We start from the raw sequence: 72089 nt of genomic DNA on the forward strand, positions 1-72089 counted from the left end.
TGAGTGTATGTGTGTAACGATTTGAAATATGTTGCCAGCTACGTTGTATGCAATTTGGTTTATCCGCCATCAGAATTTCAAGATGGCCGCCATAATGTAGTATATAGTATAGATAATATTTAAAAGAATACAAATACGATTTCACACAAGTCGCATATATATATATATATATATATTGATGAGTGCTATTATTGTTTATATTATAATGAAAGTGACCAGCCTACAGAGACAATGCCGAGGTGATTTAATATCAATAATAATATCAAAAGTTTTGTTCTCTAATTTCTTGCGAGATAAAATTGCATACCATCTTAACATTTTGTGATGAGTTATGACATCTAACTACATGTATTTTGATAGTACATTCATTTATTCACTCATGATCTGCTTTTTGTTATTGTAGAATTTCTTGATTCATGTACGTGTCTTGTCATCATGAAAGCTGTAACCCTCACTGTTGATTTTGATTCAATCTGCAACCCATTAAAACATTCTTGTTCGTGTCTCCTGAAAACAGGATTATTTCATTCATTTGAAACATATTTCAGTAGGTATGATTTCATTCATGACGTCTGATACACTCGGTGTTTCCATATTGACATCCAAGTGGCATAAAATTTTGGCTTGCCGTCATGTACTTTCATTAATATCAATTTTTCAGCAAACTACAAACGAGTCTGTAACCAAATCGGGTAATAACACAGGTCCGCGTTTTCCCATTTCAGTGTACTCTCAGCCAATGTTTTATCAATCTAAGAATGGACCTGTAACTTACAACATACCAATCATTATTCATAACCGACCCACGAACCCGTGCATTTGAATTGAGCCATTTGATTGGGCGCGCCATCAATCAGCATTGCTGTATCATAAATGTGAAGGTCCGGGGGTCATCACATGCAAAAACAATGGTGGCGTGTAGGTTTTGCCCCGATTCACCTTGAGTCAAGAACAGAAGAGCTATATTCGTCGACACATTACCAAAATCTTGTATTTCAATGTTTAAAATTGTTTGTGGACAAGTGTATGAAGACGATGGAATGCCTAAATATTTGTGCACACTGTGTTTAATAAACCAACAAAACTTCCGAAACAGATAACATATAACTAGAAAAACTAAAAAACAACAAGATAAAAAGGGAAAAATCACAAACATAAATTGCCCACTTACAGTTAACTGAAAACAGACTTTGGCTTAACATGTATTATGCTTATAAGTTTGTTACTTAACCATGGCTGTAATCTTTAAATTCAAAATGTTGGACTAAAAATATTGACGTCATATCTAGAATTATTTGTATCTGAAACATAATAGTTTCCATCATTTTTAATCTTTGATTATGTTTATGATTTATTTTATCTAAATTGTAATGGTATCACAAATATATTAGCGAACGTTCTTATGTCAGTTAAAGAACAGTTTTAAAGGTATCCTTAACATTATGCTGTAAGTACGAGTCAATATTGCTATCACTAATATTACAGGATATTGGAGTTTTTGGTTGGAATGGTCCAAAGTATGCAGCATCCTACTTGTCTAGCTTGTGTTCTGATCGCGATGCCAACATCTTAGATTGTGCTGCAGGAACAGGACTCGCTGGAGTGGAGGTAAACCATATTGATATTTGATATCATATATATTACATTCATTAAACACTCGTATATGAATAAGTAATATGAGGTTATTACGAGGATACTGCAAAGTATGCACGAAGACATTACAGCGAGAGTATCGACCGATGCATTCCCATGGAAATGCTGAGATCTACGTTTAGAAAAGATTTTTTGTGTAGGCTCTAGTCGAACCCGGTTATGCGTGTAATCGTTCGATATTTGGAATTCGCGTTTCCTAATATGGTAGGATGAAAATACCAAGTGCATTACCGCAACATTACGGTACACTGTAACTTATGGCACGCTGTAACGTAAGGCGTTACAGTGACTGATGTATAATAACCTTTATTTTTTTTTTGGTCAAGCTTAAAAATCTTGGGTACAAAAATGTTGATGCGGTCGATCTTTCTGAGTATTGCTTACAACAAGCTAAACTCAAAAACTGCTACAAGAAACTGATCTGTGCCAAACTGGATGAAACACCGATTGAGATTATTAAGCCAGGTGTGTATCTGTTACCCAGCATATACCATTTGTTCATGTAGAATGATTAACATAAGCCAACATTACCCAATATTTGGATTCAAACATTCCTAAATTGTTTGAAGGGTGTGAAAATAATGATATTAAAGAATTATCAAACATCAAGTGCGACTGCTGTGTGTGTATTGAAATATGTTTTATGTATTTCACTTAAGTCAAATGTTTTGTCGCCATTGATGATTTGTCAAACCCACAAAGCGTATTCATATTTTTTTTCAAGGTTTTGATCAAGATTTGTATCCAATAAACATGTATGATTATTTACTGTATGAACATATACATAACACAGACAAAACTGAGATCAATTTAGCTGATAAAAATTACGGCATTCAAAATGTTATTACTTCTTTCATTCACAGATACTTACGATGGCATAATTTGTAGCGGTGGTTTTCTTGATGGACATCTCAGTGATAATTGTTTGATAGAATGGTGTAGAATACTAAAACCAAGTAAGTTTAATTAAGCATACATTACAGGCGATTGATTTGGTCGGGCCTATTGATCCCATAACAGATAAGGGTAATAGATATATTTTGACGTTTATGGATTACGCCACAAGATATCCCGAGGCGGTGCCTTTGAAACGAATCACAGCAGAGGTTGTCTCTGAAGCTTTAGTTGGAATTTACAGTCGGTTGGGTGTACCTGAACAGATATTGACTGATCTTGGAACCCAATTTGTGGGTGACCTGATGAAGGAGGTAAGTCGTCTTTTGTCAATTAGGCGGATTACTACCACTCCTTACCATCCAGCGTGCAATGGACTTGTGGAAAGGTTCAATGGAACTTTGAAAACAATGCTCCGTAAAATGTGTGATGAAAGACCAAAGGACTGGGATCGGTATGTAGATCCATTATTATTTGCCTATAGGGAAGCACGAAATGAGAGCCTTGGCTTTTCACCATTCGAACTCTTGTATGGAAGAACGGTCAGAGTCCCATGTCAATTCTGAGAGAATTGTGGACAGGTGAGTCTACTTCTGGAGAGGTGAAGTCAACCTACCAGTATGTGTTGGATCTGCGTGACAGATTAGAAGAAACGTGTAAACTCGCTAGAATGGAGTTATCTAAAGCCCAGTCACGATACAAATTTCATTATGACAAAAAGGCCAAACTGCGTCAATTTGAGGTAGGTGATCATGTTCTACTACTGCTCCCTACAGCACATGACAAGTTAAGAATGCAGTGGCAAGGGCCTTACATTGTGAAAGAGAGAGTGGGTCAGATGGACTATCGGATTGAAAGGAAAGGTAAGATTAAGCTTTATCATGCTAACCTGTTAAAAAAATACGAGTTGAGATCGGAAGAGCCTGTGAATAAACATATGGGCGTATTGGAGTGTGTTGGTGTTGGATTAATCGATGGTCACGAGTTGGACGATTCGTGGGCAGACGATCCAAGTCGAGAGACTGCCGACTTAGTAGAAACCATTACTATTGCAGGTAAGGAAAGCATTAAAGATGTGCACATCTGGGAAGGGTTTGACGACGAACAAGCGAAGGTAGTTAGCATGCTACTTGTGAAATTTGCTGACACTTTGTCGGATATTCCTGGTAAATGTAGAGTAGGGCAACATAATATTCATTTGACCTCCGATGTGCCAATCAGATCACGTCCATATCCCCTGCCATATGCCTTGGAGAAGACAGTAAGGGATGAAATCCAAACGATGTTGAAAATTGGGGTCATTGAACAATCAAACTCCCCATATTGCTCCCCAATCGTACTCATTAAAAAAAAGGATGACGCAATTAGGTTCTGTATCGATTTTCGGAAGTTGAACAAGATTACCATTTTCGATGCAGAACCTATTGCCAAATCCCGAGGAAATGTTTGCCCAATTGGCTAAAGGCAAGTATTTTACCAAATTAGACCTATCAAAGGGGTTCTGGCAAATACCACTGGCACCAAAGGCCAAGGAAAAGACCGCATTCCAGACTCCTTTGGGCCTTTTCCAATTTATTTACATGCCCTTTGGACTTGTAAATAGTCCGTCCTCGTTTAGTCGCATTATGCGTGTGGTTCTCAAGGGCTTAGATGGAAAGGTGGTGAACATGGTTGATGATATCTTGATTTATACAGAAACTTGGGTAGAGCACATGACTATTTTTGCAGAGGTTCTAACTCGTTTAAAAAACGCAGGGTTGACGGCAAAGCCAAGTAAATGTTTCATAGAATATAATAGCTTAGAGTTTGTAGGTCATCAGGTGGGTCATGGGCTGTTACGAATGATACCTGAAAAGGTTGAAGCACTCTTGCAGGCAAAACGCCCATGTACAATAAAACAAGTCCGATCATTTCTGGGTATGGCTGGGTATTACCAAAAATTTGTACCTAATTTTTCCACTATAGCAGCCCCCCTGAGTGATCTAACAAGAAAGGGACAGCCTAAAAAGGTGAATTGGGGTGAGCCGCAGCAAAAATCTTTTGATGATTTGAAGGAAATGTTGAGTAGACAACCTGTGCTGAGTTTACCAAATTTTGCGGAACCATTCATAATACGCACAGACGCGTCTAACTGCGGACTAGAAGCAGTTTTATTGCAAAATAAAGGTGACCATGCATTTCCTATTGCCTATGCAAGTAGAAAATTATTGGATAGGGTAACCTCTTATTCAGTCATTGAAAAGGAATGCCTTGCACTTGTGTGGGGAATACATAAATTTCAGAGATACTTGCATGGACGGGAATTTGTGATTGAAACAGATCACCAACCGTTAATATATTTGAACCGTGCCAAAGTTTTGAATGGCAGATTAATGCGCTGGGCTCTTTCCCTACAACCTTATAATTATAGAATAGTAGCTATAAAAGGGTCTCATAATATTGGTGCTGATTATTTAAGTCGCAGCACTGGTGTAAAAAAATACGAGTTGAGATCGGAAGAGCCTGTGAATAAACATATGGGCGTATTGGAGTGTGTTGGTGTTGGATTAATCGATGGTCACGAGTTGGACGATTCGTGGGCAGACGATCCAAGTCGAGAGACTGCCGACTTAGTAGAAACCATTACTATTGCAGGTAAGGAAAGCATTAAAGATGTGCACATCTGGGAAGGGTTTGACGACGAACAAGCGAAGGTAGTTAGCATGCTACTTGTGAAATTTGCTGACACTTTGTCGGATATTCCTGGTAAATGTAGAGTAGGGCAACATAATATTCATTTGACCTCCGATGTGCCAATCAGATCACGTCCATATCCCCTGCCATATGCCTTGGAGAAGACAGTAAGGGATGAAATCCAAACGATGTTGAAAATTGGGGTCATTGAACAATCAAACTCCCCATATTGCTCCCCAATCGTACTCATTAAGAAAAAGGATGACGCAATTAGGTTCTGTATCGATTTTCGGAAGTTGAACAAGATTACCATTTTCGATGCAGAACCTATTGCCAAATCCCGAGGAAATGTTTGCCCAATTGGCTAAAGGCAAGTATTTTACCAAATTAGACCTATCAAAGGGGTTCTGGCAAATACCACTGGCACCAAAGGCCAAGGAAAAGACCGCATTCCAGACTCCTTTGGGCCTTTTCCAATTTATTTACATGCCCTTTGGACTTGTAAATAGTCCGTCCTCGTTTAGTCGCATTATGCGTGTGGTTCTCAAGGGCTTAGATGGAAAGGTGGTGAACATGGTTGATGATATCTTGATTTATACAGAAACTTGGGTAGAGCACATGACTATTTTTGCAGAGGTTCTAACTCGTTTAAAAAACGCAGGGTTGACGGCAAAGCCAAGTAAATGTTTCATAGAATATAATAGCTTAGAGTTTGTAGGTCATCAGGTGGGTCATGGGCTGTTACGAATGATACCTGAAAAGGTTGAAGCACTCTTGCAGGCAAAACGCCCATGTACAATAAAACAAGTCCGATCATTTCTGGGTATGGCTGGGTATTACCAAAAATTTGTACCTAATTTTTCCACTATAGCAGCCCCCCTGAGTGATCTAACAAGAAAGGGACAGCCTAAAAAGGTGAATTGGGGTGAGCCGCAGCAAAAATCTTTTGATGATTTGAAGGAAATGTTGAGTAGACAACCTGTGCTGAGTTTACCAAATTTTGCGGAACCATTCATAATACGCACAGACGCGTCTAACTGCGGACTAGAAGCAGTTTTATTGCAAAATAAAGGTGACCATGCATTTCCTATTGCCTATGCAAGTAGAAAATTATTGGATAGGGTAACCTCTTATTCAGTCATTGAAAAGGAATGCCTTGCACTTGTGTGGGGAATACATCAATTTCAGAGATACTTGCATGGACGGGAATTTGTGATTGAAACAGATCACCAACCGTTAATATATTTGAACCGTGCCAAAGTTTTGAATGGCAGATTAATGCGCTGGGCTCTTTCCCTACAACCTTATAATTATAGAATAGTAGCTATAAAAGGGTCTCATAATATTGGTGCTGATTATTTAAGTCGCAGCACTGGTGCAGAGACCGATAACTAATGATATAATGATTGACAATCCTGACTTCTTAGATGAAGACTACGTTTCATCTTAAAGGGGGAGTTGTGTCACGAATGTCAAACATTAAATCATGTTTATGTTGTATGTCGTGATGGTGGCGTTTTGTGTTTGTCTTACGGCGATAGATAGGCAATGTTGTTTTTGGCGATAGATAATTGTTAAATATAGAGTGGCAAGATGTTTCTTTTAGTCAGCACTAGGGAAGCGGACTTTGATAGAACCCGATCTGAACGTTCATGTGATCAAATGTGGATGTCCGATCTTGTAGGTACCACAGTAAGCCATTGAATAATATTGCATCATGGGAGTTGTGATCTATTCTGGAGGACGTCGGTTCGCCGTTGCTGGCAGTATACCATTTTTTACGTGTCTACCAATCACGCGTTTGCAAGTAACGTTAGAACAATACACTGTGTATTGTCATACAAATTAATGTATTGTGATCTACGGAATGTGCATCATAAAGATAATTCCATTGGCCAATTCCGGCCTACTGCAGTTAACGAGTGGGGAAACTCGCCAGTGAATGACATTCCCGATTTTGGTTCTGAACTGGATGTGCCTTCTAATTTATGTTACTGGCTACGGAGGTGTACTGCGGTGCAAGGGAATCCACCCGGACCACTCTCCTTCTACAAGTTACGAATATTGGACAGATAAACTCTGTAATTGATTGGTATCGTGCTCGACTGAGTGTGCAGCGTGTATTCTACGACTACAGTGCTTCTGACTGCGTTTTGTAATTACCGTCGTTTCCAACGGTAGCAGAGACTCGCTGGAAAATACACCGTTATCACGCAAAGACCCGTTTTCATCTAGTTTGAAGAAACTGTATGTAGGTAGGGCTGTGTCCGATCGCCAGTATATTATTTGCGTCCGTTGTTTGTTATGCACGTTTGTCTCTTAGTTTTATGCATCCATGCAAGATTCTACGTTAGACAATTATTTACATTATCGATTTAGGCATTTCCCCGTAATAGTATAACGTAATCCACTACCCCTTTATAGAGGGTTTGGCATTTCTTGCCTACCCTTTTCCCGTGTGGAAATATTACAATATTATTACTGAATTATATTTCTAGTGTTATATTTTTGTGTAACAAAACAACGTGTACCCCACTACCCCTTGTAACGGGTCAGGCATTTCCTGCCCATCTTTTAGGTGTGTGGAATAAAGTACGTTGTTTAAACCTTACTCATGTAGCGTGTACTTGTTGTTTATGTCGCATATAAATTATACAACTGTCTTAAGTTTCGAATTATTAAAGGACCCAGTTCACAGGGGTGTTATGGGTGTCATTTGTTTGGGACAATTTGAAACTTTAGCTCAACCCAACTAGCACCCTGTGACAAACCTAGAGCAATGCGAATGATCTAATTAACAATATTCCAAAATAGGAAAACCCAATGCTATACTGGCTTAAATGAGTTTGCCCTCCACAACTCGTACTCGCCACCTGTTCGCTGTCATGCTCCCAGTAAGTTGTTGGCCAAATGACGCTCTAATGCCTGTGATACAATATTGTACATGAGCCGAGTCTTGATAAGATAGGCCATCCATTCATGAAACTTGTTCACTGTCACGTAGATGCAATGTATGGTATTTTTGTATTGTTTGATGGACTCCTCAGCATCGACTTGGCTTTATAGGACGTATCTTTGTGGTTCATAATTACATTCATTTAATTTATTCAGCCAGAACAAACAATTGTCATTGGCGGCTATGATTGCATAACGCGAATATGAACACTTTTTCAATAATGTAGTTTGCATCAGAAAAAAACAGAACAGGGAATAAAAGGAAAGAATAAATCTTGTACATGCACGGACATTTTGAATATATGAAATCATGTTGCCTAGCTATCATAATTACTGAAAATAGTATACTTGTTAATGATCATTCTTTAGTATTTTTTCGTAACCACTGTTGACAATAAACAATATGGCGCTTTCTCGCCACTGGTTATCGCACTTACCAACTACGCGGAAATATTAATTTTCACATTGTACATGTGCATAACAATTTATTACTTTATAACCCCAAATTTCTCTGTTCTACAAAACGTACATTGCTTTTGGCATAATTTTACAATGATGCTAGAAAAGTAAATGGTAGTACTGTTAAAATGTGTCCTAACTTTGACACATGAGATTTAAAGAGACGTATAAAATAAAGAAAAAAAAATTCCGATAATATACAAAGTCACAAATATAAACAGAAAAATCACTTGTGCAAAGTCAATATTGCATTTGTGGAAGTACAGGTCAAATTGTGCGACACCAGGGACAGTATAATTGTCTTGCTATAGCTTGTAGTTTTGACATTGAATAGATCGGATTGTTCTGCGTCAAAAATATACCTTTCTTGTGTTCCTTATGTAGATGTTTTTATAGGTCATACCTTTTCTACTAGATCAAAAAAATTCTTTACAACTATGATGAATAGACAAAAAGCTTCTGTAAAATTTCTGTTAAATTGTGAGAACGTCTAATGAACAATTCATTAGATTATGTGGTTTAACGGCTAATTTGCCTAAAACTAAAATAGCTCCACTATTTAAAACCATTATATGACCTCTATGCAGATGCATGTGCCATTAATAGACGGTAAGTATTAGCGCACACCACTTCGTGAAAAGGGGTTACACCACTTGTAAAAAGTCATTTCGACCCAATAATACATACGATATATTCGGAATATATTTTAAATCACAACAGTACTACTATCTTTATTAGCATAATTTTGAAGATGCATCATTATAATTGCATATATAAATTAAAAAACACCCGCAGTCGTAGCAAATGGACTCTCCCATAAATTAAATATGAATATATTATTTTGTATTTAAGTATTAGCACAGTCCAGAGTAGACATGAAGAAGGTAAAATTTTGTGTGTTAGCCGTAATTATACTTGCAATCTTTATCATAGTTACTGTGACAATACAGATATATCTTATATCAACACAATTCAACACGAGTGATGACCCGCCCAACGCTAAACTGGTGAGTATTGTACGTCATAGTCACAATATTGATAATAAAGCAGTGGGATTTTCTATATTGATATACATGTATACCAATTATTTAGAACAAGTTCAATAAAACATCGAATTGTTTAACTATTTGTAATAAAATCATGTTTTATCATGTAAGATATGATAAACATCGACATGCAATCATACTACAACTACCAGCATTTGGTAAATGTTATAAATTTAGTATTTTCAACGTTTTATCTTTACCTGTGCATCCCAACTAAACCTATTTACATGTAGGTGTGTGTGTCGCCGTGTGCGCGCGTTTGTATTATCAACGTTGTGACGACTTTTACTTTTACACCTACCAAGTGACGACACACCTACCAAGTGGCGACCCTCACTATTTTCATTTTTCACTATCTTTTTTAAATATTTAATCGAATTTAAGTCAAGCTTAGGCTAGTAAAAAGGGGGGGGACATGGTACAATTTATATTAATATTATTTTAATTGTACCATACTTACCACCTTTACGAACCATAAGCTTCACAAACATTTCTATGTTGAGTCTACTTTTATTTAATTAATCTTGAATTAAAACGCAATTCTGTGTGGAATTGCAATGTAATTGACTTTAATACAAATCCAATTAAAACGCAACCCTATATAGAGTTTTATTTCAACCATAACGCAACTTCATTAAAAGTTAATTAAATGCGTGTCGATACAGCGATGGTAAAACGTGTATGTGCGTTTGTGTGTGTATTTCGAGTGTAAGTAGTGCCAAATCAATACCCCTACAGATCAATTACCTAATGTACCTAACTATACTTCACATTTTCAGTTTCTTCACGGCTTTGTCAAGTACTGATTATTAAATTTGATGAAATAGAACAGTTCACAGAATTTGCTTTGGGTTAAATCCATTCATAGCTATCATAATAATCAGTTAATTTGAAACCTTTCCACTGTCATCTCATAAACTAATCGTAACATTTCAATGGGACTTGGTAGACACAAGCTTTTGTACAACGTTTATTAAATTTGCTTTTAAATCTGTGCATAGTGATCATAATTTACTTAGTAATTCGTGAATTTCCAGCTTTTCACCGATAACTTAAATATAATCATTACATTTTATTGAAGCTTGACAGGGAAATGAATGTTCGGACCTGGTATAACTGTTATCTGTTTACATAAATTGATCTATTTCACTGTCACAGATATTTTAATAAACATCCGACATATTTCAATAAGAATTGGAACAATCACTAAAGTGGTTAGCTTGGACATGTGATATTATTATTATGCATAGCTGTAATACTCAAACACATGCAGACGGGCTATGATGAAATCATCGTACAAGCAATGTTGTTAAAATTAAAGATGATCATTTAAAGTCATGTTATCTCAATAGTATGCATGACTATATGCCATACATTGCTGCGGACTAAGATATGCAGCCAACGCTATACCGGCGGCAAACACATATGAGGTTATGTAGCCTTATGCCAGCATATCATATTCACAGAAAGCAGCTCTAGATGTGAATTTGAAACACAAATTTAAAACATTCAACATTTCTGTGGGACTCCTATACTCTCAAAGCGGGAGTTCTTTCAGTGTTTCTAATATTGGCGCCTGTTGTATGACGAAGAGTTGTCTGCCCACAGAAGCGGGGGTGGAGGTGTGGGTATATGCTAACCAAAATCCCGAGTTCGAAATTAGATTTGGTCTAATATTGTAAACATTATTTTAATTGCTTGCAGAATGTAGTGCGATTGTTTTTGGACATTGCAGCAGCACACATGACTACAGTATTTTTGATTGAACCAAGTATCTTACAAGCTGTAATAGATGACATGAAAACCGGAATATCAACAGCAGAAAAGTGTCGCTACCTATGCAATGAAAGATACGTGACTACATTTGCTTTAGTGAACACAGAATGGAGGACTCAGGTAAAGATTAATCTCGCACTTTACTGGGAATCTTTTAGAGTTAGATTTATGTTATATGTATTAATTTAATTTCCCTGAAATGAAGTAAGGTGGTCTACACTGACCTCTACCACAGAAGAGGGTCCACGCCAATTAAAGTGTAACTGAATTGGGCCAATTGACTTTTTTGTGTGCAAAATTTATTTATAAACAACATTATGAAAAAAAATCAAGTGAAAAGGGTATATAAATTGGGTAAACAGTCAATGATATTCCAAAACCGGGCCACGCCCCCCTCTCCCGTCACCTTCGAGTTTTTTCGGCATTACGAGTGTTGCCGAAATAGCGCCACCAACGGGACCATAAAGCAGGAGATTGCTAGCAGACAAGATTGTTAACCATTTTCCATACGCAAGCGTTTAGTAAACCAGCATACAGTACAGTTCTCGCGAAAGCTTTGGCCTTTGTGGCATCATTGTCGCCTACGCATGGCTTCATTGTCGCCCCTGCATCGCATCATTGTGGCATCAGCTTCGCGTCATTGAAAATTGAAGCTGTGCTCGCCTCGCTTATTTTGTGGCATCATCGTGGCCTCAGGTTCGCAGTCTCATGGCATCAACATGGCATCAGCTTCAAAGTATTGTGACATGAGTATGACCTCATTATTTTTACACAGTAATAGAAAACACATGTAAAGAAGTTCGATATATAATCGATTTGAAATTCAAGGCGGTAAGGGGAATAAAATAATAAAATAAAATAATCAAGAGCAAAATGACATTTTACTAAAAAGATATCTTGTTGAATTATTTTAGTGTTGCGAGTATTGGGCACCAACAACTTTGTGAAGTAAATTACAATCGGCAAGGTGACGAGTGTCGTATTGGCTGCAAGGAAAATTGTGATAAATTTAAATCACACGATGCAATCGTCGTTCGGATACAACAAAATTTGCTATATACGAAATGAAACTGTTCTTGTTATAAAATTACCTTTTTTTCACTCATTTTATTTGCTGGTAAGAGAACCGATCCCATGCCCGGACTATTAATACATGCAAAACCCACGTACGCTGCCTGGTGCGTCGGCGTTGTCGCCAGTCATCTTGATACAAAGTTCCAAAACAAGTGCGTACATTCCCACCTATGATTGGATGGTTGTGAAGGCGTCGGTCTTTGGTAAAATTTGACATCCAATTTTCTAAATTAAGTCACGATCAGCATGGACGTATTTGGTGACCAGCCGATGAACAATTTGAAAATTATGATTCACACGGAAGTCCTTCGATACTGAAAATCGTCGACCCCAGCCTAGTCTGGTTTATCTTATTTCCCAACTCACAAAACTGATTTGTATCTCAGCCCTGTTTTTTTTTTTTTTTGAACTGAGATCAAATCCCATCCGTTTGTCAAAACATGGAGCTCCATGGTCAAAATATGCCGATGTTTTTTCAGTGAATAATTGTGAAGCCTGTCACAGCGCAAAAAAACTTAGTGAATCGACGCCGGAGATTGGATGGTACGACGACCCTTCAATTTGCATCAAATATGCTTTGTTACAACATCATTGATTGGATGAGAGTCACCTGATCGGGGCACGACCTGGGTCACAGAACCATATTTGTCCGTATTATCGACAGAACTTTGCGAGAGAACCACACCCACATTTTCATCCATTTTTAGCGCGGAAGTTGCCAACAAATGTCGAAAAACTCATGAATTTTATGGATTCGAATAAAATAAAGCTAGCGATTGGCAAGACTGGTTAATAATATATCCCCCGATGCTCTTCGATTTTTTTTATTTCAAGGTGAGAAATGGATAGTTGAAGTTCCATCGATTTCAAGGCGACTATTCCACTGCAATAACTCTACGCACTGTTGTAGTTTCGAGAGGTAAAACAATATATAATAAATAGTACTTGTTTCATTATTTGGTTTTACAGTAAATTACGGAACATGATCCCGGTGAATTGCCATAAATAAATGCTGATTGTGTTGAATGGCGGACGTCGGGGCCGTTTGGAGAAACCAACGGGGATCGATATTCCAAACAAATTATTGGGACACGGTCGGTGGACCTTTCAAACAAATGAAATTATTAACGAAAGACGAGATTTTTCTAGATATATATACGAACATATATATACCAAATATATGCAAAATTGACAAATACACAAAGACGTGTAATATTATGCTTTTATGATCCTTCGGCTTGTCTTCTCCTTGGGGGGGGGGGACAACAATAATTCGAATTTACGGCATCAGTGGACCAAAGCCGTCAAGAACACCAGGAAATATTGGAATGGACCTTCTCCTCATAACATTATCTGCAGTGCCCGAATCATTTATCAGTACGTATCATTTACGCCCGAATCATTTATCAGTACAATTTCATTTGTTTCGATCTTGCAGTTGTAGGTATTCGCGTCCTACCTAAAATTTACATTTTAGAGTGTAGATTTTCTAACATTATTGATACATTGTTCAGGTGGAGTTTAATAAAAATAACAACGTTAAGATTTTCGGTCACGATGTTCAAACTCTGTGCCTGTGCCTTAACCGGGTGCCTGAATCGTCATGGTCATTTTGGGGAGGTACACGATCACCCACATCGCGTATTTTCTCGCAGGTTCAAACCTGTATGGGCCACTTTGTCCCTGGCACTGTAAAACAAAATCGTGACATCTCTCGTTGTCATCATATTCCTCGATCTCATAACTCTCGTCAGACGATGATAAGATAGATTCCGCGTCGCTTTCCGAGCACTGCATGCGTATAGCGGCCATTGTGAAACGATGACACGTTCCCCCCGTGACGTCACAAATCACCCTTACATGCTAATTAGGTTCTCTAGCTGAAGCCTCGTTCTGAGTCGGCCAAGAAATTGGACGTGGGCGTTTCCTTATCCAGAACATTATTATTGATCGTTTATTTAATTTATGTACATTTTTCACTTGTTTTTTTTTTCATAATGTTGTTTATAAATAAATTTTGCACACAAAGAAAGTCAATTGTCCCAATTCAGTTACACTTTAAACATAGCAGATACATTATAAAGGGTCATTGTTCGTCAACATTTTTTTGCTAAATCTAGATATATCATGCATTTAGTAGTATTTTATGAAAGGGGCGATGATTACTTGTGACATGGACCGATTAACATGCCTTGGACATTGATGCTGGATTTTACCATCATTCCCACATGGAAACACATAACAGACATAGATGACATGAAAACCGGAATATCAACAGCAGAAAAGTGTCGCTACCTATGCAATGAAAGATACGTGACTACATTTGCTTTAGTGAACATAGAATGGAGGACTCAGGTAAAAGGATTATTGGAAATGTTTATGAAAGACCAGAACCCGAGTTGAGGTGTATGTAGTAATTTAATTTTTCTTTTATTAGAATGACTTTCTGAATGAAATGAAGCGAAGTGGTTTTACACTGACCTCTATCACAGCAGAAGATCCACGGCAATTAAACATAGCAGATTCATCACCAAAGAACATTGTGCTTCACCATTTTTTTGTCAAATCTAGATATATCCTGCATTTAGTAGTATTTTACGAAAGGGGTGACGATTACTGGTGGCATGGACCGATTAACATGCACACTACATCGATGCTGGATTCAGACTACATAACAGACGTTGTGATTGGACATCATGCAGGTGCTTACGATAGGTATGTATTAATAAGTTATCAAAGTGAAAGGATCAAGCAAATGCAAATTTAAAATGGAAATTAGATACTATAACCTTATTACAGTTTATAGTTAAGAATTTCAATGGAACATAGAGTAAATCAAAGTGCTCTAAGGAACCAGTTTTTAACTATGACATGTCGTTTAAATTTTGTATAATCAATGCAAGAAACTGTTAACAATACTTATTTTTGTAATTGTAATACTAATTTTAGAATGGATACTTCCCCTATTACGTTGGATAGTATCATAATCAACATACCATCGAATCCACAGTCGTTTCTGGAGAAATTATCGAGCTCAAAATTCATTGAATGTAACTACAGAAGAGCAAAACGATTCAGGGAAGAAAATGGGGACTACTCTGCTACTGAGGCATCTATGTTTAGAAAGGCAGTGAAACATACACTCAAGAAAGGCAAGAAGGTATTGGATGAACTCGGAATTCGATTTTGGCTGGGCTCTGGTACATGTTTAGGTATGAATATCGATAGAAATATATTATTCTATTTACAATAATACAATGCGTTTTCAATGATACCACATGCAACCATACGATGACTGTTCGGTGATTGAGGTTATTGCACGAATATCAAACATGAATGGATATGGATTGTGAACCAGCCATATCCAACTGAAATACAAGAGTTTACGATGGACATATTTTCGAATTCATCATCCCCAAAATACAAATAAACGTATCTTTCGATATTTGGGCTTACTATAATTAGAATTTGTCGTCTAAAGAGCACGCTTTACTGCATCTTGCCATTATCGAGCCTGTCCCTGCCCAGTTATCACGAAACAATAGTCTGCACCTTGTAGTTCTAAATTAGTTTTAATATAATATAGTACATCAACATTTTCTAATTTAGGATGGTTTCGAGAATGTGACACAATTGGATATGACGATGATCTAGACATTGAAATGTTAATTAATGATTACAAGCCACAAATGACACATGCTTTTGAAAACTCTGGCTTTTGTCTCTTTAATCGCATTGGTAAAGTAAGTATACTCTGGGAATATTTCAATACTAGTCATCTGTATATATATATATATATGGTGCGTTTAGTTATATCCAGGAGATTGTCTTTACCAACCGTTGTGAATACATGCTAAAGTAATAATTTTTGTCCATGACGCTGGGAAACATGTTATGTTTGTTATGTTTGTATTGAAACTGGTGGAAAAAAGATATGCAATGTTATTTTGATAGTGACTTCTTTTCATTTTATTGTTTTTGCAGATTGAGAATGGCTTAATGTTGTCATTTCTTAGTGATGCACAACTCGACGTAATTTTTTACTACGAGGAAGACAATAAAATGTGGTACTCGGTGCCCTTTTTTCTATCTCCTCACGTAAAATACAAGTATGTTATGCAGTCAAAATTATGTTTCGGTCGTTTATGTTTCGCTGAATATTTCAATCATATTTTCCAGAACAGGAAATTAATTGCATGACGTTGATTAACGTGTGGAATACGTTTGTCACCCACAGGAAATTTATACCACGTGTGACACTCTGCTGGACTGAATTCCTAGGAATGAAGGTCAGTGTACCATGCAACACTCAAGAATATATTGAAACAATGTATGGAAAAACCTGGAAGCAGAAAGTGGAAAAGCGGCAGCTTCGATATAATGCATCAGGTTTTAAGAACGATGGACAATGGAGTGAACAAGAATGGGAGACATTTGAAATACATAACACGTGTGAGGGATATCATGCGTATCCTTGACAATTGTTGTTGCTATGTATTTTTCGAAGGATTCACCACAACTGCACTAAATGAATTACTCAACAATAACATATGTGAATATTGATTGCGACATGAAGACAATGAAGGGGCGGGTGTCATCCGTTTGTTTTGGTCAAAAAGTGTGCTCTCAGCAGGATGCACGAGTTGTGATCTATGACTTGCACAAAATACTGATGTGTTATCTTTCGATGAAATCCAATTACCCTATAATTTATCTAGTTAAACCTTTGGTAGCGGTTTTGTTTGGTGTTTATTTGTGAAACGATCTAAATGTCTGTCTTCGTTATAAGACGCACTTGTTGCTATGTAACCATCACTATTTTAATAAGATTGGCTATTCTATTACAATTAATGTGGAATTTTGATATATTTTTCCAAGAACTTTACCAGCGGTAATACCTACCATAAACTATTTCAGCGCATAAACGAAGCCGGAAAAAACAAAACAAAACAATGTTTTTACATTTGATTCTTAGTATTTCCGTTGCTTTACGGATGACAAGGCTGGCGAGTGACAGAATCGAACCCATCAATGACGTCACGTGTTCGAATCGGGCACTATGCTAAAATGAACGCGTGCGTTTTCGGCAGTGTTTTCTCACAAAATGCGTAATATATTACCTTTTCGACAATCTTTCGTTTTATTACTTCTTCCAGCTGTATTATGTTTTAGAATGACTCAGAACTGACCATGTTTTAATTATTTTTTATTGGAATAAGACACAAACAATTGCAGTTTATACAATCAGATCGATGTGTTATATCATTTAAATATCATGAGCGAAATGTATTATTTAAAAATAAATAATATTGTATCCAAGTAAACTACTAATACATATTTTTTAATTTATTGCTATACAATTTTCTAAAAAATCATTGTAAATGTAATTTAACTATCGAGGCGATATTTATAATATCTACTGATATGTGAGATTTTGCTGAAGTAGTCTTGTGTTTTGAGTTGAAACATCGTTGATGATTTTGCTTTCTGAAGTGTTTCAGTGTTCAAAAAAACATTTTTCGAGAAAAATCACATGTGAGAATGCTCAGATTTGATTGGAACTACAACTACCGTTTACAAATGGGATCAGTAACACCAGTTAGGCCACGATGTACTTAATTCACCACGTGTCTCGATTTCTAGTTGAACTTAGGTCGGTAAGACCATATAGGATGGTGCCTGACATGAAATTATTTTCTGGAGGTAATGCCATCTCATTACGCGTTGAATTAAACTCTCTAGTCGGCATATATACCATAATGCCTACCCGCGAGTTCCAAGACTTTTCACTCAATTTTGTTAATACTGATTGCATAAAGCAGATGCATTAGTCCATAAATGTTATATAAATTAACGCTTTAATGATACATTTATGTCACGGTCAATTAAAACGGTGTGTTTTAATGAAAAACATGAAAGTGATCCCAATATTTACAGTGTAATATCTACTGATATGTGTGGTTTTGCTGCAATAATCCATGCAAGATGACTACCAGTTTTGGTGGTTGACGAAATACACATGATCTTGTGTGAAATGATGTCTCTTACATTAAGCGGGAATTTTGAACTTAATCTGGCCAGATATCTCAAAGATGCTTTTAAAGAAATGGCTGCCAGTAGACCATTTTTTGAACTCAATCTAAAACGTAATGGTTGTGTTATGTTCAATATACGTATATTTATCAAGTTACCAATCCGTCCATGCATGAGTGAGATCCTGTTTAGGAATAATGAGCAAGTATGATTTTGTAACACCTTTTTTGACATTAAAATGACTTCCATTCTGCCATATTTAATTGAATTATGCAACAACTTCATGCATATGTCCAATTTGATGTGCGACGTGTTGGTGAAATTTAAAATTGATGGGCTAGACGCCAACTTTCAAATTAATCCGGAAATTCAAATGACGTGCAGCAAGGTCACATTGTGTTTAATGTATGTACTTACAGGTTTAAAACAATTACGTACAACATGGGTGAGATCCAGTTCTAGTTCTAACACAATTGACATTTACTTCGTCATTTCACTTTTAGAACTTATGAATATGCATATTACATATATACTTATCGAGAGCTTTTGCCTGATGTCCAATCATAGTGTCCGCTGCTATGTATTTGAATGTCAATCGATGTAGTGTCCATGCCTCCAGTAATCGTCATAAAATACTACGAAAGGCATGACATCTCTAGATTTGGAAAAAAATGGTGAAACACAGTGGCCCTCGGTGATGAATTTGTGATGTTTAATTGGCGTGGATCATCTTTTATGGTAGTGGTGTGAAACCACCTTGTTTCATTTTATTAATCAATTAAATTAATACATATACCACAGCTCAGACTCTAGTCTTTCATAAATATTCCCATTTTTCTTTTTGATTAGGTCCTAATAGGCTTTGATGAGGAAGTAACAATAAAGCGTTTCTGTGCCATTTAATTGTCTTCATATCCACTGACAACTTGAGATTATCCTAGTCCTGACTATCCAAGAAAAGAATCAATAACTGGATAACATACGCCTCGCTACTTTTAAATTACATTCAGTTTGAAACACTGTTGTGTAAATGATAATCCGTTGTTGGAAAAGCTTGTACCATGCAATATATTATCTACTATGCAAATATAGGTATATGTTTACATAATTTTCATTCTCTAAATATGACAGCAATGCCTCAGTCACAAATATGTACAGACAGTATTTATAGCAGTCAATATTGCTTTTTCTGGTAGGCATATAGTAAGAGAAAAACATTATGCAAATACAGTGTTTTGTAGTACATTCACTGTGCACAGGTGAGACACTGGGGACAGTGTCACTGCCTTGTTATTGCTTGTAGTTTTAACATTAAATGACTCACTTAATTTACTTAATTATTAATAAATTTTCATTGATATCTGAGCAAGTAATCATTGTATTGCAATGCAACTTGATATATGTGCCAAGATATAACGCAAAGACATGGATAGTTTGGGTTAGATATATGTGCATATTGTTGTATTGTAGCATAATATACATAACTTTAACACTGAACAACAGTGCAATAATGGCATCAATTGATCAGACTAGAGTAAAAATAAGTCACGTTACCTCATCAAAATGCATGCAAAACAATGTTTAACATACAACGTTTAAATATTCCATGTTTTTACTTCATGTACCTCAAATGCTCTACGCACACAGAAGCTCTTTCATAATGGCACATTCAGTGTGTCAAAGTCGTCGGGCATTTGCTGTTATCACAAGTTTGAATCACATATTTAGTATTGTAATGTATGTATTTTCGGAAACACATTATTTTACATGTTTGGTGATTATAACACACACACACACATACGTAGCAATGAGTGGAATTGTTTAAAGATACGTGTTGGTGGTCAGTATTAGAACTCGAGTACAAATGGCAAATAACGTATATGAAACACAAAATCATTATTATGACAAAAACCGTGCAATATTCCAACAATGTCAGATATACTCAACATCTTCACATTTGCTCGGAGAGTGTAGTCCGATTGTTCTTGGTCAGCACACAACACTAAAGTAGTTTTGGTTGAACCAAGGTGTAATAGATGACATAAGAAACGGTCTAACAACAGATTTTTTTAATGAAATGCATCGAAGGGGATTTACACTAACACTTACCACAGGAGAATGGACATTGTTCATTTCCTCCAAATCCAAATTAGTATTATTTTATGAAATGATGTTTACTGGTGGTTTGGACCAATTTACATGCTCATTACAGCGATTCCCAACATGGAAATACAGATATAATAAGAGTATGACATAATTATTGGATGTGTTTGCACGCAATCTCCGCTTTTAAGTTGAAGTATAGTATAATATTTGTAGGGAAAATAGATACTATGAAATTATTAAAGTTTGTGGTTAAGAGGTGCAATAAAGTAAATGATTTCACATGCTTAATACAGCTGATATGTCCAGCTTGTTTTTGTTATTACTTATTATTAATACTGTATTTTAGAATGGATACTACACCTATTACGTTGAGCAGTATAGAAATAAATACACTATCGACTCCACAATCGTTTCTGAGGAGATTATCGAGCAAGATTCATTGAATGTAATTTACAAGAGAAAGACAATGGGAACTCCCCTGCTACTGAGGCATATATGTTGAGAGTGGTAGTGAAACATACACTAATAAAAGAATAAGGAGGTATGTGATAGACTTGGAATTCGATTTTGGTTGGGCGCGGCCTATTCATGACACGCCGCGTTCTCAATGGATGATAGGAAATATAAGTAGCCTTGTTATCAGGCGGTAACCGATCAGTGATTAAGTTCTTTGCACGACTGTAAAAATAAGAATGTATGTGAACAAGAAATGTCCATCTGAAATACAAGAGTTTACATATAAATTTCTTCAGACTCTAAATAACCGACCGGATATGACAGAATGGGCTCAACTGCCGGACGTCATTTATTGGAGTTGTCAACGCCTTTGCCCTGTTATCTCACACTGATCTGCAGCTAGTCTTTGAAGGCGTATAAACATAATGTCATTCACAATTCTAGTACATTGTATTCTACGGTATGATCAATGTACAATGAACACTGGCGTAAATAACCTAATAATGTAACATATTGTGTTTTGTACAAGACCAAAATATCTGCGTATATACGCGTCGGATGCAATTTTTTACAATAATCATGATACCATTACGAATTTGAATAAAGCCGTCTCGAGAGTGGTCCTAGTGATCCCGAGCTGTGTATGAATGTAAAAGTTTGAATTTCAAAGAAAATGTTTTACAACGTCTTTAAATTATTCCGTTGCTATTGTAACTGGTAGCCTGGCTTTTCAAACCTTTACTTATACTGTTCCAAACGATACACACCCTCCGTGTGTACATTGGATGTCACGGTGTCGACAGTCATCTAATCATGTTGACAAACGATTTGACAATGGAATTACAATTTTGCTTGACAAATTGCATGAATTTAAACAAACACACTCAAAGGTATATAATATTTTTTTATTTTACCAAATTTTATCATAGGGAGGGCGTTATGTGTGATATTAATTCTAATGCTTTTTATGGCAGAATGCTACGGATATTTCTGGTGAAATAAATTATAATCAATGTATTGATACCGAACATTGAATATGTTAAAAGAGATAGCCTTGTGATTGTTGTTATGTATATGTTGTTCTTAACACAATAAATATCAATACAACAAAAAACAAAAACTTTTACAAACTTTGTATTTTTAATTGCCGTTTATTTTGTAGATATAAAATTATTGCCAGAATATATGAACAGTACAAACCCAGTGATTCAGTAGGTTTTAAAACTCTAACTACATGGAGGTAATTCCTCATGTAAAATAACACACATACTTTACAACAGAATGGCCGGAATGAGTGCTGAACTGCTGCAGATAGACATACTACCCACCACGCCATTAAAACAAACTTGTTGGTGATTCAATCATTCAATCGAATGATGCATGACAAAATTTGAAGATAGTCATATAACTTTCCCAAGATGCAATACGCGGATGTGAGTTATCGTGCATGTAAACTTTATTATATGGCTAGCGACATAGTTTTTTTCTCTCTGTCAATGAAAAGCATGTTGAGAGGAAATAACATCCTTAATTATAGTTATGTGTATACAATTTGTTTTGGAATTTACACGTTCAAGTACACAAAACAAACAAACAACTGACAACTATCGGCAAACAAATACCAGAAATACAAAACAAAACAGCTGTACAGTACACTATACTACAATAATGTGAAGACAAAAATGTGGAACGATGTAATAAACAAAACAGGATCTATTTAGTTATGTAGTATGTCAGGTATTTTTATGCTTCACTGAGGCGCAACGGCTGATTAAGTCTTCTTGTTTAGACTGTTTACTTTTAAAACCTTTTTTGTTTGAAACGTTTACGAAGTTAGCGTTTTTGGCACTTGACAGAGTACTAAATTGGTATATGTAATGCCGTGTATTGGCAGATTTACCCTGTTTTAACACTGCGACAAAGACTTCCCGTTTTTGCCATTGTAAAATTCATTCGTTTTTATGCAGAAAAATACAGTATTTTTACCAAAATAATCATATTGATTAAAGTTATTGTGCATACAGGAATTATTGAAAACACGCTACATAGATTGTAATTTCATTTAGTTTCTTTCAGTGATAATTCAAGACAAATATATGACAAAAAGATAAAGAGTTTCTTTTTTTTTCTGTAATATTCCTGTGTAATCGGAAATTATGAGACTGAATTAAGGGTGCATAGGACATAATTTTGTTATGAATTGTTCTTAATATAAGTTTCTGAATTATCTTGTCAGAATAATTATTTCGTTTTTTTCTTTCTTCAAAAAACCGAGGAATGTATCGTAGTATTTTTCTTGTTTACCATCAGAATAGGTATCAAAGATGTGTTTGGGTTTTCCGTATAGTTTGTTGAACAATAACACTTTTTAGTTTTACATAATTATGATTGAAGTTGAAAAATTGACATTAACAACAATTTATAAATTGCATGCATGATATCATATAGAAGCTATAAAATTTGATGATTATAGTTATAGTTATCGACCTTTTATCACTAAGGAAGATGCACTGTTGCTATTCATGTCATTGTGATTGCACGTCGTTACGACACGAAAGGTAGAAATGCTTGTATGTTCATGCTATCATAAATGATGTTGCATTTATGTCATTGTGATTGCACGTCATTATGAAACAAAAGTTAGGGATGCTTGTATGTTCATGCTATCATAAATGAGCCTATTTAATATTGATTCTTTGAAATATATTGAACAGTTTGATTAAAGACATTTGAAGAAGAACGATAGCGAGACATTCATGGTGGGGTGGTGAAACTCAATATTGACTGACAATTAAAAACAAGAATGGTATGAATGAACTGGCTAGTACAATTCTAAGCAAATGTATTCAAATATTAGCTTTAATAATAATAAATCATCCACGGTGACTACATTTATCATTATTTCATTATGTGATAACAATTGTGGCAATCGGATTGGTTAATGCAAACAGATTGGCCTCTTGACATCATGGTTCGTTATGGCTAAATAAGCTAACTCAGTGATTTTACAAAATATTTTGGAAATTTATTTAGACGTCGGGTGGCGATATTAAGACTTCAACTTCAGCGTCTTCAAGCACATGATTTTGCCACTAATTTCCCAAATCGTAAACATGGTGCTGGCCTCCAAAATAACTGTATTTCATAATTTATATGCAAATGAGCCAACATACTGCTGGAATAATTGAATACGCGTTACAAACTCCGCGTTAGTTGTCTGCCTTTACACTCATGTTGTGATTTAAGTTTTTAAAATTGTTATAGTGTTAAATAAATAATTGAATAAAGCACGTAAACAGAAAAAATAGGATTTAACAATTTTGGAATAATGTAAAATTCGTCAAATTCCCAGATAAATTATTATTCCCTTTATTTAAATTACTTTTCCACTCCCATATATACCTTCATCCCACCTATTTATGTTTTCAATATTATAATTGATTGTAATATTTATGACAAAAAATTATAAATTGTTTTGTCATTTCAGTTGACTAACGCCGTATACCACGCAATAACACGGTCACGAACCAGCGTAATGACCAGCCTGCAACACACATGATTGTAACTATCACTGCAATAACATCAAGCAAGTAATACTCTATAACAGAAAGGTGCTTCCTATGAACAGTCAAATGACTGGCACCATATTTCGTCACGTGTTCAATCCAGAAAACGGCGGTTTCTGTTGCATTCATCGGAACATCTTTTACAGCAGCTGACAACTGATTAGCTCTGTTACTGTACCTGAAACAAATTAAATTAAGTCATGAACACATCACATAATGATTTGCTCATTCCATACCACTGTATAAATTGACATCCTATTCGAGTGCATTTGTACATGACATACGATGGAATATTTACGGTCAAGTACTTACTTCTCATTCGATAACACCTCCACTATGGCTTCGTACAAGTTCTCATTATTCAGTGACTTCATTTTGACGTATGTGCCAACCCCGTTAGATACAATTTTTCCAGCAGTGTCAAATTGATCTATCATTAGTGGTATGCATACCATTGGAACTCCATGATACATAGCTTCACGATAACTGCTCAATCCGCCATGAGTTATGAATAATCGCGTTTTCCGATGAGCTGGTTAAAATACAGATCATAATTACATATATATGACATTTGTAACACAACTTATATTGTGCAATCTTGTTCACATGATATGGTGCACCGTCGCCGCCTTGTGCCTGTGTAGGCGTCAGCTGCTCGTTCTAATTCTTTCATTGTTTCAAATCAAGTGATTGTACTTACTTTGGATATGATCTACTGATTATTTCCTTATCTCACTAAATGAATTGTTGGAATTCAACGTTATATTCAAATAACCAAATCTTTCGTTAAAGATACTATATAGTCTCGATTCAAAAACACAACACATATAAATATTACATATACAAATAGCTCACCTAAAACATCATTCTGGTTGAACCATTTAACAATGTTTATGTTATCACCAATATGTCGAGGAGTTGATCCACTGTAACTGAATATTATTTCGTGGGGAAATCGGGCAAGTGTCGAGAGTATTATGTCAAGTGTTTTGTGTGGAAGAAAGGTTATAAATGTCCCAAGTGCTACCACTATGACACCCTCATCTCCAGAGTTCTGCATTAATTCTTTCAAATCCTGAAATATAATTAAACTCGTGTTATTCTTTTCATTCCATTCAACGCTTACATATAGTTGCACTGAAATGTAGCAAAGTAGTATGTTTGGTTGAGATAAATAGGGAAACGTACGTTTTCAATGTTGAACTGCAAAGTAATATGATGGAACAACAACAAAGATAATTTTAGGCAACATTCTTGGATATTATTTGTTATATTGCTATATTAGTTGGTCTTTCTTAGCGGTATTTTGTTTGTTTATGCATTAGTGTATAAATCGATTAGCACAACACTCATTTCCTTTATATTCATTGTATACAATGGACGCACAATTTAGACTGCAATAAACTTCAGTTACAAACACAAAATAATATACTCAATGAATTAGAAGGTTTTATATTTGACTATATACTGCTAGTGTCAATAATGGAAACGTTGACTTCCATTATACTGGTTATTCTTGGTTATTATGCCACTCGAAAATCAAAGGCTTGGAATGGTAGTCAATAAAAAAACGTGGAAATAAAATCAAGCCAATATGACTGTGCATGACTTTATAGTTTGAAATCTATAGTTTCACTAATAAGGTGTCTTCATACATGCATAATGTAAGTATGCTATATATGCTTGAAGTGTGAATGAATCTATACAGACAACAATAACTATATACACAGTATCTCTCATTGGAAAAATATATTCATATTTAATATTACTAATACAAATAAGTATCGGGAATAAATATTTAGCAAACTAGCCAGTGTGTCACTAATTCTTGCGAAGTTATTTATAATGATCGAAAACAATCTTATCCTGTCTATGAATCGACATGTAATATAATGACATGCTATATGCTGAGTATTTTTTTATATTGCTGAGTGTGTCATTTAAAGTGAGTTGTCAAATGACTTCGACAACCATTTGAAGCATATGAGTAGTGAGTAATACATGACAAATTGCTATAGTATATTAAAAACAACGTTGTAAATATTTGCTAGTTGCATCTAAAGCTGATTGATATATACATACTCACCGTCGGCAAGTTGTAAGGAGGTTTGACAGTGAGCGGTCCAACTGGAATGGCATTAGGAACTAAGGGATGAACATAACCGATAACAAAGTCTGTCACCAGAAGATGTAGGATTGCTTGTTCAAAAGGATGTCTTTCTGGAGTAATGTTGTGTTGGTGCTGCAGCGTGACATATGACATATCCATGTTATTTGGTAACGTTGATGCTAAAAGGTTTTGAAATCTCGATAAAAACGTCATTTCATCTGAAAGCATCATGGTTGTCCGTTGAATGGGATAGTAAGATACAGGTGCACCCACATCGGTTATGTATTCAACATCTAACGCAGTATGTATAACAACATACGGAATGCCAACGTATTTTAATACCATTGAGCAACAGTAACATAAAGAGTCTGTTACTGCTATGTTGTAGGTTTTCAATGAATTTCGAATGTATACTTTTTGATGGAGCACTGCATTACAATATACTCTATGCGATTCACTGATTTCCCTGAAAACCACGTCATGGGCCATGTCATTGTTGTAGTAGTCGGAGAGAAAGTCTTCGTTGACAAAATTTATTATCACTGGTTTCAAAGTGTGTATACCCAATTCTGCGTACACGTTGTTGAATAAGTCTGTTGAGAATGTTAGTACATCGACCGAGTGGCCATGTTTCATTAGAGCTGCTCCTATGTAGGCTATATTTTGGACGTGACCTTTAGATCCATGGAATCCATAAATGAGTATATCAGCACAAAGGGATTCCTGGAATTCATGAATCAATATAAATAAAATGGCCAATGTATGCAGATATTTCCTCATTTTGTAGAAAAGCTTTGCTATCCAGGTATGCTGCTCAGAAAAAAGAGAAAACACAGAAACAAATGATAGTGTTGTAATCAGTATCAGTATTTGTTTTCTATTCGTCTACCACAGACATAAGATCAAAAATAATTACAGCACAGTATGCTTTTAGTGTTGAATATTGTTATGGAACATTCAATGTTTATATGTTACTCACCAACCGACCTTACATACGTCTTCCTAACCTCGTAAAAAATAGTACTGTTTATAATAACACTTACCATCAACAATGTATGTTTTGTAGTATATTTGACCTTTAAATCGTTTTGATCACTCATACATAAAGCAGAATTTATAGAGGTTTATTTGTCAAGTTTGTATATATAAACGACTGCTGCAATATTTTTAATATATTTTTTGTATGAGACAATCCACTTAACATTACTCCATATTACCAATGACAATTTTATATACACGGTAGCACATTAGTACACACGGTGCCAATATTATTCACTTTATTCACGTTATTAGATTATCACATGCGTGAAGCAGTGAATAGAGATTAACTAAATACGTATTTTCTGACAAACTATATATAGTACACAACATTTGAATAAAACAAATAAATTATACTGTAAGTATAAATATGGCTGAATCGAGAGAATTGACAATCTGTCTACAATTTACTAAATGCACAATTCTGTATGCGTTCCGGTAGATATGCTCACCCTGAAAGTATCAATAATGAACCTGCCACTACTGTAACTGCAATAGATGACAAGCGCGCCCTCTCTTGTGACAAATTGACACAATAATCGTTTTCGCAGCAGGTAATCAGAGTGATTTGCTTGTATGTTGAACTATCACTAATTTACACCTTCGGTCAACCACAGAATACGTCCAACATAACCACATCATCACTGGTACATTCTGTATATTGCATTATATATTACTGAAAACAGTTTTTATTTATATACGTACATACATACATTCCCAATGCAATATAACAATGACGTTACTGTGATCGTGCCTCTGGAGAGATTTGTTATGGACACTTTCGTTGGCTCGTTGTGTTAGTATAACGCAGTTTAAATTCAATCAATACATTGACTGAACAATAAACCTTACATCACAATTACAGTTGACCATATTAACGTTAATTTCTAGGTGTATATCACATCAGCTCTACTAAACTCATAGCACTCAAATATGTTTGATGAATAACAGCCAGAATTACGTAGATGAGAACGCAAACAATATGTTTCAGCTCATTTTACAGTTTATTGTTATGTGAAAACAACCACTCTACTGATGAGACATACGTTATATACAATTTCAACTGTGATAACATTTATGTATATGTGTATACGTATATGTGACAAGGTTACAAAACTATCAGACCTAGGACTTGAAGCAAAATTATTTGGCTTCTACCCTATATACAGTAGGTATTCAGACAATGTCACACCTCTTGTATTATGACACACATACAAGAGATGACAGGTTGTCACATATGTATAGTGAATGGACCAACATGTTTGCCCCAGTCTAGACGTTACATAAAGCTTTAGTAGATCTAGGATCTACTTAACCCTATTCCCAGTCCTTTCGAAATGATTTATTCACTATGTTGTCAAATGCACTGGGCAAAATCGTTGGTATACGGCGGGTACATTAGCGTATTCACACGCGCATTTTCCCGATACTCGAAGATAGACGTTGGTCGGCGCACACATACATTCAACGTATATACGGGAAAACGCGACGTATATTCACACATTCGGAACATACTGATACGTAAATATACATATCAGTATACTTACGGAGACCGGAAGTATACAGTACACACATTAACGTACACCTAATGCAGAGCAATGCTGTCTAACGTATTCCTACGTATACGTAGTATATACGGACACGTGATAAACCACTGTATATAGTTAATACTGACGCAGATCGACTTATACGTAGCGTATACGGTCACGCAATAAACCAGTGCACACAATTAACATCGGCGTAGATCTACGTATATTTTGCGTATACTCGGCATATTTAAAGCGCATGATATTGGCTGATTGTTCAGAAACATTAGCATAAAGGTCACATATTTTAGGTCATGCTTCATTTCCGGTTAATCAATCACGTAGTAATTTGGTGCTTGGGCGCCGCACGTGCTTGTAATTTTTCTAGGTACTAGTATTTCGTTTTTAAATAAAGTATCGACAGCATTACTCGTATTTGCTACCGCAACACATTTATTTATAAACACAATACAACAACCTAGCAATATCACGAGCTCCTGTTACAGTCATATACATGTAAAGATAAAGAAATGGTTATTGCCACACCCATGGCCATCTCGGTGATCAGACGTTTTTTATGAACACAGGACCAGCAACGAGGCACTAACCCTTTCTTCATCTGTAAGTTACATGTGACTGTAATCTGTGACTTACATCAGACTAGATCGCATACCACAGAAAATCAAACGCGGGAGGTGATTCACAATGAAATATTTGGCCACTCGATGTTCAACACAAGCAGGATCAGGGCAACTTGAACAATTCATAATCGGAAATAACGTTTACAGTGAATCTACGGTCAACGATAACACATTGCAACTAATGCAATTTCGTGTTAATTAATATTGAGGAGTTGTTTTGGGGTAATTGCAAAAGTGGAAATAAAAGACAGATATTTGTGATTCAAGTGATTTAGTATTTATTTGCAATAACAATACACACACTTACAAGTACACAAATCTTCCTCAACATACACAAATAAATCATATGGGGTTTTAATTTCAAGTTAATTGAAGGTGAAATATAAGTTCATAAGTGGTTTAAATTTAGTGGACTTCTTTAACAGAAATAACAAAATTCAACAATTAATGCATTTAATGTCAAGTAATTTATAAATTCAATGAAACAAAAGAAATAAAATTCCAGTTATAAGCTAAAAATATTGAAAGGGTTCATTTGGGTAGGAATCAGAAAAAAAATCACGCTGGTCATCAAAACTTAGTGCAATCATATGGGGTTTGACAGGTACATGGCGGTCCTACTTATTTCTGGAGCATGCGGATTGGTTGCCTCCTTGCCACTCGGTTGTCTTAATCCAAAATCAAATCGTTCAGTGTTATGACCTGAATGTCGAAGACCTCACAATGAACATTCCTTTCCGATCTTCTTCGCCGTCTTCCCCATCTGACATCATAATGTCCACAACTTTCGTCACCATCTCCCACACCCTTGCTCTTCCTCTTTAACTTCTTTTCCCAATATTCCGTCAGCTGCAATGATAGAAATGTTATTTATAACACTCTATTTATTATTACTGCTATTTTAACAAGCTTGAATAAAACGAATTCAAAATTATAAAAACTATAAATTAACACTTACTCATCTCCTATTTGGTTCTTTCTTTGTTTTTTCCAAGCTCTCGTCTCTCTCTGTCATTTTCTAGTAACAATACCTAAAATAGAATGTGTAACAGTTTAATTGAGATTTGTCAAGCAAATTTGAATAGGAGAAGGTGTTGTATAAAATGTTTGGTGACCTGGACAGTTTTTAGTCAATATATTACCGACTCAACAGTGGGCAATGAGATTCAAACCTATCCCCCTCTCGAAATCAAAACGTGCTAATCATTGTAGTAATAACTTATGTATTTTATATTTAATGTACGAACCAATCACTATATTTCAAAGAGCAAAAAGATAGTATACGTATCTTAGAAAAATGTTCTTGTCCATACTAGAACAAAAGATCAACGGACAGTTTCTTTCAAATAAAATCAATGACAATTTTAAAATAGCGCCTCAGATTGCTATTGTCGCATTTCGTCAAACAGTACTTTAAAAAAAAACTTAGATGTAAGTCATCTCTAAAGTTCACAAGAAGATGTTGATACGAAATTCCTGCTGCATCCCACTCATGCCGTGGCCAGTTAAGCGAAGCGCAACAAAAATCGTCATTTATTTTCCAGACACTGATGTATTTATACTTGCTAGGTCCCCAATGCTTTGTGATGAAAATTGTGCTGGTGCAGGTTAGATACATCGGGTAATTCCATTACCATTTATGCTTTTACTGAAGCTGACTTAACTGGTAGTTTTACGGGAAAGGGGAAGATTAGCTGTTGGAAATTATTTAAGAATGCAAATAATAGTAAATTGCATTTGCTGATCTGAGTAATCACGAATTTCAAAGTGACGAAACAATGAATGAACAATGATGGAAGCTTTTTAGTCAGAAGCAAGAAGAGACAGATGGATTACCACCAACGAGAAGAAAATTTATTCAGGCAATACACAAAGAACATTATCAAGTAATAATATAGAAAAATGATAACACACCGATGCCTAACTCCCATCACCAAACGAATTCGGATGGAAACTTAGGGCTGGGAATACTGTAAAATTACCTCTAGCCTTCAAATAAAATAATTGAATCCATCGAGGATGAAGATGCAATAATTTAGAAAACGTTAGATTATCATCCCTTGATACATTCTGCTAATGATTAAATGATTAATTAATGATTTTAGATTATGTACATCACATTGGCGTGAGTTGGTAAGTAGGCAACACATTTGAATTATAGGCACACCTGTATTACTACTCCTTGTTACTAAGTCGATTAACAACTTCTGTGACAATGACACAATACATTTAAGCAACTGTGTATAATTTTAAGAGTGTCACTACTAAATCTGATTTATTACTATTATTTTCAGTTAATCTACAATGGTGTCATGATTTCAACTAAGAGCCAAGAGTGGACAAATTCCTCCAAGTTTCCCGGGTTGAACTATCACCCATAATGACACAAATGTACCGGATATTATATTTTCATATCATTTATAGTACGTGCAAATAAACCAACAATATGACCATAAACATATAAATGAATATATACATACAGTTACATTACAATGATATGCTCAAAGTACAAGAAATAATAGGGTCCTCTTATAAAATAAATGTCAAGTATAGTCCAGCTGATTCGAATGACAAACGGCGAATGACGAACGGGTTTTCACCACGTGGCCGGTCTTTGGCTTTGTGATTGTATTAAATATGACATTGTTAAAAAGGTAGTGTTAAATTCTTATGAGCTAGTCCCAGGGGCATATAGATTACAAATCAGAGAAAAAAACAAAAAACATATTATTGAAACACATGTTGAATTTGCGAGGGTGTAAGAACTCTAAAGATGTGGACGAGAAATATGAAGATTTAAGACAACTTATTTTGGTTGAGGAATTTAAGAATTGTGTCCATTGTGATATTAAAACTCATTTGGCGGAGATGGATATTAAAACCTTGATACGAGGTTGATATCAAAGCTGATGGGTATGCCCTACCCCATAACTTAAACATGAATAAAACAAATAATGGATATAAGAATGGCCCTAATAAATTTGGTCAAAATATTAGATCTTATAAAAATAAAGACAATCAAGCTCAAGGGGAGCCTAATGTTAACAGCAAAACATAAATAAAGCTATAGGTGGCAAAGAAAATCATCTTAAGCCGCCGGTTACTTGTAATTATTGTATGAATTAGCCGATCTGACATTGATTCTTTGAAATATATTGAACAGTTTGAAAAAGAACGATAGCGGACCTTCATGGTGGGGTGCTGAAACAAAAACAAGAATGGTAAGAATGAACTGGTAAAGAATTCATAACAGTACAAGTAACGAGTTAATACACACGAGTTACATAACCACTTTAATAATGTCAGTGCTAATACAATTCTAAACAAATGTATTAAAGTATTAGCTTTATATAATAATAAATCATCAACGGTGACTACATTTATCATTATTTCATTATGTGATAACAATTGTGGCAATCGGATTGATTAATGCAAACAGATTGGCATCTTGACATCATGGCTCGCTATGGCTAAATAAGCTAACTAAATATATTAGTGATTTTACAGAATATTTTTGGAACTTTTATTAAAAGACGCGTAAATGTGAGACGTCGTTTCAACTACAACTTCTTCAAGCACATGATTTTGTCACTGATTTCCAGATCGTAAATATAGTGCTGGCAGCAAAATAACTATATTTCATAATTGATATTCAAATGAGCAAAATACTACAGGATTACTTGAATACGCGCTTTCAAGGCATTAGTTGTCAGTCTTCACACTCATGTTGTGGTTTATTTTATTTAAGTGAACATTGCTACATTGTTTAATAAATTATTAAATAAAGCACGTAAACATCAAACAAACAATTTAAGAATAATCTAAAATTCGGCAGATTCACAGATAATTTATTAGCCCCTTCATTTAAATTATTTTTGCACCACTCCCATATATATATATATATACCCGCATCCAACTTATTTATGTTTCTAATATTGTTATTGCTATAAAAAATTATAAACTAACGCCTAATACCACGTACTAACATGGAAACCAGTCTGCGTAATGACCAGCCTGTAATACACATGATTGTAACTATCACTACAATGACATCAATCAAGTAATATTCTGTAACACAAAGATGCTTTTTATGAACAGTCAAATGACTAGAACCATATTTGACCACGTGTTCAATCCAGAAAACAGCGGTATCTGTTGCATTCATCGGAACATCTTTTACAGCAGCTGACAACTGATTAGCTCTGTTACTGTACCTGCAACAAATTAAATTAAGGCATGAACACATCACATAATGATTTGCTCATTCTATACCACTGTATAAATTGACATCCCATTTGGCTGCATTTGTACATGATATACGATGGAATATTTACGGTCAAGTACTTACTTCTCATTCGATAACACCTCCACTATGGCTTCGTACAAGTTTTCATCATTCAGTGACTTCATTTTGACGTATGTGCCAACGCCGTTAGATATAATTTTTGCTGCAGTGTCCAATTGATCTATCATTAGTGGTATGCATACCATTGGAACACCATGATACATAGCTTCACGATAACTGCTTACTCCGCCATGAGTTATAAATAATCGCGTTTTGGGGTGAGCTGTTTAAAATACAGATCATAATTACACATATATATGATACTCGTAACTCAACTTATATTGTGCAATCACAAATTTGGGGGTTTCTTGTTTGCACGATATTGTGTTTGAATATATCAAAAACTCATCCCCTTGTGTATGTGTCAGTGTCAGTTGCTTGTTCTGATTCTTGAAATATTATCGATTGATTATCACCTTACCTCACTAAATAAAATATCGGATTTCTACGTTATATTCAAATAACCGTTTATTAGTTGTAAGGATATCATATATTCTCAGTTCAATAACACAACACATATAAATATTACACATTTATTATTCTGAATGACGTCATAATGATAAATTAAAATAGCAAGCATCATACACACAAATAGCTCACCTAAAATATCATTCTGGTTGAACCATTTAACAATCTTTATGTTATCACCAACATGTCGAGGGGTTGATCCACTGTAACTGAATATAATTTTCTGGGGAAATCTGGCAATTGTCGAGAGCATTATGTCAAGTGTTTTCTTTGGAAGAAATGTTATAAATGTTCCAAGTGCTACCACTATGACACCCTCATCGCCAGAGTTCTGCATGAATTCTTTCAAATCCTGAAATACAGTTAATTCTCGCCATTTTATTTAACGCTTACACATATTTCCACAAGGCTGTAACAAAATAGTATGTTATACTTTTTAACTGTAAGTAAACACGGAGCTTCATTTTGTTTTCCTTTTCATTGTATATAATAAAAACACAATGAACTTCAGTTACAAATACAAAATAATATCATCAATGAATAAGAAGGTGTCACGGATGACTATACACTGCTAATGGACATATTAGAAACGCAGACTTCTGTTATACTGCTTATTAAAAATCAAAGCTTCATTATTCGGATATTATAATCAATAACAAATGTTGAAATAAAATCACGCCAGTATGACAGTGCATTACTTTATATTGTGACTAATACGGTGTGTTGATACACGCATAGTGTAAATATGCCACAAAATCTTGAGTTATGAATGAATCTAACATTTGGTTCATGATTCATGAATATAAGCATGTATACATACTCACCGAAGTCAATTTGTTAGCTGGTTTGGCAGTCAGCAGTCCAATTGGAATGATATTAGGTACTAAGGGATGAACATATCCAATCGCAAAGTCTGTCACCAGAAGATGCAGGATTGCTTGTTCAAAAGGATATTTTTCTGAAGTAATGTTGTGTTTCAGCGTGACATATGACATATCAGTGTTATATACTAGCGTTGATGCTACAAGGTTTTTAAATCTGGCTAAAAACGTCATTTCATCTGTAAGCATCATGGTTGTCCACTGCACGGGATAGTACGAAATAGGTGCAGTCACATCGGTTATGTATTCAACATCTGACGCAGTATGTACAACAACATATGGAATGCCAACGTATTTTAATAACACTGGGCAACAGAAACAAAGAGAGTCTGTAACTGCCAAGTTGTAGGTTTTCAATGAATTTCGGATGTATTCTTTGCGATGGAACACTGCATCACAATAGACTGCGTACGATTCACTAAATTTTCTGAAAAACATGTCATGGGTCATGTCATTGTCGTAGTAATCGGAGAGAAAGTCTTCATTGACAAAATTTATAACCACTGGTTTCAAAGTGTGTATACCCAATTCTGCGTACACGTTGTTGAATAAGTCTGTCGAGAATGTTAGTACATCGACCGAGTGGCCATGTTTTATTAGAGCTTCTCCTATGTAGGCTATATTTTGGGCGTGACTTTTAGATCCATGGAATCCATAAATGAGTATATCGGCGCAATAGGATTCCTGGAATTTATGAATCAATATAAATAAAATGGCCAATGTCTGCAGATATTTCCTCATTTTGTAGAATAGCTTTGTTCTTCATGTATGCTGCGAAAAACAGAAAAAAAAACACAGAAACAAATGATAGTGTTGTAATCAGTATCAGTATTTGTTTTCTAGTCTTCTACCACGGACATCAGACCAGAAATAATCACAGCACAGTGTGCTTTTAGTGTCGAATATCGTTATGGATACATTCAATGTTTATATGTTACTCACCAATCGACCTTACATTAGGTCTTCCTAACCTCGTATGTACAACAATGGTACTGTTTATATTACCGCTTACCATCAACAATGTATGTTTTGTAGTATATTTGTCATTTAAAACGTTCTGATCACTCATGCATAAAACAGGATTTACATAGGATTATTTGTAAAATTTATATATATATAAACAACTGCTGCAATATTTTGAATGTATTTTTCGTATGGGACAATGCACTTAACATTTCTCCTAATATTAATTGAAAAGTTATATACACGGCAACACATCAGGTCACATGGTGTCAGTATTAATTACTCGATTAACCTTTTCTGATTCTCACATGCGTTCAGCATGTAGCAGCGAATAGAATTATCTAAATACGGGTTTACTGACAAACTATATATAGACATTATATTTGAATAAAATAAATAAATTATATTGTAGGGATGAATATGACCGTATCGATGCATCTGTTATTACTGATTCACAATATGGGATGCGCTGTGGCAGAAATGCTCACACTGAAAGAATCAACAATCAGCCTGCCACTACTGTAACTACAATATATGACATAATAATTGTTTTCGCAATAGGTGATTAAAGTGATTTGCTTGTATGTTGAATTATCACTAGTGATGAGAAACAGCAAAATGAGGCATTTGTTATTAATTGGAGACATCAATTTTAACTGTGATAAAATGTATGCAAACACTTAAGAATCAACAATCAGTCTCCCACCAGAAGTTGTCAATTTGTCAATCTTCCAGGAAACGCATGTTATCCTTGACAAGTGTTGTGTTTTACAAATGCCTCCCATTCTTGTTGACTCTAAATTCGATGCATTATATCGAAGCTGCCGTTTTTCTATTTTCTGTTTTCAGGTTTTGCCATATATTGTTTTAATACATTCTAGGGTCAAGCAGAGTTCCATCCGTGGTAGACAAAAAAACAACAACAAAAACGAAAAAAACAACAACAAATAATCATAATATTTACTGCATACATACTTGTATTTCACACGTAGAAAATTCCAGAAATGTACCGATTACAATTTTGTTCTGTAAACAAAAATGTTTGTGCACCACTAACAAACGATAACATTAAGCCATTCTCCATCTGCATCGAAAACGAAAATTAGTCACTATTAAATCATTGTGAGAAAGTGATTTCACGTATCATATTTCATGTTTCATAAAAAATAAATTTTTGGATTCAGTTCGCAACAGCTGGTAAATACAAGCTTTTATGTTCATTTTAGTATCTTCATCCAACATCTACACATGACTTAGTTTAGTTTTGAAATGTATCGAGGTTTTCATGGCAAGTGTACTTATTTTACCAATGCTATTAGGAGACAAAAACCAGAGCTTTCAAAAACCTGTGTAATTTGTGGGTTGTATTCATTAATTAAGATTTCAATAACGAGATCATCGTCATACCCAATTGTGTCGCATTCACGATATAATATAATAATATATATAATATATTAATCTAACAAACACTATATTCAGTCATTACGATACGTTGCAGAATATTGCGTGATATCAGAACAAGTGTGGAGAAGCACTCAATAATGGGCGGGATACAGTTGAGCCCATTATTTATGCGACCAATTCTAATTATAGGAACACGAAATGTCCAAATATATACGTATATTGTATTTTAAAATTATAACTCGAATATGTGGTATGTGTGTCTTAAACTTTTGGCTGATTCGCAGACATTCTCATTGATATTCGTGCGATGAACTTAATCACAAATCGTCTACGACTGAACGTGAAATCTATTGAGAAAGTGGCGTCACATTTTATTATTATAAATACTGTATTTCTATCGATATTCATACTTAAACATGTACCAGAGCCCAGCCAAAATCGAATTCCAAGTTCATTAAATACCTTCTTGCTTTTCTTTAGTGTATGTTACACTGCAATTCTGAGCATGGATGCCTCAGTAGCAGGGTAGTACCTATTTTCTTCCCTGAATTATTTAGCTCGCCTGTAATCCCGTTCAATGAATTTTTGAGCTTGATACATTTTCCAGAAATGACTGTGGCCTTGATGGTATATTCATTTTAATACTGTCCAAAGTGACAGAGGTAGTATCCATTCTAAGATACAGTGGTTATGAAATATTTAAGTTATTTGGGTTTTAGATCGAGTGTCAATAAAAAACATTCTGATTCAGTATATATTCCATTGTATTTCTTAGCTACAAACTTCAATAAGTTCACATATATGACGCTACACTGTAATTCGAAAGTGTCGATATTGCGTGCTAAACAACATCCACATTTACCTGAGCCTTTCGCTTTGATACATACCTAACGAAAGCACCTGCATGATGTCCAATCATAACGTTTGTTATGTGTTTCCATGTGGGAATGATGGTAAAATCCAGCATCAATGTCCAAGGCATGTTAATCGGCCCATGTCACAAGTAATCATCGCCCCTTTCATAAAATACTACTAAATGCATGATATATCTAGATTTAGCAAAAAAACGTTGACGAACAATGACCCTTTGTGATGTATCTGCTATGTTTAATTGGCGTGGACCCTCTTACTTCATTTCAGGGAAATTAAATTAATACATATAACACAAATCTAACTCTAAATCTAAAAGATTCCCAGTAAAGTGAGAGATTAATCTTTACCTGGTACCTCCATTCTGTGTTCACTAAAGCAAATGTAGTCACGTATCTTTCAGTGCTTAAGTACCGACATGTTTCTGTTCTTGATATTCTTATGTCATCTATTACAGCTTGTAAGACACTTGGTTCAATAAAAAATACTGCAGTGTTGTGTGCTGCCGCAATGTCCAAGAACAATCGCACTACACTCTGCAAGCAGTTAAAAGAATGTTCAATATACGAAATCAATTTTTAAATATTACAAGACACGCAGTAGTAAAGGTCCAATAATGGCCAACTCAATTCATTTGTATGTATGGTATAATCAACAGGCATACATACATGAAAAATATTTACCGGCACACGAAAATACACACATTACAACACTAAATATGTAATAAGAACATGTGATCATGACAATCATCCCCACTCATTGTAGGTAGAAGCGCTCCTTGTCTCGCAGCAGACACCAATATGGAAGCGTCGAATGAACTCCTCTGTGCTAAGAGTATTGGAGATATACGATAGGTTAATTGTTCACCTTGTCATGAGTATAGCTCTGGCTGTATATTTTGATCCGCAGCAGTGCATTATATATTGGTATGCATATTACTGAGATAACTGACCGTAAACAATATTTTTTTCATTTTAATCATGTTATGTCAGCGTCCTTTATTTTATGTTTTTGTCCTACTACCTAAAACCCTGCAAATAGAAGTGTGCATGGAATCATGGGAAGAAACGGTGTGCATTGCCGTGTGATAACTGTTTTTAACTCTGGAAGGTCAGTTGGAATCTACCAGGTGTGCTTGTGATTTACATAACAAAGGATGTTTACAACATTGGAAGGACAATTGGAATTTACCGGGTGTGTTATTCGAATAACAATAGATGTTTAGGATCTACTGAGTTGCCTACGTGACACAGCTGCTAGCAAGATCACATTATGATTGGCTCATGTGAAAGCCAAGGTGGTGGCACTGAATCTGGGCCATTTATGTCCATCATTTCAATTTAGCATCCTGTGTGTTGCTGTTACGGTATTGTAAGACAAGTGATACAGGCTTCAACCATCATTCTGTGAGACTTGTATAAACTGCTCTGCGATCTCCAACTTCCAGTGGTGCCCTCCAGAATAACAGCATTCCTCTGCAAGCAAAACTCCTGTATTTCTTCGTTGTTGTTTTGTAGAAGTCATTAACTGTCATCCAATTCAACATCCTGAAACTGTGAGTTATCACCAATGCACACATCCCTAAGCAATCCCCTATTTAGTGACTTTATTCATTTTATTGTTTGCTTTATTTCTTGTACTTATTTTGAGAGGTATTAAAGCAAGTAGCTTTAACTCGATATTTTAGTGTGTGTGTATTTCATTTCCAGTACTACTGTCTTGTCTACCCCATTCTAGCAGTGAAAGAACCCCCTGTCCATTGAGAGTTATGCGGGTGGCCCTCTCAATTGCAATAAGCAGGCCTTACAATGTGACACACAGTCGACATAGTGATCAGGAAAGTTGACATATATATGGTATATTATTGTAGAAGCGTTAGGTGTTATTCGGTTTGGCTGTTAAATTAATTGTTTAACGTTTAAACAGTTGAGTGCAATGAAATGATTCAGAATCATCTTGGAGTCATGGTCATTTGAAACTACGTTAAGTTCACCGGTTAATATAATGATATACTGAGTGGGGTTGATTTTGTGTAGGTAATATTTAAATTCTTCAACTCTCTAAATACATAAAATGATGACACAAGACGATGGTTGCAGTTCAATCAATAATGATCATAATCAAAAGATGAAGTATTGGAAACATTTATATTGAAATCTGCAAGAAAATAGGAGTGGATATATCAGGTATTAACAAAAAAAGTGTTAGTTAAGCTACTTAATACGTTGGATGTCACTAGGTTAGCGTATCACAATACTTAACTGGCCATGCAAGAAGAAATGTCACCATTCTGTGTCCGAATGTACTTGTATTTATATTCTATGCGACGTTTGTTTGCGAGGTAGAATAGTAGTTTGTTTGGGTCCAAAATCTGTCCAATTTTGTAAAAAGTGTATTTCGTGGTCAGTTTTACAATTACCATTCTTTTTTATTTGTATATATTATTTCGCAAACTTTTACGTGTAAATGGATGTTCTGGGCAGATATCGTTCCACATCAGCTGCAATTTCCAAAACAATGTCGTCAGTATACATAGTGCCAGTATTGTAATGAGTTTCAATGACACCATGGTCAACTGCTTAACTGATTCGTGCACGACCGACCAGTAATTATCTAAATACAGGTTTACTGACAAACTATGTTGCACAACACATTTGAATAAAATGAATACATTATATTGCAGGAATGAATGTGACTGTATCTAAAGAATTCACATTTTGCCTGCCATTATTGATGCACGATATGGTATGCGCTTTGGTACATATACTCACACTGAGTGGGGTTCATAATCGGTATGCCACTACTGTAATTACGATAGATGACTACAGCGCCTTCTCTGGTGAAAATATAGCACAATTGTCACCGTGTTGTTACAATCAATGTGAAATATTTTATAATTCTTGAAAGTCATTCATAATTACCATCAATTTGTTTTAGACTTTACAGAAGAGTACCTCTTATCTACCTAACATCCTGATTTATGAACTTCTGTGTTACTTTTGTTATCATCCTTCAATTGGTAGAGCATCTCAAATATCAACAAATCACATGACAATATTAGTGGATAATATAACTGATCAACACATTCTAAAACATTTGAAAGAAACCAATCAGCGCCAACTGAAGTGTATGATGGAAAAATAAATCTAATTAAATAACTTTTTCAATTCGGTTTTTGTCCAATCACAATATAGTTAAAGAGTAGTTGGTAAATTTCAAGTGTTTCCCTATATGAGTCGGGCCGATGAAGGACATGTCTACTTACAGTGGCAAGATAATTCTTGTTGTCGTGAGTTTGAATTTCGTGTGTGCGATTTTATATGTTTGTAATATGTTGGTGATAACATTACAATATGATTCTATTAGCCTTGAGATTACTATATTATTTATTATTTTACATCTGTAATTCCCAATGATTTTAATCATTCAGTATTGATATTTTTATCAAGGCAATAAACCATGGTCGTTTAAGGTTTCAGTTTAATCTTGTGAATGTGGTTTGTTAAAATGCAAATATTGTCAGTAAGTACATCAATACTTGACTTTGCTGAAATATATCGACTATTGTCCATTTAAATAAACTCATTCCGTTTTTACATATTTTGATTGATATTCCGTGTTATGATGCCTTCATTTGACGAATGTGAACGACAAAAACATTGACCTCTAGTTTGAATTCCGGGCATTATGTTGGAAAGTATGTGTGTTATTTTGCATGTAGAATTACCCCTATTTTTTGAGGTTTTAATCCTACTGAAGCAATGAATTTATATTGTTCATATATTCTGACAATAATCTTATATCTACAAAATAAAAACTATTACTGAGACTCTTCTCGTTGTATTGCTATATATTGCGTTAAGAACGACATATACCCAAAAACAGTCACGTGGCTACCTCTTTATCTTACTCAATGCTTGGTATCAATACATTCTTTATATTTATTTGACTAGAAATAGCCTCAGCATTCTGCCATAAAAAGCACTGGGATTAATACCACACACAACGCCCTCCCTCTGGTAATTAATCCATTCCAGTGCGAGATTAATCGATACCTTGGTCCTCTATTCTGTTTTCACTAAAGAAAATGTAGTCAGGTATCTTTCATTACCGACCATTTCTACTTTTGATATTCCGGTTCTTATTACAGCGTGTAAGATACTTGGTTCAATAAAAAATTCTCTAGTGTTGTGTGCTGCCCAATGTTTACGAACGATCGGACTACACTTTGCGAGCGAATGTGAAGATGTTGAGTATATAAGACAATTGAACAGTGTTTATGTGTTTCATAAACGTTTTTTGAAATTTGTAGTCGAGGTCCAATAATGACCACCAACACGTATACTTGAATAATTTCACTCATTTGTATGTATGTATGTATGTATGTATGTATGTATGTATGTATGTATGTATGTATGTATGTATGTATGTATGTATGTGTGTATGTATGTATGTATGTATGTATGTATGTATGTGTGTATGGTATATTCACCAAACATGTACATGTAAAATAATGTGTTTAAGATAATACAATACTAAACACGTGATTGAAACTCGTGATCTCGCAAACATCCCACGACTTTAAGCAGACATGTTCCTCGTCACAGAGCGTGCGCCAATATGAAGGCACTCCCGTGTGCTTAGAGTATTACAGGTACATGAAGTAAAAATATGAAACATTTAAACTTGTCTTTGTATTTCAAACACTGTTAATATTTGCTAGTATGAGATTACATGACTGAATATGCTCATATGATAAGTTATTGTCATACAGCAAGTTATACAGCACTGGCTGCATATTTCTATCTGCAACGAAGCGTGATATGTAGCTATGTATATTAATGACGTAACACGTCCATCTTTAATTTTAGTCGCATCTTTACCGATGATTTTGTTGTTGCACTGTTATGTGTTTTTGAGTAATACAGTTATGCAATGTCACAATATTATATTTGCCTAGTTTTCAACTCATCTTTTCTAAAGTAAATGTTTCAAGCCTTGTTTGAAATATGATGACTGATAAAATATCTCTTATGTTACAATTAATTAGTTATCATGTTACATTAAAATGCAATGATTAGTTTTTCAGATATCAATGAAAATTCACTAATTATTATACACATTACAAATTAATGTGCACGGATTTCAATCCAAACAAAACTAGTCATGTTTAAACATTGAGCAGATTCATTTCTGAACCAAATTTTCAATGAAATATGATGATTAGTTTTGAAATAATGGTGAACAAGCATAAATGACTATGTAAATTGGATGAATGATATGCACTCGTTTAAACTCAAAATTAATCAACTTTGGGCATTGTCTAGGCGCTTTTGTCTACCAAGTTCCATTGAATTATTATTCGTAGTTCTTGGGTTTTCAGTGGAATTATTATGGTAGTTATGCTTGAAATCAACCTAAAATAAATCAGGTCTTCGAATTGTCCCAATTTATATTTAATATGTTGCTTTTGGAATGTATTAGGTACTTGAAACATCGGTGAAGAGGCCAGAGTGTGTAATTTAGGTACGTGATATCCAACTTTTTTTTTTAAATATTGAGTTACTGGGGGGTAATTCTCATGACATTCATCAACTGCTGATAGTTTTGTTGTAGATTGGTTGGTCTATTGAAGTTTTGCATGTCGATGTTTATCACAATTAACTTGATGATAACCGTACTACTTTTCTTACATTTTATTACAAATACTCAAATATTTGACCTGTTTTAAATTGTTTCATATATCAGGTACATAATAATCGAAATAGACACCCCACTTGTCTGCTATCCATATTGTGACCACGACGTACAATACTTACTTAGTTTAGGATTGAGCGGGTCATCAGTTGTGTTGAACTGTGTTGTGATACGATTTATCTGTATTGTCACAGTAATTAAAAATAACATTGCAAGTTCAAGTACTGCTAACACACTCAATTTGACCGTCTTCGCGTCCACTGTAATCAGTACTAAAATTATTCTTGCATACAAAATAACATGTCTATTTGCTAGAGATGCAGGTCACGTATATGTTTTTACTTTATAAATGCAATAATATATGACATAAATTTAAACATTTTTTATTAGGGCTATTAGCACTGATGACACTTCAAAACTATACCGAGTATGAATTTAAATGACATGTAATTATTTTGACCCCTTTTCAAGAATTGATTTGGGTCAATACATGCAGTCCTAGTATAGATGTATGAACCTAAATAGAGGTCATAAAAGCTTTAAATATCGGAGCTCGTCTTTGCATTTCATTGGATTTAGCTGTGTAAACATACATCTTACATGTCAATAGAAATTTGTCTAATGATTATACATATAAAACTGGTTTTCATCCAGTAGAAAATGTATCACCCATAAAATCATCTACATAATCCAAGAGCCTAATACGTAAATTGTTATGTGTTCAATACCAACAAAATATATGTTTTGCACTGAATGAATGGAGCCATTCAATGTTAAAGCTGCAAACAGTATCAATTATACTATTCCTAGTATCCCACCTGTGCCTACTGAATGTACTACTGAACACTTAATTTGTTTGCTTTATGCTTATGCAATATTTATAGAACAAAACTATGATTGCGAATATATATAACTATATTCTCGTATTAACAATTATACTGCATGTGACAAGCTTTTCCAACAACGGATTATTATTTACACAACAGCAGTGTTTAACTGAATCTAATTTAAATGTAGCTAGCTGTGTATTATCCAGTTATTGTTTGTTTGTTGGTTGGATGGTTTAGGTTGCCAGTGGATATGGAGAAAAATGAATGGCACAGAAATGCTTTATTGTCACTTGCTCATGAATTTCTGTTAGGGCCATATCAGAACGAGAAGAATTAGTATCACGAAATTACCAGATACTATCATGAGATCACCATGAAGCATTTCTGTGAACTATCTTAATCCGAATCAAACAAACAATCCAAAGAATAAAACAAACACTATCAGTATATAATACAGCTAGCTGTTTTAAAATTACTGTGTGAATTAAAGGCCGTTGTTGAAGGAGCTTGAACTATGCTGTATAATGGCTGCTATGCAAATATACATATACGTTTACAATAATTGCTTTCAGGTATGCATAGCTGCGATTAATTTAATTGACTTGCTATTTCTTGTAGTTTTAACATTGAATGGCTCAGTTTATTCTGCTTTAAAGTACTTTCCAGGTTTTAAAGACATGAGTAATTACATTTTAGTTTTTCGGAATATGTTTTTTCAGGTCATAGAAATTTCCAATAATTCGTGGGGATGTCTGATGAAGAAATAGTTAGAAAAAATAGGTTACAAGGCGTAATCAGGCGAACGTGCCCTGAACTAAAATATCAGATCAAGCAGAGCTGCTCTATTTATATTTTTTGTATGACCGATATGCAGATGAATGCATCGTTAATAGGACTGTGTGTATTGCACACTGCACTTCATGAAAACGGAATACACCACTTGCAAAAAGTCAGTTCGACCCAATGATATATATTGACATTTTCGGTATAGCTTTGAAGTGTCAACAGAATTGATATTCTACTTTGCATAATTTTAAAGACATAATTGCATTTATGAATTTAAAAAAAAAAAAAAAATGTCACCTGCAGCCCTAACAAATGAACACTTCCATAAATTCAATATTATATGTTATTTTGTACTCAAGCGTAGTAGTAGCACAGGGTACAGTAAACATGAAGACGGTAAAATTGAGTGTGTAATTAGTACTTACACTTGCAGTTGTTTTAATTACTATGATAACACCGGTATGTCTTCCACAGTCCGAAGCGATTGATAACCCGCTCGACGCGAAACTGGTACGTAGTGCACGTCATAGTCACAATATGGCTGGCAGACCAGTGGGATATCCTATTTTGAATAGCATGTATGTCTATTATTGAGAACAAGTTGAATAAAACATCAAGAGGTTTGACTACCTTTAATAAAAGCATGTTTTATTATCTAAGTCAAATATGAAAAAAAAATCTACTTGCAATCATACTGCCAGGAATAAACCATTTACCGCAAGCTATGAGATCACGCGTGGCAACGATTCACGCACCTCGACAACCAGTTGACTCACGCGACACAGGTCAAGCACTCAGTTCAATATGGTGGCAACTGCAATACCCTACTGTTGACAACCTCGTCACAAAACAATATCTGTGATATTTGAAGCTAGAGTGGGAGTGAAGCAAAAAGTTATTTACAGGTGAATGTTATAAATTTAGTATGTTCACGAATTATCTCCCCTCTACATTCCCAACTAATCCAATTTAAATGTGGTAGGTCAGCATGTGCGTGAGTTTGTGTGTATGTATCAACTGTTCCGCTTATTCACTTCTTCCTCAAATACTGATCATAACATTGTATTGAATGAATTTGAATGAACGAATGAAATTTATTTCACCAACAAATAGGTTATAACAAAATTAAATGTAGAAATTGTACAAGTATTTAATATATATATAAATAATAAGGAATACTACTTAGAGTACCTTCCTTATTGGTGGGGATTACATATATAGTTCATAAGAACTATTTGTGTCCGTAACCCCTGTATATATAATTTCAAAGTTTAATCACACAAATAAAGAATGAACGAATAATATTGCAAATCAAATAGTATATAGTTTTTCAACTTTGCTTTATATATGTGTCTCTTAGTGATGGGTTCTAATGTTTTGTTGCAGAGTTTTTATAGCGAATGTATGATTCGGCATTGGGGTATAATAATACAAGCGAATTTGTCCAAATAGTTGTAAATATCATGTAAAAAATAGTTATTACTGAGAGGTAAAAAACAAATAAACTGGTTTGTAATTAGCAGAGTGATACAGTGAGTAGTATTTTTATTTTTTTGGAAAAGTGGAGCAGCATGAGATGAGACATTCTATATTTTTGTTGCAGATGTCTAGGCAATATGTAATATGGGGAGGAAATAAGGCGTTTTATGAGAAAAGAAGGATATGATCAGGTAAAAATGACGTAGTTGTGAAATCAATTTTTCGTGCAATTTCTTTGCAAATGTTATCAGTATAGACTTTCCATGACATATTCTGGTCAATAGAGACGCCAAGGTAATTAGCTTTTTTCAGGATTAATAGCAAGTTTGTTAGCATTTTACCATTCACGAACCCTTTGAAATTCATGCGATAATAAAAGGAATTAGTAGAATTGGCTATATCATTAATATAGATTAAGAATAAGATTGGACCTAGAATCGACCCTTGCTAAACACCTCAGATTATGGATCAGGCAATGATAAAATTGTTGGCGATTACAAAGGTAGTTTTTAATCTCCAATAGCATAGTGTTCACGATTAATAGAGTTGAAGGTTATTTTAAGATCGATAGAAATACGACAAGTGATATGGCCTAGGTCCAGTTTGTCAGCTATGTCCGTCACCAGTTTTTTTTTCGAAAGCCAAATTTTCAATGAGTATGATATTTTTCTCAATAAATGTAATGAATTGTTTATTAACGATCGGTTAACGTACTTTGCTGAAGATAGGAAGACGGTAGTTGTTGACATCATTGGCGGAACCTTTTTTAATAAATGGGAATGATCATCACTATTTTACGAAATTTGGAAAATATACCCTGGCTATATCCCAGGATCTACGACACTGATTTCATTGACTATATTGCTCTCATTCACAGGATGAAAATTAAAAAAAAGTGTCACAACAATTGCCAGTTAAATATCGAGTAATGTCACGAGTTTAGATCCGGTATTGGTGAAAAAGTGGTGAAACTCGTCAACAATAGTTCTAAGTTTACTACCTATCTGCTAACTTAGTAAAACGTTACATTAACCGGTGATTTTAACATAGTTTCAAATTTCCATAACTCCCAGATGATTCTGAATCAATATGTCGACTGTGGGACAAGTTTTACTGACATTACCAATCACCTTTCGCTTGGAAATTTTAATAATCTATTCCATAAAAAAAATCATTCTGCATTTGTCATAATGACAAATTTCACAATAAACTTTCAAATATAGATTGATTGATTATTACAAATAATTTATAAATGTTGACTCAACGTATGATTCATTTGTTAAGATTTCTGAAGTGGCTCCATTAAAAATAAATAAAAATAAACAGAACAAAACTAAAAACTGTGAGTCACACTGGGTCTTCGTAACTCAATACATCATAAGCTATATGCAAAACTTGTTAACAGTATTTTGACCCAAAGACGTTCAAGAAAATTACAACGTGTAGAAAAATAGTCTTACCTCTGTCCGACTCAAGTAGATAAATGTAATATAACTTGAAAAAATGGGAAAAAACTATGGATAGTTTGACTGGAATAAGATATAAATCTACCGAACCAAATAATATTGAATGAACATCCAATCCCCATTGTCAAATACACACGGGAAATTTGCAGTCTGTTTAATAGTTATTAACCATTATTGGCAAAAAGCTAGCTAAAAGAATATCAACCAATATTACCTCAAAAATCAATTTCCAGTTCTTTCTTTCCCAGTCCCATTGCTGAACTTGAGTTTGAACCCAAGCGTTAGGACACTAACATAAATTGTAAAATACATCAAGATGCTGCCCACTCGCTCTATTGATAGTGTACATTACTCACAAAGGTACACACAAAAATTACTCCATTTATTGGTTAGATTCGTAAACTACGGCACTATCTTTCTAACGCTACACTTGATGTTTATTGTTGTGTAATTTGTGTGTGTGTGTGAAAATTTCTTGAAAAAATGCTTAGGAAAAAGATCTCTTCCAAAAGCTAATTTATTGATACTTTCCTGAAGGTCAACCACACTTTTCATATAACATTATCTCTACAACTGTTTTAATTAATCATGTTCTCGCACAAATCATCAAATCAGAGTTACCACAAATTTAATTACAATCAATCACCATGCATTATCTTTACTCAGACTAAATTAATAGTAGCAGAATTTGTCAATTTTGCAGGAAAAGCATGATATCCTTCACATGTGTTACGTTTAACAAATGCCTCCCATTCTTGCTCACTCCACTATCCATTTTCTACTAAATCCGATGCATTATATCGAAGCTTCCGTTTTTCTACTTTCTGCTTCCAGGTTTTGCCATACATTGTTTCAATATATTCCAGGGTATTGCATGGTACACTGACCTTCATTTCTATGAATTCGGTCAAACAGAGTGTCACCCGTGGTAGAAATTGCCTGTGGGTGACAGTAGTATTCTTGCCGTTAAATTATTTTACTGTTTTGAACAACATAACCAAGAACAACATAAACCATCATAATATCATAATATTCACTACATAACTTACTTGTATTTTACACGCGGAGAATTCCAGAAAGGTAGCGAGAACCATAACCCATTGTTTTCTTCGTAAACTATAAATAAATCGATTTGTGCATCACTAACAAATGATAACATTAAGCCATTCTCCATCTGCAAAACAAAGATAACCCCGATAGTCACTATCAAAACAACATTGTGAGAAATCGATTCCATGTAACATATACCCACCAGTCTCAACAAAAAATAAATCTTTTGAATCATTTCACAACAGTCGGTAAAGGCAAGCTTTTATGTTCAACTTAACACCAATTGTGTCGCATTCCCGGAACCACCCTAAATTAGAAAATGTTGATGTACTATAATATATGAAACTGAACCTTTATTTTGGCAATGCAGGAAGACGAGCTGCAGATTGCTTGATAACAGGACAAGTCTTGAGAATCGCTCAATAATGAGCGGGGTCTCAGTTGAGCTACACCAATACTAACCATAGTAACCGTAAATGTCAAATTATATATATTTATTTGTATTTTGGGAATTAAAAATCGAGTATGTGGTATGTACGTCATAAACTTGTGGCTGGTTCACACACATTCTCGTTTATATATTCGTGCGATGAACTTTATCACAAATAAGCTACATCTGCACGTGATATCTATCACCCATTGAGAAAGTGGCGAGTCATTAATAAGCATCACATTTTATTATTATAATAATATATTTCTATCGATATTCATACCTAAACATGTACCAGAGCCAAGCCAAAATCGAATTCCGAGTTCATTAAATACTTTCTTGCTTTTCTTTAGTGTATGTTTCACTGCATTTCTGAACGTGGATGCATGAGTAGCAGGGTAGTCCTCATTTTCTTCCCTGAATCGTTTGGCTCTTGTGTAGTCACATTCAATGAATTTTGAGCTTGATAAATTCTCAAGAAATGACCGTGGCCTTGATGGTATATTCATTTAATACTGTCCAAAGTGACAGAGGTAGTATCCATTCTAAGATACAGTGGTTATAAAATATTTTAGTTATTTCGGTTCTAGATTGATAGTCAATAAATAATAACAAGAATAACGACATGTCCTAGTCGACAATCTAGATATATTAGTTTCTGCAAACATTCGGATTCACTATATATTCAACAGTATTTCAATAACATAACATACTTCAATAAGTTCACATGAATGGCGTTACACTTATATTCATCTATGAATGACGTCAACATTCACCATCGATGTCCAAGGCATGTTAATTGGTCCATGCCACCAGTAATCATCGCCCCTTTCATAAAATATTATTAAATGCATAATATATCTAGATTTAGCAAAAAAATGGTGAAGAACAATGTCCCTCGGTGATGAATCTTTTATGTTTAATTGGCGTGGATCTTCTTCTGTGGTAGAGGTCAGTGTGAAACCACTTCGCTTCATTTCACTAAGAAAGTCAATCTGAAAAAGGGAAAATACATACTAATATAACACAACTCAGACTCTGATCTTTCATAAAGATTGCCAATAATTCATTCAAGTACGAGATTAATTCGTACCTGGTTTCCCCATTCTGTGTTGACTAAAGCAAATGTAGTCACGTATCTTTCATTGCATAAGTACCGACACTTTTGTGCTGTTGATATTCCGTGTCTCATGTCACCTATTACAGCTTGTAAGATACTTGGTTCAATCAAAAATACTGCAGTGTGGTGTGCTGTCGCAGTGTCCAAGAACAATCGCACTACACTCTGCAAGCAATATACGAGATCAATTTTGAAATAATGCAAGGTATGCAGTAGCAGAGGTCCAATAAACGCCACCATTACCTATATTTGAAGAATTCTACTCATTTGTATGAATATACTTTAATTTACATAGTTATGAATGGATTTAATCCAAAGCTATTGTTTCGAGGCATCTATGTAATACTTTTCATTACATTGTAATGATCAATATTTGAGAAGGCTATACTTGCCAAATAGACAAATAGTTGGCATATACTCACACACGCTCAGACATATCCATATTCATCTAAATTCGGTTAGTTGGATATGCACAGGAAAAGATAGTTTGTGAAAATCCTAACTTTATAACATTCTCCAATAACCCATTTCCGCTTTGTGTAAGATCTCGCGAGACTGTTGAATATGCCTAGCACACGATACACGGCAAACTTAGATTCAAAATGGCGCTAAATCGTGTTGTGTGCGCGATCAATTCTGGAATGATTTCTTGCATCTGTTTCACGTTTTCGACCTTGGCTGACTTCGATCGAATGGCCGTGCAACACATTCTGCATAATTTCGGCGTTTCACCTTTCTCCTATAATAATATGAGAATATGCTTCTTGCAATTGTTAAAGTTGTGCATGGCTTGGAACTCGAGAAGACCCTGATTTGTTATGCCTTATCATAAAACCTAGTTGCTATAAGACTTAGCAAACTTGGTTGTGATTTCATTGATCCTTTGAAATTAACTGGTTACTCTAGTGATTTAAGTAATGTTCCAGAATTCGGCTTATCCGATGTTTTTCAACCAATCGAACACCTTCCATTACCCACATTATCAAATACCAGGGAGCTACTTGTATATAGCTTCATGCATATACTTACTAAAATTTGAAATGGCTAATGTGATAGCCGAAACATGCTGATGTAAAGAAAAAAATATCCACTATGTGGCTAATGATAACTTAATGGGGCAAATAACATAACATGCTAGTCACTAATGCTTATCATTATTAGGACCTAGCGCCAATAGTGTTATTTAATGTGTCATCGATCCAAATGTGACCGGAAGAAGCTCAGGCCTACAAAGCTTTCGAAGATGTCAAATTATGTTGCCATGCATGGTCGACTTGCATTACATAACTTCCAAAACAAGTTTACTTGGGTCGGGGATGACATTACATTTCGCTATTCGAATATACGGCCTTCAAAACATCTCTCACTTGCCCGTATTTGTTCGGGATGCAACTCCGTAGGACCTTTTCCTTCCACAAAGTGCAGAAAAAAAACCCTAAAATGTCCTGATTGAGCAAGTACTGAACTACGATCGCACTTTTCAGTGCGTTTAGTTTAGGGAATCGCAAATAACAAAAACACTTTTATATAATATTTATGCTGAATGTGAGAATCACTCTTACATCCGCCGTAATCGCAACGTTAGTCTCCCGCTGTAGCTTCAAGTATCACAGCACATATAGTTTTTCGTGATAAGGTTTACAACAACAGGTCAATGCGGTTGCCACCATATTGAACTGCGAGCTTGACCTGTGTCATGTGACTGAACTCACTGTTAATATGCGTAAATCGCGCAGCTTTTGGGAAACGGTCTATTGCTGGCAGTTACAGGATAATTCAATATAGATGTATGTCGTATTTGACTTGACTTGTCGATGTTTCAGTCATCGTGTTCTAAATATTAGATACACATGCTATTCAATACAGGATATCCCACTGGTTTTCCAGCCATATTGTGACTATGACGTGCACTACTCACCAGTTTCGCGTCGAGCGGGTCATCAATTGTATCGGACTGTGTTGAGATACGACATATCTGTATTATAACAGTAATTAAACCAACAACTGCGAGTAAAAGTACTAATAACAAACTAACAAATTTGACCGTCTTCATGTCCACTGTAACCTGTGCTAATACTACGCTTGAATACAAAATGACATATAATACTGAATTTTGGGGAGAGTCCATTTGTTAGGACTGCAGGTGACATATGTGTTATTAATTTATAAATGCAATAATAACGATACACCTTTAAAATTATGTTATTAAAGATAGTAGATACTTCAAAGCTATACCGAATATATCGCAAATTATATATTGTTGGATCAAAATTACTTTTCGCAAGTGGTGTAGTCCCTTTCCATTGAGTGGTGTGTGCCAACACATAGAGTCCTATTAAAGGTGCATGTATCTACATAGATAATATAAGGCTTTAAATAGTAGAGCTCTCCTTGACCTGATAATTTAGTTTAAGGCACTTTCGACTGATTTTGTCGTGTAACCCCATATTTCTAACCAATTGTTCATCAGACATCCTCACAAATTAATGGAAATTTCTACAGCACGTTTTTTGTCTACTGATTATAGACGTAATATTTGTGTTATTCAAATGTATGTAGAAAATGTATGACCTGCAAAAATATCAATGTGATTCGAAAACTAAAATGTTATTACAACACAAGGAAGGTATATTTTTGATGTAGAATACACTGAGCGATTTAAAGTAGAAACTACAAACTATAACAAGACAATTATACTGTCCCTGGTGTCGCAGCTATGCATACCTGTATTTCCAAAAATACAATATTGACTTTGTGTAAGAGAACATTTCAAAACGAGTCATGTGTAAATGTTACATGATGGTGTTAAGTTAAACATAACATTTACCTTTACCAACTGTTGTGAAATGAATCCAAATTTCGATTTCTCACAATGTTTTTTTGATAGTGACTAATTTAAATTTTCGGATTATCGTGGATTTCGCTTATTTTTATCTTTTGTTAGTGATGCACAAATCGACGTACTTATAGATTGCGAGGAAAACAATAGGGTTATGGTACTCGATACATTTCTGTAATTCTCCGTTCAGAATAGTAAATTAATTAAACGTGGAGGATACTTCATCCACAGGCAATTTCCACCACGGGTGACTCTCTGCGAGACTGAATTCTTAGGAATTTCTAGGTCAGTGTACCATTCAACACCCTAGAAACAATGTTTGGCAAAAACAGGAAGCAAAAGGTTAAAAAGCGGCAGCTTCGATATAATCATCAAATTTAGTGAAAGATGAACAGAGGACTGAACAAGAATGGGCGGCGAAACGTGACACCTATGAAAGATATCATGTGTTTATCATGTTTGACAAATTCAGCTACTGTTGATTTAGGCTGAGTGAAGGTGTGATTCATTGTAATTACTTCATTGATTGTAACTAAAACAGTTATTTGGACAAAGTTATATGAAAATTGTGGTTGACCTTCAGTATCAATCTATTTATTTTAGAAGTGATCTAAGTCTTTTTTACTATGCAATTTTACTATGTAAGTATAGATCTGTGGGGTACACCAAAGAAAGGATGTCAGAACTATATCCATGAGCTTGAATAAATTATTCAGAATTTGATAGATAACTTTTACACCAGAGCACGGGGTACCACGAACACCATAGAATTGCAATGTTGTCAAAAGAATGCTATGAGTGATCAAGTGCTTTGGTCAGATGAAAAAAAATGTCCAGACTGAAGTATCCTTCATCATTATCATGAAGGATTACTTTCACAAGATCAATGAGTGCCAGTTTAGTGCTGTATTTATAATGGAATCCATATTGGTTTCTATAGAGAATATTTGATTTTTTAAAGAAAAGATATTTCCAAAACGTTCAAATATTTTGCTGATTTTATGCAGAATGAATATAGGTCTATAGTTGTGTAAGGTATAGGGGGTCATTTTATACATTTATTTATTCTGGAAAATACCCACTAACAAGAGAGAGACTGGGCAGCATCTTTAAGTATGTTAGAATTTATGTTGTGACTGCATGATTGGTTAGTTTCCAAACCATGGGTTAAAACTTATTTTCAACAATGGGGCTGAAAAAGAAAGCACTCGGATTCGATTTGAGGTAAATCATAAGATTAATATTGGTTGTAATTATTTTAGCTAGCTGTTTGCAAATAATGGAAAATATTATTTAAAATTTATTGAATTGAGCCAAGTAGTAATATTTTTCAGTTTCGGAAAAGAGTTAAGACTGGATCAACTTACTTTCAACAAGTTTTTCATATAGTTTATGCTTATGCTGTATTGACTTAAGAAGGCCCAGAGTTACCCACAGCTTTTTATTTTTTTATTTTTTTATTTATTTATTTTAATGAATGCACTCCAGAGATCTTTACAAATGATTTGAGTTGAGTCAACCTTATTTGTAATAACTAATCAATCTACATTTGACAGTTTACTGTAAAATTTGTCAATATGACCACTGAAGAAGTCTCTGGCAAGATATAATATAATGAATAGATTATTGAAAGTTTTTATACGGTAGCAAAAAGTGGAATGGGATCGGTAATGTCAGTAAAACCTATTCCACAGTCGACATAGTTATTAGGAACGTTGGCATATATATGGTTTATTATTGTAGAGTTAGGTGTTATTCGGTTCGGCTGTCAAAATAATTGTTTAACGTTTAGGAGAGTGTAATGATTCAGAATCATCCTGAAGTCATAGTTATTTTAAACTACATTAAATCACAGGTTAATATAATGTTTTACTAAGTGGGGTTAATTTTGTATAGGTAATTGTTAAGCCCAGCAGTAAATTTCTCAACTTCCTACAATACCTACAATGATGACACCAGACGATAGTTGCAGATCAATAAATAATGACCATAATCAAAATTTATATTGAAATCTGCAATAAAATAGTAATGGGTATATCAAGTATTAACAAATAAAGTGTTAATTAATACGTTGGAGCAGAGCGTATACAAATACTTGGCTGGCCTTCTTCCACGCAAAAGGAAATTTCACTATTCTATGTTCGGATGTACTTGTATTTATATTCCTTGCTATGTGTGTTTGCAATCTAGAATAGTATCTTGCTGGAGGCCAAAATGTGTTCATTGATGTAAATTGTGACTTCATATTCATGCACATTCAAGTGGATTGCGTGGTCAGTTTTACAATTACCATTCTGTCTTGATTATTTCGCACACTGTTACGTGTAAATGTATAGATATCGTTCCTTCCACATCAGCTATAATTTACAAAACAATTTCGTCAGTATACATACTGCCAATATTTTAATGAAGTTTCAATGAAACCATGGTCATCTGCTTAACGTATGCATACACCACTGACCAGTAATTATCTAAATACAGGTGTTTTGACAAACTGTATATAGTACAACACATTTGAATAGAATTAATACATTATATTGTAGGGCTGAATGTGACTGTATCTAAAGAATTCACATTTTGTCTGCCATTACTGATGCACGATATGGTATGCGCTTTGGTACATATACTCAAACTGAGTGCGGTTCACAAATGGTATGCCACTACTGTAATTACGAAAGATGACTACAGCGCCTTCTCTGGTGAAAATATAGCACAATTGTGACCGTGTTGTTGCAATCAGTGATCAATGTGAAATATTTCTTTAAAGTCATTCATTAACATAAATTGGATTTAGACTTTACAGAGGAGTACCTCTGATCTTCCTAACATCCTGATTTATGAACTTATGTTACATTCTCAATCTTCACTTGGTACAGAATCTCTAATATCATCAAACTACATGACAATATTTGTGGATAAGATATCTGGTCAGCACAGGGAAAGAAACCAATCAGCGTCAACTAAAGCGTATGATGGAAAAATAAATCTCAATAAATAACTTTCTCAATTGGGTTTTTGCCCAATCACAATAGTTCGAGAGTAGTTGGTAAATTTCAATTGTATTATGGGTCGGGCATGTCTACTTACAGTTGCAAGATGATTCCTGTTGTCATGAGTTTGAATTTCGTGTATGCGTTTTTATATGTTTGTAATATGTTTGTGATAACATTACAGTATGATTATAATAGCCTGAGAATTACTATATTATTTATTATTGCATCTATGTAATTCCCAATGATTTGATCCTTCTTTATTGTTATTTTTATCAAGGCAATAAACCACGGCGGTTGTTTACATTTCAGTTTAATCATATGAATGTGGTTAAAAAAGCAAATATTGTCAGTAGGTACATCAATACTCGACTGTGCTGAAATATATCGACTATTGTCCATTTAAATAAACAGATTTTGTTTTTACACATTTTTATTGATATTCCGCCTTCATTTGACGAATTTTAGCGAAAAAAACCCACAATTGTTAAATTATTGTTTTATATAAGTTTGCTTAACTTTCTTTTGATATATGGTGTCAGATTCTGGTCTACTTTTGTTTATTTCAAACAACAAGTAATGACCAACCGAACATAAAACAATATGCAGCTTGTTTGTATTCAAAATTAAATTAAGCATAATCGGAACAAACGAATTAATATTTATCGTTACATGAACGTACCTTACGAAGTATAATGATTTAGTTTTATCAATAACGTTGTTGCGAGTTTAAACAATTATTAACAATTAAAAAACTATATGGCGTTTATTTATGTTACTAGTTTGTGCAATAATCTTCAAAGAGTAGAGATCCTAACTCAATGTAAAACAAACTGCGAAATAAACAGTATGTCCCTTCGTTGTGCTGATGATGTTCATATTTTTGGTTAATTATCATTAATACTATTTGTTTCTTTCTCAAAATAACAGAATTATGCAAAGATATGGAGTTTATCCAACACCGGGCATTATAGATCATGCTATTACAACAAACAACAATATATCCACAAACAATAACTTGTATCAAAGTGAATTACGTCACAATGTAACGCAAATATAATAATTGCATGTATTTTGTTAACCGAATTAAATTTTCTTCTAAAAGGTAAAGTATTTTTTTCGAATAATTAAGTGTTTTTATAAACGAATATATTTTAAATTATATAACAGTTACCTATTAAGGTTAATACCTACGATTTGATAACTGTTATGATATGATATTATACATAAAGGGGAATTCCAATATCATCAAACCTATTACGCTCTAAATGGTAAATAAAGCAACTGCTAGTTACTAGATCTTGAATGAAATAAAGATAAGTCGACAACATAATGTCTAAAATGAAATCCTAAAATGAAATACTGGGGGTTTTGAAATTGATATAAATCTTATGAATCGATAAAAGAAATCGTGAATTTGTATGAGACAAACAAAACTTATCATGCCCGATATAGAACAATGATTACATGCTGTTGCAAACACTCTTTTGCTTTTCTGGGGTTTTAATGTCAATTCCATTTTGCAATGCAACGACAATCGATACACTATTTTTCAGCTTTTCGGCTTCTTCTTGAGACAAATGCTGGTTCAACACTCCAACTACACCAGATGAACCAAGTATACATGGCAAACTGATGAATGCTTGGTCCTTTATTTCACGAAATCCCTAAATAAAACAAACATTAATTTTAAATATTTCTATTTAATGTCATGTTTGTCAGTTCTGATGACCTAATTATATGAATAAAACACTTATTTCAAAAATGCCAGTAATACGAACAATAGGCAACATATACTCCACAATACGATGCTCCATATTATTCAGATTATCGAAATATGATAATTCGAACATTAAATGAAAATAAATAATTAAAATTAAACAAACAACTATCGCTCTTTGAGTTCAAGAAAGTAGTTTTTAGAATGATAAACATTCAGTATGTATGTGTATGTGCCAGTGTGTATTTTTGTTTTGTTTTTCTCTCTGTCGGTAAGCGCGTTATTCAAATTATATTGTTTCTAAATGAATATAGTTATAAGACTTTACACATATGTTTTTAACGTAACACAATGCTGTTTCAACTGACAGAATATATAGTGATTAATGCATTCATCCGATTGTCGTAGCGCGATAATTCAAATATTAATAATTGACAGCTTATTATATTGTAACATTTATTTTGTAATATGTTGATTTGTTTGTATGATATATGAAATCACATACCTTAATCAATGTAGACACGGCAAAAACTTTGTTTTCATTTCTCAAAATAGATTGAATTAAAGTTGCCACGCTCAGACCAATGGCCCATGATGTGTACCCTTTCAGATGAATAATCTGATATGCGCTGTGAATATATTGAACGGGTATTTATCACTTTTTAAATGACAATGTTCTTTAGATTACAGCCTTTTTATTACAATTTTCAATTACACATAAACAACCGTGTTTGGTTTATTACATCACATATATCCACACAGTCGCTAGCATAGTTTACAGTTTGTTTGTTTTACTGGATTAAAAAAAAACATATTCGCCTCAGATTAAATGTTACACCATCTTTATTACGCATTTTTTGGACAAAAGGAAGAGTGTGCCGAGTAAAATTTCGTTTTGTCAAATAACGTGTCTTACTAAAGAATTCAACATATTTGGCATTTACGTATCTTTTGCCATGACTTACTATGCATTTCAACGTATTTTTAGAATGTAATACTGGAAAAGAATACAGAATAACACTCATCCATGCCTACCTATCAACAACTTTCTTATGCAGACCTTCCAGTTTCTTAGCACTCGCATCGATTCCCGTATCAGCATTTAAGGATTTCAGTAATGTACCAGCTACATTTACGCCCGACCATACTGGCACTGTGAAAATCAAGAAATCAATTGGTTTGAACGCTGGATCATCGGGATAAAATACTGTTAACATATGAAATGCTGATTAATGTTAGAAATGCTTTTTGTGCAAAATCATATAGGGTAATTTTGATTCTGGTTTCGATATAATCCAAGAAATTCAGCGCAGTTTATTGTTATCCTTATGTTTAAAAATACTACTTTTGGAAAAATTATACTTTTCTCGTTTTAGACGGTGCCTATTAATAGTAAGTATTGAAGAAAATTACATTCAGATTGAAAATTACATTCAGATTGAAAAATATATTTTCAGTTTAAACATTATGTTTAGCTCTAACATGTATAACGAGAACGCTGACATAATTATGTCATTGGAAACGTCAATCGAAAAATGGATAAGAGAATTATATATTTGAGAGTAAACATCATTGCCTAAATAATCTACATCTGAACTTATATCCCGGATAACCAAAATAATTATAGGGAGCGGACCGAAATCTGAAGAAAATCAGAGTGGTAAGATTATACACGCACGATTGTTTTTTACTCAATTCAAGATGGTAAAGTGTTATGTCAGATAGTTGTAGTTGTTTCCAATGAGCCACTGACGTTTTTTTTCAAGATCTTTCATACAATATATGTTGAACATATAAAAACTAAATAACAGATTGAAATGTTCATAGAAGAATCACCACTTGAATCTCCATGTTCTCCAATTATCCACGCGTGACAACTAGATGGCGCTATTCCTAATTCCTGTCCCAGAATGAATCGGAACCGTGCGGAATCTAGGTTTGTACCGCTTCCAATGACGCGATTATGAGGTAGTCCACTGATCTTCCACGTCACATAAGTCATTACGTCAACTAGAATTAGAAGAATAGAAGGTGTGAACACATCATTTACAGCATTCCGGTGGTTCTCGCCATACAAAGTATATCAATAACACACACGATATTACCCGTCAATAAATGTGTAGTGTTAAATAATGAATGATATATGTATGGGTTAACTGGATGTAAAGATAGATATGACTTGTTTTAGTTGTTGTAAATACTCAAACAAATTTACATTTCCTATAAGTTACGCCAGGAACAATGCGATTCTACGGTGTAATAATGACATATGTTGATGAAACGAATGTAGTTCTTAGTTACGAATGCAGATGTTTATTATTCTGAATATAGTAATTTTTCAAAGCATTATTTTTAATAATAGATATCTACAGATCATAACAATAGCAAACTTGGCAATTCGAACGAGGAAAGTGAAAGTAATAATAATGCTACTTACACCCGTACTGTTATGTATACATGTTGCGTTATTGTTCAAATCAATTCATTGTGTTCAGTTTGAATAACCCGTAACGCATCAACCATTTCGAATACGTCATGCCATATATAACGTCAGATATTGGATTTGTTACAATAACATAAAATGTACAATGGCGCGTCTTAATCATATGGGATTGAAACACGTGGAGAATGTTGAGATTGAGGTTTGACAGTCATACTTATTTTAAACAATTGTGAATCTGGATTGTATATCCGTAAAAAAATCATACCTGGGTTGGAAACCACCAAAATGATAGTTTCTGGACTATACTTAACCAATTGTGGAATAATAGCTGTGAAAAAAATATCAATATAAATTAATCTCATTAAATTTGCTACTCCTAACCTATACACTTGAATACACTACATATCGTTGAGGAATGAATTACAGAATATGAATGTAAACGGAAGTATAACATTGTTATTCAGTACTTTCAAATGTACATGTGTAAAAAGAGCAGCGCAATATAGATGCTTTTGATTTTCCTTGTTTGTCAGCGAAACAACATCAGTTTTACACATTTACATGTGTTAAGCCTGGGCGAGGGTGATGTGTCACATCTTTGAAATATAAGTATGCAGTTTAAAATGACAACTGTACTTACATTTGAATATTTGAACATTTTTGTTAACAAGACTGAGTCTGCCTTCTCCGACACGTTGCCTAACGCCGGCAGTGACAATACAAACTTTAGAACCAGCAGTTACTTTGTAATCTGAAGTACAATAAAAACAAGTCCTATATTAGTTCGGAAAGATATGTGCATAATTTAGGCATGTATTGACGGCATTTTGTATTTGGTTTTGTACATTATTTTGACTAACCATAAAATGATAAAACCTGAAATCTCGTTGATGATATGACTACTTATGTTAATGTTTTCAGCTCTACCTTGTTTCAAACTGTCAAACCCGAGCGTAACTCATACTAGACTCACCTATATCAGCTACAATGTTTACTGGCTTTACAAAAGCCATGCTATGTTGTAAATCCATCATCTCGCCTTTCAATTTGTCCTGAAGTATGTCAACCAAGACAAGGTCTGATACCAACCCCTAATAAGAAACAACATTTTCCTAATTGAAATGTGACACTTCATTAATAAAATTGATTGCGAATAAGGACAATCACCATATACCTGGTTTTTCAATCTAACGAGGAAATCTTCAGATGTTTATGCATATATATGTTGTTAGTTATTTTCAATACATTTTTGTAGTCAAAAAGAAAAGAAATGAGATCGAAATCCTGCATTCAATTACAGATTGAAGACGTCAAACTATGATATATGAAGATAAGCAAAACACGGCTAGATTGCGATATACTATACCCTTACCAAACGTGTATATCTACTTCAATTTACTAATTGCAGTAATAATCTTGTAATAGTCACAATGGCTTTATGTTTCAACATTATACGTGCTTAAATCAGTACAGACGATTCTTCTCACCTTTTGAACAAGAGTAAAAGCACATGCCATACCGACGTCCCCAACTCCAACTATGCTAACTTTGTTTGGTGACGTTGTTGGTTCTTTGTCGGTTTGTATCACCAATTTGTCTTTGAGTGTTGACATGCTCACAATTAATCTATAAAGATGAACAATAAATATTTATATCATTAACAATGTTTATCATGAATATTAATATCATTCCTAGACACTTTTAAGTACTGACTCAGCAAATATTACGGTTTATTTCAAATGTTTCATGGTATTTGTTTTACCAGAAAAAATGGTGTGGAGCACTAGTGATGCATGAAATATCAGAAAATAATTGATTGGCTCAATAGAATCAATGAACTGTTTAGTGTTGTTAGCATCCTTTACTCTATGTTTTTTTTTCATATTACCCAAAACCCTGCAAATAGAAGTGTGTGGGAAGAAACGCTGTTCATTGCAGTGTGATAACTGTCATAAAGGTGATTGGCAGGTCATACTTCTTTTACAAGGACAATCGGAATCTATCAAGTGTGCTTGTGATTTACATAACACAGAATGTTTACTATCTACTGACTTTTTGACGTGAAAGCCTGCATGTCATCGTGAGACAGCTGCTAGCTAGACCACATTTCTGTGGAAACCCAGGTGGTGTACCTGAATTTGGGTCATTTATGTCCTAAAATAGGCTAGACTGAGGACAGTTGTTGTCTACCATTTCAACTGAGTACCCTGTATGTTGCTACTACGATATTGTGAGACATGTGATACAGGCTTCAACCATCAGTCTGTGAGACTTGTATGAACTGCTCTGCGATCTCCTGCTTTCAGTAGTGCTCTTCGGTATAACAGCGTTCATCTGCAAGCAAGACATATATATTTTTCTTCATCGCAGAAGCCATTGACTGTCATCAATTTCCACATCCTGGAACTGTGAGTTACCATCAATGCGCACATCGCTATGCAATCCACTATTTTAGTGAATTTAGTCATTGCATTATTCTGTGCTTTGTATTTTATGTGTATGTGTATTCTTGTACTATTGTCTTGTTTACTTCATTCTAGCAGTGAAAGAACCCCCTGTCCAATGTGAGTTCTTCGGGTGCTCCTCTTATTAGCAATAAGCAGGCCTTTCACTTTGCCAAGTGTCAAGATATAATATAGCATATTGTGTTTTTAACCAAACGAATGTACATCTATCTAAGGGCGAAATAACACAATCTATTTTTATATGGAGAGGAGAGATCAGTGCCCAAATTAATTTTCTTTCTTTATCATTAAGTTATATTTGTCATTCATTATAACATTGTTTTTTCGAGGTTTTTCGATTTTCTTTGTTCTGAACATTTTTTTGTAAATCAGTGTCATTCAATGTTTAATATCGTATCATAACATTTCTTCACTTTGACATAAGGCTATATCAAGCATTTGCAAAAGTTCCACAGCTTCATTTCAAAGCCAATTTGTGGTCTGTAATTTCAAATCTAGGTACAAACCAACTTAGCAATCATTCTTGGTCAGCCTTATTACGCCCTGGCGCATGGTTATAACTTACTATTATTCTTCAAAATGTAATTTACAACATCCACTTGTTTATGCCTTTCATTGTAATTCGCTAATACCTGTTAGCTGCAGTAAGACCATTCACCGAGTGTGTCGTGTTGGCGATGCCTTATTTTTAATGCGAAACGATGAAATAAATGTTATCAATCTTTTGAAAGAGTCAACCTGGTGTAGGTGTAGTGTGAATTTTTTATTCATCGCTCCATTGTCTCATTCACTCTGCAGGCTACTGAGGATTTACCTCTGGAACCGAACAATATTTAGTATCTTGATACCACTAACAGAAATATAGCAAAATTAAGCAAACGGTTGCCAATGTGTTGCTATCACCAACAAGATCATGATGACTCCATCAATAAATTATATTTTAATCACAGGCGATCAATTGACGATAAAGTTGTGTTTAAGAATCGGCGTTTATTCCATATCCATTACGCTATGGTTCATTTTACTTTTTTTCCTATTTTCCCTATCATGAACGTTAAAAAGCAAATATTTTTGTAATATAACATATCTGTGAACCACTAGTACCATAAAATATAACCCCAATAGGCCGAAATGTTGTTCGTTGGTTCAGCAAGATGGAGGTAAACATTAATATAAACAAAACGTTCAGGGAGGAAATGATCAAAACAAAAAACAGTCGATAACATCAAAGATGATCAAAATACGTAAAAACAAATGATTATATAATGGTCTACAAAGGAGTAAAAACGCGATGTAATTTTAAAATGTCTAAAAATCATGTAAAGGATATCTAATATAACTTGGTTTTAAAATAAATGAAATCATTTTGGCTCTGATTTCACTCAACAGTGGAAATATTTGCATGTAGAATTATCCCTATTTTTAGAGTTTTTAATCCTACTGAAGCAATGAATTTATATTCTGAATTTATATTCTGACAATAATTTTATATCTACAAAATAAAAAGTATTACTGAGACTCTTCTCGTTGTATTGATATATATTGTGTTAAGAAAGACATATACCCGAAAACAGTTACGTGGGTAGCTCCTTTATCTCACTCAATGCTTGGTATCAATGCATACTTTATATTTATTTGACCAGAAATAGCCTCAGCATTCTGCCATAAAAAGCACTGGCATTAATACCACACACAACGTCCTCCCTCTGTTAACATTGAAACTAAAATAGCCTATACATTCCAAATAATACGAATTTGCCTAAACGTCAAATCACTGGGCGTTTGATAGTGTAGTATACCACTGAGTGCGTTTGTTTAAATCCATGCAATTCGTCAAGCAACGCTGTGATTCCATTGTCATATCTGTGTTCTTATCGTCCGACAAATGACAAGTGCACAATATAGAACTGAAAACTACACACAACTCAGAAATTGTCAATAAATAGTAAATAAAAAAACACTTACCATAAACAATGCCTGCATGGAATTTAGTGACAAACACAAGTAGATTGAATGTCGACTCTGTGTCATCCAATGTGCACAAAGGGATGTCGTATGTCGTTTGGAGCAACATAAATAAAAGCCTAGGAAGCCAGGCTACCAGCATTAAAATAACTCGTACGGGTTGCGATAGCAACGGAATATTTTATTGAATAATTTAACGTGAGATTATGTTAACACATTCAGCAAGTTTTGAAATGTAACCTTTTACATTCACACACAGCTCATGATCACTATAACCACACTCAATATGGTTTTCTGAAAATTCTTACACGTTATATACGTAATGGCAACATGGGTATTGACAATTTGCATCCGACAATGTATACGAAGATATTTGTTCGTGTACAAGAACACAATATGATTTGTTATATTATGGGGTTATTTACGCCCGTGTACATTGATCTCAAATCTCAAATGCAAATAATGGGCGACATGCAGTTGAAAGAGAACACTCCCGTCAAATTCTTATTACAGTAGCACAATTTGTCAACAAGTTTAATAAACATTTATTTTGTATTTAGAGTCTGAAGAAATCCACATATGAACTCTTGTATTTCAGATTGACATTGCGTCATTCAACCACACCCAATCCAGACTAAATGATTTAATTCAAGAGACCTGCAAATCCACCACTGATGTTTATTACATCCATCACAACCTTATAGATAAGGAAAATAACATCAAATCATATTTATTTGAAGACAAAGTCCATGTCAATAAAAAGAATACAAGCTTTCTGGTATATAACATGAAGAGATACACCTATGGAGCAATAGTTTCACATGTAAAGGACCAACGACCTAACGCTAGTACTACATCAAGACACATGGATCACCACAAACATACACACCAAAGAGTCAATCACTTCTTCAATCAACGTAACAGAATGAACAGTTCTGGCACCAATAAGAAACAATTCATTGAGGATATGTTGACCAACATAAAGAACTATATTGGAAGATAACTTTGACAGTATCTGAAGTGTTTTAAAACATGTACAGACCTAGGATCAGGTATCCTAAAGCAGTAATTTGTTGCTTTTTTTCTATCTTCTATTCTTCTGCACATTTTTTATATGAGTATGTCACATTTTGGAGTGAGTAGACATACCCTTAAATTTTCTGCTTGGAATAGTTTTGGAAACTTAGAAAAGAAATTAGGTGACAGCACCTTTATAGATAGTATTAGTAATTTTGATTTTATTAGTTTAACTGAAACAAAAACAAACACAGACTCGTGCATTGATGTACCAAATTATAATTATTACCACTCATTTCGGTCCAAAAAACATAAAAAAGCACGCTCAAACTCGGGCGGGGTAGTCCTCTATTTCAAAAACATATACAAAAAAGGTATAAAGCGTGTTAATAGTAGCTCAGATGACTTTATTTGGGCACAACTCGACAGAAATTCTTCAATTTAGATCAGGACTTATTTCTATGCACACTATACATTAGTCCTCAATCGTCTAGTATTTTCACTTGGCAAGAGTGTAATCTGTATCAGCTACTAGAAAAAGATATTGCCAAATATGAAAAAAGAGGCAATAATTCTGACTGGGGATTTCAACGCTAAAACTAAAAATGAACAAGAATTAGTTATGTATAACAATACAGATTATACAGTATCCAATTCTGCCATCAGGTTCAAATAGAGGGCGTCACAAGACATGGCCATTAAGAATCAGTACGGTGAGCTTCTGCTTGATCTTTTTATGGCCACTGAGTTAATCATTCTGAATGATAGATGTATAGGGGACAGTGGTGGTAAATTTACATGCCACCAAAGTAGAGGTAGCAGTACAGTGGATTATACCATATCAAGTAACTATCTATTTGGGAAATTTAACCTATTTCATGTTTACCCACTTAACTTATCGCTTTCTGACCACTGTCAGATATCTTTTCACCTTCAAACTAATGCATCTACAAAGTACAGGGATGTAAAAGATGACAATTACAATGCCAAACAGCAAAATCACTTTATTTCTGGAACGATGAATCCAAAGTACATTTTAACAATGCCTTATGTAGCAAAAATATTGGTAAATTAATTGATGTCTTTAACAGGAAAGAGTTCAGTGGAAATCAAGAATCAGTTAATGAAGCTAGTTTACTAATCTCAAAAATATATCTGGAGGCAGCTGATAAAAGTCAAAAAAATATTTATGAAGAAAAATAAAGGGCATGGTTACAAATCGGGTATAGCAAACAAAAATCCTAAATGGTTTACAAAAGACCTCAATAATATGAAAAAAGAAATAAAAAAAATATCATCAACACTCAGTCAGCATCCATACAATAAACAACTTAGAATAACATGCTATAGTCTCAAGCGAAATTACAGACGGCTCCTAAAAAACGTAAGAGAGATTTAAAAAAATGACATTATTAATAAACTAGACACAATGAGTAAATCTAATCCAAACAAATTAAGGGACCTGATTAAAGAAATACATAGTTCTGACCAAAATGTAAATACAAATGATAGCATCCCAGATCAAAAATGGCATGACCACTTTAAAAATCTAAACTCGTCTATGCCTGAGGATAACAATACATATGATGATGTGGATGACAACCAATCGTCTGTCAATATACCGGTACTAAACAATTTAATATCTGAACTGGAAATACAAAATGCAATCAGCAAACTAAAAAATGGTAAATCCACTGGATCTGATCGGATAAGAAATGAAATGATAAAAAGTAGTAGACATACACTAATAAAACGTCTACAAAAATTGTTCAACCTTATCCTCAGTAGTGGTTTCTATCCCAGATCCTGGAATCTTGGCATTATCACACCTATTTTCAAAAAGGGTGATACCACTTACCCTGGTAACTATATAGGAATCACTCTTCTCAATACACTCAGCAAATTATTTACCTCCATCCTAAAACAAAGATTAACTAGATATTTGCAAGAAAATGAAATAATAATTAAAGAACAAATAGGTTTTATGCCAACATTTGGTACGCGAGACCATATTTTTGTCTTAAAACAACTAATTACAAAATTCACCAAAAAAGGAAAACAAGTTTACTCATGTTTTATTGACTTTCAAAAAGCCTTTGATTCTGTTTGGCATGAAGGCCTAATGCACAAGTTGAAACAAATGGGAATCAATAATAAGTTTTATAAAAGACATATACCAAAATTCTGTTGGCTGTGTGAAAACCAAAAATGGCCTGACGGACACCTTTCCTGTGCAAAGAGGCATCAGGCAGGGTGATGGTCTAAGCCCATTATTGTTCAATATATACATTAATGACATAAAGAAACATATACACTCGTCTGAAAATGATGCACCAACGCTTTTAAATCGTAAACTCCCTTGCCTATTATACGCTGACGACCTGGTAATCCTATCGGAGACTAAATCAGGGTTACAAAATGCAATTACTAATCTTGAAACCTACTGTAAAAAATGGAAAATAAACATTAATATTGCAAAATCAAAAACTATAATATTTAACAAAAGTGGGAAAACTTTAAATAAAATAAAATGTTATGTGAATGATCAAGAATTAGAAAGAGTATCCTCATACATGTATCTTGGTAAAAATCTAAATACCACTGGAAACCTAGATATAGCACAAGTAGACTTGAAAAACCGGGCTCTGAAGGCATTTTTGAAACTGAAGCAGATGCTCTACTCGGAAACACAAGTTCCCATCAAAATCTATCTGAAAATGTTTGAAACTATGATCAAACCAATACTCACATATTGTGCAGAAATTTGGACATGTGACAGTGTAACCGATTGAAATAATTAGAACTTAATGATTTCATACGATTAAGAGTAGGTTCTAACTGAGTATGTATTGTAAGTCAATAAACCTAGGGTACGATAGCTAGTACATGTGAGTATATGTATACCAGCTGGTGTTCATTGATACTTGAGAACCCACTATCAGTTGGTGAGAGTGACAGTTAATTAGTGTTATGGCTAGTGTGTGTGAACTTCAGTTAAAACTACAGGGAAAGTAAGAATTAGGTCAAAGCCAATTATGTGGTAATGAGTATAATTAGCAAAGATTTAATGTTTGAAGTTTATTCGTAGTATATCATAGATAATTTGTGATTTTTATTAGGAGCTTTTGAGCGTTGCTTAATTGCTTCAAGAATTACGGTGTTTGAATTAAGTTTCATATACAGAGTGCCATAGCTTTCTTGGTAGCTATGGGGGTAACCATGGAGACCAACTTGAAGATGAAAATGAAATCACTTATTACAAGCACGTTAATGGCTACTTATTACTAATTAGGACAGAAATTAATTAGAATAGCTTAATAAGGAATTGAGGAGATTAATATTATTTAGTCGCGATATTAAGAGGTTAACTAATTAGACATATGATAATAGTGTATTGACATAGGTTTCTTTATTTTTTAGTTTTATTGTTATTGATAATCACGCACAATTATCCAGATTTTCAAAGTTATAAGCACATTCTAGGCAATTTTCCCACTTTTACAGAAACAATGGGCTGAGCTGTGTTTCACTCCATATAGGGATTGGGGAATCTTAGAATCATTAATACCTGTCGAAAAGTACACCGTCATTATCAGATGATGGACTCTTTGACCTATGGGGTGCGTCCAAGGGTGAAGGGTGGAGTTACCAGTAAAGATACTAGCTTAGTTTGCAAGTTTGAATTAGTCAGCAGATAGTTCCCAGAGTGTCGACAGTGTTTTGGGACAGCTCTGTGGGGAGCAGTTGCATTTCTGCTAAAACCAGGAGTCAGCTGGGATGTGGTTCTCATATTCAGAGAGCTTATGAGAAGAGGAACTCAGAGAACTGTGTTTTCGGGAAATCGGTCCGGAATCAACGTTTCCAGCTGTATTTCAAGATTTTCTATGCAACGGGAGTGGGTGAATCTCACCCTGAACTTTTGGTGACTCTGTGGTGACATCAGTTCTCGTCCATCAAAAGAACCGCTGACTGGTGACATCTGATGGCAGCTGTAACTGAGCTAATACAGGGTACAGTAATTCTACCTCTCAACTTTCTACTTTCAAACTGTCTGCTGAATAACACTTGTACTGTGAGTTGGGATTGGTAGTCAAGTTATGTCCCACTGTACAGAGAACTATTTCTGAATTATGACGATTGATTATGATTATTGTTCAGAATTTCTACGAATGAACTTTTGATAACATTGTTGTTGAACAGTGCCCTCAACGCTGTGCCTGAATAATTTGCGGACACACCCAGGCCGCGCCCGTTGTTGTTGAACAGCGCCCTCTACGCTGTACCTGGGTAATCACCGGACACACCCAGGCCACGCCCGATTTCGTCGTGCAGCGCCCCCAACGGTGGATTTTGTCAAGCCTCAGGAACTGCACACAGAAGTTGACTGTGATTGAACTGTGACCTGATGTGACATCGATGCTCAACTGTTGATGTATTCATGTGTTCATTACTTATGCACACTTGTGTTTTTTGATTGATTGATGGTTATTGTTCCTTTATTGTTGATAACATTGGCTTTGTTAGGGACAAATTAGCTGATTTTATTATTCATTGAGGAACCGATTAGCACATTTAAACTTAAACTCTAATTAGCTAAGGTTAGGTTTTCTTTCTTTATATATTTTCAGGATATCATATCTCACATATTTATATGCATATGCTAATTATTGTACCTTTGTTTATTTTACTGCATTAAAGATTGTGGAGTTAAAGTGCCTGTGTGTGCCGCCTGGTTTTGTTGCCCCTGCTTCCGGTCTTGGTGACTATATCGACGAACCACATGTATCTTTCCTGTGCCGAGCCCCAAAATTTATCTTTCCCGTACACATTTGTCCCACTGAATCACTGATCTGTG

The 72089-nt window shown here is 34.6% G+C and overlaps 5 protein-coding genes across 6 annotated transcripts; 1 reads left to right on the top strand and 4 right to left on the bottom strand.

Annotated features, from left to right (window-relative positions):
- Positions 1–9502: 9502 nt before the first annotated feature.
- Positions 9503–17854, top strand: LOC146735509 (ribitol-5-phosphate transferase FKTN-like). Of its 2 annotated transcripts, XM_085506124.1 has the most exons (7): positions 9503–9641; positions 11385–11576; positions 14968–15245; positions 15480–15742; positions 16140–16273; positions 16515–16639; positions 16768–17854. In XM_085506124.1, exons 1-7 carry the CDS (start codon positions 9510–9512, stop codon positions 17006–17008), a joined length of 1365 nt encoding a protein of 454 aa, XP_085362250.1. In that variant the 5' UTR covers positions 9503–9509; the 3' UTR covers positions 17009–17854. The 2 variants fall into 2 exon arrangements, with proteins under 2 accessions (XP_085362250.1, XP_085362251.1); XM_085506125.1 differs by lacking the exons at positions 9503–9641; positions 11385–11576 and adding an exon at positions 14784–14885.
- A 6762-nt stretch (positions 17855–24616) lies between these two features.
- Positions 24617–30803, bottom strand: LOC102802916 (2-hydroxyacylsphingosine 1-beta-galactosyltransferase-like). Its single transcript, XM_085505884.1, has 5 exons — positions 30729–30803; positions 26778–27611; positions 25547–25766; positions 25004–25223; positions 24617–24869 (listed from the first exon to the last, which is right to left on the bottom strand). The coding sequence occupies exons 1-5, from the start codon at positions 30801–30803 to the stop codon at positions 24617–24619; spliced, it is 1602 nt and encodes a 533-aa protein (XP_085362010.1).
- A 1035-nt stretch (positions 30804–31838) lies between these two features.
- LOC102801768 (UDP-glucuronosyltransferase 2A3-like) lies at positions 31839–36722 on the bottom strand. Its single transcript, XM_006812421.3, has 5 exons — positions 36643–36722; positions 35644–36471; positions 34952–35171; positions 34355–34574; positions 31839–34220 (listed from the first exon to the last, which is right to left on the bottom strand). Exons 2-5 carry the CDS (start codon positions 36439–36441, stop codon positions 33968–33970), a joined length of 1491 nt encoding a protein of 496 aa, XP_006812484.3. The 5' UTR covers positions 36442–36471; positions 36643–36722; the 3' UTR covers positions 31839–33967.
- Positions 36723–49696: 12974 nt separating this feature from the next.
- LOC144363022 (ribitol-5-phosphate transferase FKTN-like) lies at positions 49697–53854 on the bottom strand. Its single transcript, XM_085505885.1, has 6 exons — positions 53714–53854; positions 51769–51960; positions 50959–51670; positions 50524–50552; positions 50245–50369; positions 49697–50134 (listed from the first exon to the last, which is right to left on the bottom strand). The coding sequence occupies exons 3-6, from the start codon at positions 51182–51184 to the stop codon at positions 49963–49965; spliced, it is 552 nt and encodes a 183-aa protein (XP_085362011.1). The 5' UTR covers positions 51185–51670; positions 51769–51960; positions 53714–53854; the 3' UTR covers positions 49697–49962.
- Positions 53855–57921: 4067 nt separating this feature from the next.
- On the bottom strand, positions 57922–66306 carry LOC100372507 (L-lactate dehydrogenase-like). The gene is made up of 9 exons (XM_006812420.2): positions 66218–66306; positions 63275–63413; positions 62761–62878; positions 62428–62538; positions 62053–62115; positions 61181–61354; positions 60380–60497; positions 59850–59973; positions 57922–59291 (listed from the first exon to the last, which is right to left on the bottom strand). Exons 2-9 carry the CDS (start codon positions 63398–63400, stop codon positions 59088–59090), a joined length of 1038 nt encoding a protein of 345 aa, XP_006812483.1. The 5' UTR covers positions 63401–63413; positions 66218–66306; the 3' UTR covers positions 57922–59087.
- Between the last annotated feature and the right edge of the window lie 5783 nt (positions 66307–72089).

Source organism: Saccoglossus kowalevskii, chromosome 12 (assembly GCF_978046115.1).
Source record: "Saccoglossus kowalevskii chromosome 12, keSacKowa6.1, whole genome shotgun sequence".
Lineage (NCBI taxonomy): Eukaryota > Metazoa > Hemichordata > Enteropneusta > Harrimaniidae > Saccoglossus > Saccoglossus kowalevskii.

Coding starts and splice junctions, on each gene's coding strand:
- LOC146735509 (XM_085506124.1), top strand. CDS start 9,510: ATGAAGAAGGTAAAATTTTGTGTGTTAGCCGTAATTATACTTGCAATC. Junction 9,642..11,384: donor ACCCGCCCAACGCTAAACTG/GTGAGTATTGTA, acceptor AATTGCTTGCAG/AATGTAGTGCGATTGTTTTT. Junction 15,246..15,479: donor CATGCAGGTGCTTACGATAG/GTATGTATTAAT, acceptor TACTAATTTTAG/AATGGATACTTCCCCTATTA.
- LOC102802916 (XM_085505884.1), bottom strand. CDS start 30,803: ATGGTGACGAAAGTTGTGGACATTATGATGTCAGATGGGGAAGACGGC. Junction 25,224..25,546: donor CAACCAGAATGATGTTTTAG/GTGAGCTATTTG, acceptor TATTTTAACCAG/CTCATCGGAAAACGCGATTA. Junction 24,870..25,003: donor GAGGTGTTATCGAATGAGAA/GTAAGTACTTGA, acceptor AATTTGTTTCAG/GTACAGTAACAGAGCTAATC.
- LOC102801768 (XM_006812421.3), bottom strand. CDS start 36,441: ATGAGGAAATATCTGCAGACATTGGCCATTTTATTTATATTGATTCAT. Junction 34,575..34,951: donor CAACCAGAATGATATTTTAG/GTGAGCTATTTG, acceptor TATTTTAAACAG/CTCACCCCAAAACGCGATTA. Junction 34,221..34,354: donor GAGGTGTTATCGAATGAGAA/GTAAGTACTTGA, acceptor AATTTGTTGCAG/GTACAGTAACAGAGCTAATC.
- LOC144363022 (XM_085505885.1), bottom strand. CDS start 51,184: ATGAATATACCATCAAGGCCACGGTCATTTCTTGAGAATTTATCAAGC. Junction 50,553..50,958: donor TGGCTCTGGTACATGTTTAG/GTATGAATATCG, acceptor TTTCTAATTTAG/GGTGGTTCCGGGAATGCGAC. Junction 50,135..50,244: donor TCTCCGCGTGTAAAATACAA/GTAAGTTATGTA, acceptor TGTCACCCACAG/GCAATTTCTACCACGGGTGA.
- LOC100372507 (XM_006812420.2), bottom strand. CDS start 63,400: ATGTCAACACTCAAAGACAAATTGGTGATACAAACCGACAAAGAACCA. Junction 61,355..62,052: donor TTTGGTGGTTTCCAACCCAG/GTATGATTTTTT, acceptor TTCTAATTCTAG/TTGACGTAATGACTTATGTG. Junction 59,292..59,849: donor CCGTGTCTACATTGATTAAG/GTATGTGATTTC, acceptor TGTTTTATTTAG/GGATTTCGTGAAATAAAGGA.